The 64,460-nt window shown below is 33.7% G+C and overlaps 6 protein-coding genes across 23 annotated transcripts; 3 read left to right on the top strand and 3 right to left on the bottom strand.

Moving 5' to 3' along the window:
- The first annotated feature begins 6,305 nt into the window (after positions 1 to 6,305).
- LOC116018813 (peroxisome biogenesis protein 12) lies at positions 6,306 to 12,727 on the top strand. 2 transcript variants are annotated; one of them, XM_031258814.1, is made up of 12 exons: positions 6,307 to 6,569; positions 7,295 to 7,376; positions 7,639 to 7,846; positions 7,923 to 8,028; positions 8,121 to 8,269; positions 8,489 to 8,735; positions 8,845 to 8,954; positions 9,204 to 9,278; positions 9,728 to 9,814; positions 10,267 to 10,353; positions 12,062 to 12,199; positions 12,306 to 12,727. In XM_031258814.1, exons 3-12 carry the CDS (start codon positions 7,739 to 7,741, stop codon positions 12,375 to 12,377), a joined length of 1,179 nt encoding a protein of 392 aa, XP_031114674.1. In that variant the 5' UTR covers positions 6,307 to 6,569; positions 7,295 to 7,376; positions 7,639 to 7,738; the 3' UTR covers positions 12,378 to 12,727. The 2 variants fall into 2 exon arrangements, with proteins under 2 accessions (XP_031114675.1, XP_031114674.1); XM_031258815.1 differs by lacking the exon at positions 7,295 to 7,376 and having other exon boundaries at positions 6,306 to 6,569.
- Positions 12,728 to 19,706: 6,979 nt separating this feature from the next.
- Positions 19,707 to 23,341, top strand: LOC116018734 (mevalonate kinase-like). 11 transcript variants are annotated; one of them, XR_004098586.1, is made up of 7 exons: positions 19,707 to 19,956; positions 20,669 to 20,912; positions 21,012 to 21,265; positions 21,402 to 21,815; positions 22,343 to 22,514; positions 22,819 to 22,905; positions 23,228 to 23,341. XR_004098586.1 is itself a non-coding variant. In XM_031258710.1 (5 exons), exons 1-5 carry the CDS (start codon positions 19,824 to 19,826, stop codon positions 22,462 to 22,464), a joined length of 945 nt encoding a protein of 314 aa, XP_031114570.1. In that variant the 5' UTR covers positions 19,707 to 19,823; the 3' UTR covers positions 22,465 to 22,695. The 11 variants fall into 11 exon arrangements, 3 of the variants coding, with proteins under 3 accessions (XP_031114570.1, XP_031114568.1, XP_031114569.1); XR_004098583.1 differs by having other exon boundaries at positions 22,780 to 22,905; XR_004098584.1 differs by having other exon boundaries at positions 22,780 to 22,905; positions 23,223 to 23,341.
- A 9,297-nt stretch (positions 23,342 to 32,638) lies between these two features.
- On the bottom strand, positions 32,639 to 35,602 carry LOC116020399 (transcription factor bHLH120-like). The gene is made up of 3 exons (XM_031260874.1): positions 35,276 to 35,602; positions 34,234 to 34,605; positions 32,639 to 32,731 (listed from the first exon to the last, which is right to left on the bottom strand). Exons 1-3 carry the CDS (start codon positions 35,600 to 35,602, stop codon positions 32,639 to 32,641), a joined length of 792 nt encoding a protein of 263 aa, XP_031116734.1.
- A 9,179-nt stretch (positions 35,603 to 44,781) lies between these two features.
- Positions 44,782 to 49,380, bottom strand: LOC116019901 (DEAD-box ATP-dependent RNA helicase 7-like). The gene is made up of 14 exons (XM_031260270.1): positions 48,737 to 49,380; positions 48,444 to 48,578; positions 48,209 to 48,349; positions 48,008 to 48,119; positions 47,765 to 47,835; positions 47,005 to 47,159; positions 46,767 to 46,878; positions 46,577 to 46,678; positions 46,437 to 46,497; positions 46,184 to 46,352; positions 46,004 to 46,100; positions 45,821 to 45,915; positions 45,585 to 45,718; positions 44,782 to 45,314 (listed from the first exon to the last, which is right to left on the bottom strand). The coding sequence occupies exons 1-14, from the start codon at positions 49,241 to 49,243 to the stop codon at positions 45,088 to 45,090; spliced, it is 2,118 nt and encodes a 705-aa protein (XP_031116130.1). The 5' UTR covers positions 49,244 to 49,380; the 3' UTR covers positions 44,782 to 45,087.
- Positions 49,381 to 51,701: 2,321 nt separating this feature from the next.
- On the top strand, positions 51,702 to 55,224 carry LOC116018856 (cysteine and histidine-rich domain-containing protein RAR1). Its single transcript, XM_031258870.1, has 6 exons — positions 51,702 to 51,856; positions 53,071 to 53,073; positions 53,171 to 53,253; positions 53,951 to 54,108; positions 54,514 to 54,752; positions 54,850 to 55,224. Exons 1-6 carry the CDS (start codon positions 51,767 to 51,769, stop codon positions 54,943 to 54,945), a joined length of 669 nt encoding a protein of 222 aa, XP_031114730.1. The 5' UTR covers positions 51,702 to 51,766; the 3' UTR covers positions 54,946 to 55,224.
- Positions 55,225 to 56,326: 1,102 nt separating this feature from the next.
- On the bottom strand, positions 56,327 to 62,471 carry LOC116020745 (protein TPX2-like). 7 transcript variants are annotated; one of them, XM_031261260.1, is made up of 17 exons: positions 62,047 to 62,471; positions 61,652 to 61,708; positions 60,820 to 60,985; positions 60,508 to 60,616; positions 60,298 to 60,348; positions 60,090 to 60,193; positions 59,902 to 59,986; positions 59,744 to 59,806; positions 59,592 to 59,642; positions 59,041 to 59,099; positions 58,600 to 58,675; positions 58,425 to 58,496; positions 58,290 to 58,352; positions 57,584 to 57,655; positions 57,465 to 57,509; positions 57,304 to 57,380; positions 56,327 to 56,784 (listed from the first exon to the last, which is right to left on the bottom strand). In XM_031261260.1, exons 1-17 carry the CDS (start codon positions 62,228 to 62,230, stop codon positions 56,766 to 56,768), a joined length of 1,353 nt encoding a protein of 450 aa, XP_031117120.1. In that variant the 5' UTR covers positions 62,231 to 62,471; the 3' UTR covers positions 56,327 to 56,765. The 7 variants fall into 7 exon arrangements, with proteins under 7 accessions (XP_031117120.1, XP_031117112.1, XP_031117114.1 ...); XM_031261252.1 differs by having other exon boundaries at positions 57,304 to 57,509; XM_031261254.1 differs by having other exon boundaries at positions 57,304 to 57,509; positions 59,902 to 59,980.
- Between the last annotated feature and the right edge of the window lie 1,989 nt (positions 62,472 to 64,460).

Here is a 64,460-nt window from a genome sequence, read left to right as displayed (position 1 = left end):
GAAGAAGGTGCTGGTCTTTTAAGAAATTTAAGTGTGAAAAAGCTTCCAAGTTTTCAAGTATTTGTGACCAGTGATCTAAGATAAGAGGGACAAGAAGCTTCAAAGTATACATCTAATATTCAATGAAGTCTTGAGCTGCTTCAAGTGTGACAATCTAGATCTACTCAAGCTAAGACATCTAGTTAGAGAAAAAGAAACTATATTTCTTCAACCTTTGTAAACTCTACTCGGAGAAGTAGAAAGAGGCGGAGTAAATGTTGGAAAATTAGCACTAAAATGGCATTTTAAGTGGTCATTTTGTGGTATAAATATATGTGGGGTCCACTACCGATTTGGGTCGGGTCAAAGTGGATTCGGGTTCTTCGTAGTTAGACGAAGAGATCAATATATTATACGCTCAAAATGGATAATGGGTGAATGAGAAATTGGTTCTCAAAGTAGACCCATTTGAGATGGAATTTGAAGTGAGGAAAAGCTTATGTAGCTTTGTCCCACATTGGTTGGGAATGAGGATTTGCCCCACTATAAATACAAGAGGCTTTTTAAGGCTAATTGACTTGTATGGCATAGACGCTCTCTCTCGCGCACAAGCAAACTGAGCCTGTTAGCTCACCATGATAGTCGTAATTGTCCTCTTGCAGAACATTAGTTTTTACCTGCTGGATATTGTGTAATTAAGTACTTCTGAAGGGGAGGTTGGACTGATTGCGGCACTTCTCTACTACATCTGGCGTGCAAGAAATTATTCTGTGGTGTGGGAGGGCTTCCTTCCGCATCCAAGAATAGTGAAGGCGTCCGCAGTAGCAGCGCTTCAAGCATGGAAGTCTGTTCGCTGCTGCCCATGGATCCGTGTCTCATGTCGCGCACACCCAGCCTCAACCGCCGGTGCAGCACTGCTTTTTCGATGCCAGCTACCACGCCTCCACCATGAAGTCTTCGTTCGGTGCGGTACTGCTCTCGCCAAATCGAAGCTTCGTGGCGGCTTGTGCAGGCCCCTTGCCGGACTGTTTCTCCCCGTTGATGGCCGAAGCAATGGCTGCCAAGGAGGTCCTCGCGTGGCTGCGCGGGAGGACTTTGCCGTCCGTCATGGTCAGCACCGACTGCTCCCAACTCCACTCGTTGCTCTCCAGTCACAGGCCAGTACGCTCACATGCAGATTTTGCCATACAGGAGTGCAAAGTGTCAATTACTTCTTTCGCTCATTGTGTCATTAAGTTGATTCCTAGGACAGAAAATGTTATAGCTCATTCTCTCGCGGCTGCGGCCCATTCGCAGATTAGTACTTTGTACTGGGACTCTGTCCCGCCTAACTCTGTTACTGCTTTCTTACATTAATTGAGCTTGCTTTTTGCTTTCAAAAAAAAAGTACTTCTGAAGGTTTAGCTCTTTTGAGTACAGTAAGGAATTATGTTTTTTTTTTTGTTTTTTAAAACCCAAAAGAGTTTACTTTGTTTTAGTCTTTTCAATCAGATGGTGTGTACCATTCATCTACATATTGTGTGCACATTAGCTCAGTCCAGCATTTTGATCCATTACCGGTATGTGTGCATCCATTACCACTGGTGTGTGCATGTGTATTTCATGGTGTTAAAAACTAGGCGTGAGCAGAAAACAAAGATCGGTCGAAAAATCGATGACCGATAACCGAACCGACCGAAAATTTCGGTTTTCGGTTATAGTGTTCAAAAAATTTTGGTCATTTCGGTTGTTCGGTCAGTTACCGATTTTTGACTAAAAATAAAAAAAAAAAAAACCGACCGAAAAACCGAAGGTAAGCGCAAACATTTTAACCTATATGCCTAGCCTATAATCATTCATAAATTATATAATTCATTATTTAGCCCAATATTAAGCCAATGCGAACCTGTGAACTACAAAGTTCAAACCTGTAGCTACTCATCATTACTCAATTTTCATATTACTTGTTATTTTGTTAATTAATTGCTTACTGCTTAGGCCTTAGTGTAGTATTGTAGACATATGTAGTAGTGTAGACATGTAGTACTCCAGAATGTAGTGTATGTAGTAGTGTAATTCATTTGCTTCACTAATTCACAAATTGCTTAGCTTCTATAATGTTTATTCTAATTTTTTAAAGAAATTATAGCCTATTAGGTAATTAAGTTTGGTTAAAAATAACCGATCATAACCGACGAAAATTTCGGTTTTCGGTCGGTTCGGTTATGAGATTGACTTCGGTTATTTCGGTCGGTTATGAAAATGTTAATATTTTTTTGGTTATTTCGGTTATTAACCGAAAATCGACCGAAACCAACTGATGCTCACCCCTATTAAAAATTAAGGAGATTTTGTTGTGTGCACTGCAGTAGAACGTTATGTGTACATCTGGATGTCTAACATATGAGCCACTAACATCAAGTTTAAATCTATCAGTGTTTGAATGTGATAAATATATAGCATATGGTAAACTAGAAGTACACCTGAAATTAGAAAATTTTACACATGTATGTTATGAAGCACCTTAGATTGAATAATATAGATATAGATCTTTGTGATCAAATGAAACCACGTTGCATATTCCTTTGTAAGAATTTGGCATCTTTGTTGAATCCATCTACTGATGGACCACTTAGTCCTCTCTACTAAAACAATCAATGAAAAAGTTGTATATAGGCCGCATTTTCAAAACTTGAGGCATTTGTGCTGTGTTCAAACATTATATTGGGCATCAATTATGCCACTCAATAAAAATTTATGGTTATAGTAGAAACAAGAAAACATCAAAACATGTAACATCTTATTGATTTATTATGCACTGAAACTTAGAGCTTTAGTAAAATGAAAGGTTTAGAAGTTTGTTTTTTAAAAAACTAACAAATTGAATAACTACACAAACATGATCCATGGAAGGTTGTCAGCAGGGCCGTTCCAAACATTTTAGAGGCCCGGGACGAAATTTTAAAAAGAGGCCCTATTAAAAAAGACTATAATTTAAATTTAATAATATTAAAATATGATAATAATATCAAATAACATGAAATAATATTACAAAATTTGCAACAATTTCGAAAATACAAAAATAATCATGACAAAAGATTTCTACGTGATTTACTTGATGCAAAATCATCAATAATTGTATCAAGATTAATATTTTCTAACATATCCTTCTCAATACACAAAATGGCCAAACCATTCAATCTTTCTTGTGACATTGAAGATCTCAAATAAGTTTTCAATAACTTCAATTTTGAAAAACTTCTCTCCGCTGATGCTACAGTCACGGGTATCGTCAATAATAGTCGATAAGCAATAGAAACCATTGGGAAGCAATCAGCAACTTTGACAAACTCAAGAATCTCAATTGCTGGCATTAATGTATCTGGCAAAGACATTTGTAACACTTTTAATTCAGAGAAAAGNTCTTAGTTTATCATTATCCAATGACTTTAATATTTTTGAATTATATAAAAATCCAAAAACATTTTCAAATATCTTTAGTTGCTCAAATCTATTATTCAAAGAAGTAATTGACATATCCACAACAGTTAAAAAGTAATTGACTCTAAAATCCTCCTCAGGTGATTGAATTTCCTCTTCAATATCATTTTCATCAAATTGTTTTTTCCTAATAATGCGCCGTCTAATTGGAAATGTGGAATCTATGTTCATATCACTTGCAATGTTTTTGGCAATATTCATACTAGAAGCAAACCCTTCATTTCTATATTTCTCAAAAAAATTTATCACACCTTCTATTTGATTCATGGTAGTTTCAATGCACATAGATTTTGATTGCAACTTTTTACTTACCATATGAATAGCAAATAAAATGTCATGCCAAATAACAATTCCAAGTAAAAATTCAAAATTCTCAAGTGCACTCACCAAGCTGTCCGCTTCACTTTTTGATTTGGCATCATCACAAGAATTAGATAATTCTAACAAAGTCAACCTTATTTCAGGAGCTTGAAATCTAATTGCTTTGACACTTTTTATTCTACTCTCCCAACGAGTATTTGACAAATATTTCACAGTCAAGCTTGGAACATTATCAAGTAAAATTTTCCACCTTTTAGGAGAACTTGAAAATAAAGCATATAGACGTTGCATAACTCCAAAAAATGAAATTGCTTTAACACAAGAATGTGCCATATCACTAACAGTAAGATTAAGACTATGACAAGCACATGGCATATACAATGCTCTTGGATTTACTTCAAGTAATCGTTTTTGAACACCTTGATGCTTTCCTTTCATATTAGAACCATTATCATAACCTTGGCCTCTCACATCATCAATTTGAAGACCTAAAGCTTTAATTGCATCTAACATTTCCTTAAAAAGTCCTAAACCAGATGTACTGTCCACTTTTAAAAACTCTAAAAAGTATTCTTCTATTTTTATTTTAGTACTAGACGTATTAACACATCGTACTACTAAACTCATTTGTTCTTGATGACTAACATCTGGGGTACAATCAAGAATTATAGAAAAATATTTAGCATCTTTAATAATCTGTATGATAGAACTTTTAACACTTTGGGCCAAAATAGAAATTAACTCATTTTGAATTTTGTGACCAAGATAATGACGATGAATTTCATGGTTTTGAATACGTCTAATATGATCTTGCATTATCAAATCAAATTCTGCAATCATCTCAATCAATCCCAAAAAATTGCCATTATTATCAAAGTAAATTTTGTCATTGGATCCTCGAAAAGCCAAATTATGTTTTGCAAGACATTTTACAACAGAAATTATGCGTAGTAAAACTTGTCTCCAACGTTCTTTTTCTTTTGAAATTTCTAGGTAAATTATACAAATCATAATAAATAGAATTAAAACCAAAATAAAATTCCTAGGTAAACTATTTTGATGATTGATGAATGATGATTGATGAATTACCTCTGCTGCTGCCTGCTGAGTGCTGATGAACTGCTAATGCCTAATGAACTCAGTAACTCGCTTGAAGAGTTGAAGTGCATATTAAGTGGAGCCGTGAGTCACTGGAGAGTGGAGACCTGGAGTGCATATTATGATATTAAGTGGAAATTTGGAATGTTGAATTGCATTCTCCACCCACCAACGGAAACAAACAAAAATATGTGGAGATTTTTGTTTTTTTTTTGTCTGCCATCATTCCCATCAATGCCATGCGTAGCCACTAGCCACCAGCCACCAGCCATACTTTTCCTTTTTTCTATGCATATATAATATATCCTATATTCCTATGCCATCTTACTACTATAGTACTATGTATATAATATATCCTATGGGCCCCTTAGAGGGATGGGCCCTGGGCAGGCGCCCAGGCTGCCCCCCCCCCCCCCTTGGGCCGGCCCTGGTTGTCAGCGACCTAAGTACAGTGTGTTCAGAAGAAGAATAATGCCATTGAGTCTGGATTACATGAATCCTTAGCAGTATCACAAAATCTATTCATTCTAAATTGAAGAAACAACTTAAGCAAGCAATGGATATATAGGTTCTGCACGTACCCCTTACTCCTGCATGTGCAGCCGCTTTCTTTACATCTTCAATTCATTATATATAGGATCTGGTCGCCGCGACCAGGATCTGATCGCCTTCTCTTGCGTGGTCGCCCTCGCCGGAAATGTTCGCCTGTGGCTGGAAATTTAAAAAATAGGTTAATTGCTCTTTTTTTCCGATTTCAGTGGCTTAATTGTTTTTTTTTCCTGAGTTCTTATTTGGAGGTTATTCGAGGTCGATGGCCTAATTGGTTGTTCCTAAATAGTACGATGACTTATTTGTAGTTTATCGCTTTATAAATTAATTGCATCCACCATTCAAAATTGATACCTTAATTAGCATTTAAAAAATTAATTTATTAGGATGAATCAGCTGAAAGAAAAAGTCATTAACCATGTTGAGTATATATAATATATAGATTTAAATGTACAATCGCACATGCTTCAATTTGGTATCAAAACCAACTCCATGCAAAAGATCATGGGTTCGCTGCACACGTAAGGAGACGTGTTGAGCATATATATAATATATAAACATAAATATGCAATTCAACTATAGTTTAGATTTTTAGTTAAAATAGAGCACATGCTTCAATTAACCAAACAGGCAAACACTAATTTCATCCGTTAATCAGCAGTTAAAAATCGCCAAATGAATTAAATTTTTTATTGATTCACTAATCAATCATTTACTAAACACAAGCAAAAAGAAGAGAATGAGAGTTAATGCAATACATGTGTTACAAAACATACAAAATCAAGTGAACACGTAAGCAGTTGCGATGAGGGCAAAAATATAAAAACAAGAAAAAAGAACAAATAGCAAAAGCTACATATCACCACTTTTTACCCAAAAACCACTGAATTTTTCGAGGGGCAAACGGAGTTTGGTGCTTTATCAGTAAAAATCCTCCAAAATCCCTATCTCTCTCAGTTCCTTTATCGCCATTGCCACAATCCCCTCCCCACCCTACGCCTTCGCCACTTCGCCCTTTGTCCCCTTCACTCACTCACGCAGTAGACATCCGGCGGCCCAGTACCTGCAGCCACGTACAGACTCCAGCCAGCGCCAGCAGGGACGCCGGCGACGACTCACGCCCTCACGCCCCTCACCGTCTGGTTAGTAAGCCCCTCAATTCCCCTCTGTGAATTTGTAATTTGTTTTATTGAAAAAGTTATGAAGATTTATTAGGCTGTCATTATTGATTAGGCTGTCTGTGAATTTGTTTTGCAACTTTGTTTCGAGAACTCTGAAAGTATTTATGCAATTAGGCTGTTACTGTCTGCATTGTGTTCCCTTAAGTAACCAACAATGAACAAAATTTGACAATTAATCAAATCTTTGTTCCTAATTTCCATTTCCTCTACTTCAATTAATTTTTGATTCAGTTGATACCCTTTGGCAGTCTCATTTACCTGAGTATCTCTGTTGAATGTTCACTAATTTTTTATTTTTTATTTTCCACTTTTCTGATGCTTGCAATTCTCATTTCTTATTTCATTCAATTTAATTATGTAAGTAACATTCAGTTATGTCAGAAAGTTTGAAGCTTTGGATCCCCTGTCCTCATTGGAATTTTTGTGGGGATGGGGAATCCCACCCCCAGGTAATCCTGTGGATGTGGCCATGTGGGGATGGGAGTATATTTCCCCTAAACCCGGGGACAGGGGTTGGGTTGGCTTGGCTTGATTGCTTTCACCTGGTCTAGCGAGAGTCAATTAGCCCAAGTTGTGTTGGGTCTGGGGCAGGGACATATTCCTTTCCTGTTGCCATCCCTATTAAGCTATCACCAAGTGGCCCAGAGTCCCAAATTCTAATTCCTCTCCCCCCCTCCATTTTGCAGAATTGCTGAGGCTTCTGCATACCAAAACGGCGTCCAAGCTGAAGCTCTCATTGATACCATTTTTTCCTCAAAAATCCTGTTGGTATGCACAAATTTGCCTTTCTTCTTGTGCACTGGGTATAGAAATTTTAGCAGTTATGGAGCATAAATTCTTGCTGTTTATAATAGTGTTTTGTTCTTGCGAACGTGTAAGATTAAAACCCTAGCAAAATATCAAACCATGTTCACCTTCAAACATGATATTAGTTGGTAGTTGCCTAGTTGGTTCAAGAAAGAGTTTTAGGCCAAAGTTTGAAGGGGATAAATGTGAAATTAATCTGAAAAAGACTTACTGAAAATTGCAGAAGCAAGATAAGCATTCAGAGCTGCTTGACAACGGTAGTGCTCATTCAATCTATCCCCATCACTGAAACCCAAGAGTTTGTCAACCAAGGTTGAAGGAGGATGTTGTTTCAGGTGGGTGGGCAAGGGACTCGTCCCACCTTCTTCGAGATGGCTGCTGCTCAGCAGCTCCCTTCTAGTCTACGAGCTGCACTCAGTTACTCTCTCGGTGTACGCTTTCTCTTCTTCACCCAAATTAGGGTTTTTAGTTTCTAGTTTCCCACCATTTTAATGAGTTTACTTATAGGTTTTGGCTATGAGAAGATCCTTCCTCCACAAAATTCTCGATTTTGAGGATGAATTCTTCGCTTTGCTTATGCTTGTTCTTGAAACACACAGTTTGCGGACCTCAGGTAAATGCAAATTCACATATGCTTGTTCAATTTGTTGTTTTATGAATTTGTTTGTTTTATTTAGTTTATAATTTTCATTTGGATTCCATAAGATGCATCATTTGCGGAGTCATTGTATGGGTTGAGGAGGAGGGCCCTTAAGATAAGAGTTAAGAATGATAATAAACGTTTGGAGTCCAGTGAGGAAATTCATCATTCAGGTTTGGAGAAGCGCCAAAAGATTCTCTCCGTTGCATTTCTGGTAAAGAAACTTCCTTTATTTTTTTATTAGTTTTATTAGTACTCTATTTTTTTCATTCAAATGTTGTGTTGCATTGAAATTTTGCTGATTATTAACAATTAATGAAAAATAGGTTATGAGACCAAGTAATGCATGTTGAAGTGATAATCTGGGAAAACTGCTTAAATCATTTTCTCACAAGTTCTGCGGGTATTGATATGAACTAATGCCTTTCTGTAGGTGATATTGCCGTATCTTAGGTCAAAACTGCATGCTATATACAATAAAGAAAGAGAGGTAGCACTTCAAGCTAGTTTATGGGGTGAAGGTGATGAGAGGTTCAACACTGACTATTTTGATTCTGGCGCAAATTCCATTGTTTCCACAAGTAGCTCTGATACAGAAGGATCAGCAAGAGAACGGTTGAAAAAGAGAATTCAGAAGGTCGTGGCTGCTTGCTACCCATGGATACATGCTGGAAATGAAGGTCTAGGAAGCTCAACATTTGAACTTATAAATATTTTAAGATTCCAGTGTGCTTTCTTTTTTCATTTATTTATAGTAAAATTAAGGTCCTGACCTAACTTCTTCCCCAGGGTTATCATTTTCTTATCAGTTGTTATATCTACTGGATGCTACTGGGTTCTACTCTTTTGGACTGCACGCATTGGGTATTCATGTTTGTCGAGCTACAGGGCAGGAGTTGGTATGTTATTGCAAGCAATTTCTTATTTAGGACCTTTCACACATGCTATGTATGGAGTAATTGTCTTTAGCTTTGATCAGAGTCTACTTATACATGGTTTCCAAACTACTATTTGTAACACCAATCTCCACCTTTAGTTTATTAACATTTTTGTTTTTGTTATCCTTAGTTGCGAAAAGTTTTTACCTTTGTATCTTGTGTATATTACTGTTTCATTTTAAGATTTGTTGTGTTCTTTTGTCAAGGTAGATGGATACTTCTTCTAGAATTTCTAAGATAAGAAAGCATGAACGGGAGAGACTACGCGGCCCCCCTTGGCTAAAGGTATGTATTGAATTCTTTTATGTTATTATTATTGTTGTTGTTGTTGTTGTTGTTGTTGTTGTTATTATACCTTTATCATTTTTAAATAGCATCTCTGTTTTTATTGCTGAATTTATTATTGTTGTTATTGTTATTTGCTTTTCTATTGGAAGATATTATTTTGCCTCAACCTGCCCCATTTGGATAACCTAATTTCGTGTAGTTTTGCACACCTTCTAGTTGTTTGGAGTGTGATGGCTTGTTAATCAATTGTGCAAAATATTGACCCTATTGCTCAAGCCATGCTGTGACAATGATAGCTGGGCTACACTTTGGTTCTTTAGCTGATTCATTTATAATTGATACATTCTTGCATGAAATCTAGTTTCTTGTGCTCTTATCTCTTAAAATTTATCATTGCAATGAGAATTCTCTAAAGCAAAACAACCTGACATATGTCAACATTACAGAAAGTACAAGGTGGATTGCTTAGCTGTGCATACGCTGTTCTTGACTATGCTCAAACTGGTCTAATTGCTGCAGTATTTTTCTTTAAAGTAAGAGTTTAATTTACTTTTAGTTATAGTTTTGACTTTCAGCAATGATATAAAATGAACTCCTTGTCATTATCATGTTACTTCCCTCGATGTCTGCTGCTAGGTACTGTTTTCTTTGGACCATGTGACACAAGAAGTTTTATGCTTTTGAACTCCTTGAACATTGAAATGGCTGAAACTGTATATACCAGAAAAAATTAAAACTAAGTTACTAACCCTCTGATTTGGAAATAAAAGTTCCTCTTGTTTGCTGTAGAAAAGCCACTTTATATATAGCTTTTGGACATCATATTATATTTTTATATTTTGTGTATCAGAATTTTACTTGCTTTATTTGTTATAAGTTTCAATTGATGCTGTCTCCCATTCTTATCTAAATTACACTATGCATGTTTTCTCTTTTTTTATTTCCTACAAATTCAATTTTCTGTTTTCTGTTTGCAAATACTTAGATGATGGAATGGTGGTATCAATCAGCTGAAGAGCGTATGTCAGCCCCAACCATTTATCCTCCTCCTCTTCCACCACCAGCCCCAAAGGTGAGCAGATTTGAGTTGTTATCTGGCGTGCTGTTTATGCCAGTGAGCTAGTGAGAAGCTAGTTAAAACATTTTGAGCACATTCAATCTTTTTCTTTATCAATTAATTGTTGAGGATAAAGATGCTCTTTTATTGTTTCTTGAAAAAGTGTCAAATAAATCTTCTAAGTCAAGTGAATAGTACAATTGAGCCCCTTAAAACTCCATTGGATGCCCTTAATCGGTAAATAGTGTTATTGAGTCAAAATGCTATTTATCCAGTATTCCAGTATGTTATTGTTGATTTGGCGTTGACTAAACTTTCATGTGTACTTTTTAAAATGTGGCTATGATCTGGCTTTACACATAAGATGAATTGGCATTGACTAATCTTTCATATGGACTTTTATTGAGATAAAGTGGACTGTTTGTAGAGTATTTATTGGGGCTAGGTATGGGTTGGGAGCCATGGATTGTTTTGGTCTACAGATACCATATGAGAACAAAAATTTGTAGAGAGTTTTATAATTAATCAATCGTATCTACAAAGTACATAAGGAATGTATTTATAGCGATACAAGAGATAGTCCTAGCTAGAGTAGGATTGGTAAAAGTAGGATTACAATAATATTCAGAGTCCTAATAAATTGTGGCTGTCTAGAAAAGCATAGAAGATAGTTATGGTTGTCTTAAATAAATTTTAATATTATTTGGACAATCATGGCTGTCATGAAGATTGGATTTTGACCTCTTTTTTTTTTTTTAAAGACAACCATGGTTGTCAGTCAAGAAACAAGTTATAGATCTGGACCTTTGAGACGAAGGCATGCTTGCCTTCTTCTTGAGGGTTCAGATCTGGATCTTATTTCTTGACAGCCATGGCTGTCTTTTTATTGTATTTTATTTTATTTTAAAATAGAGGTCCATGGCCTATCACCTTTGTGATAGCCATGATTGTCTTAAAAATAAAATAATTTTATTTTTAAGATAGTCATGGCTATCACGAATGACCGCCATGGCTGTCTTCTAGGCTTTTCTAGAGTGTTAACATTGGAGACAGTCGGTGGCATCAGAAGACCACGTATTAGCTACATCAGTGGTAACATGCTGAATACATAGCATTTGGACTCGGTTGTTTGTACTTTTTAGCCGGTCATCGATGGTGCTTTTTTGGTTAGGGGCTCTATTGTACGCTATTCGCTTGAATTTGGAGGGTTATTTAACATGTTTTTTTCCTCTAGTAATGGATGTGTAAATTATATAGCTAGCTTGGTAAATTAACAGCTCTCTGCTGTTATGGCCATAGGAAATCTCAAATTTTGAAATACTTGTAGGCAAGACATAATGTCTTTGCCATGCTATAATTTCATTTTCTCATAACTATACAATGAATGGTGGTGGTAAAATCTCCACCAAATAGCTGTTGAATTAAAGATAAAGTTTGTAGGCAGTATTTGATGGAAAAGACCAAGGTTCGAAACTCGGCAATGGCAGTGTGTGGATTATGCCCAAAGTGGGCAGACCCCTTGTGCGCACTGGCATTTGGCCATATCTGCTGAGCCACTGAGTTATCGTGATTTACATCCTCCCAAATATTCTGTCGAGCTGAGGTGTGGGGGTCTCTTGGGGTTGGGATTCAACCTTCTGTGGGAAATTAAAGATAAAGTTTAGGCTGATTATATTTATTCCTTCTTAGTTTGTATATGAGTTGGTTTACCACTCTTCAACAGGTTGCAAAAGATGGAATTCCTTTGCCTCCGGACCGAACACTCTGCCCCCTGTGTTCACAAAAACGAGCCAATCCCTCGGTAGTGTCGGTTTCAGGATTTGTGTTCTGTTATTCCTGCATATTTAAATATGTATCTCAGGTAAATTTATGGTTGTTTTATTATTTTTATTTTTGAGATGGGAGATTAGTTTAAAGTGATGTTTTCAGTGTGTTTTAACTTAAATTTGTGTTTTTCTTGGCTACAGTACAAGCGTTGCCCTGTAACACTGATGCCTGCAACAGTGGATCAGATCAGAAGACTTTTTCATGATGTTTGAAAGTTGTGGAGTATGCCAATTACTATAGCCCAATTCTATACTTCAAGAAAGATAATAATAAGAAAATTCTCTTTTTAGGATTTTGTTTCTTGACAATATATTAATGATTGTCTATGTGGTAAATTTGGATTTAAAAACTGAATTAAATTGATTGTTACATAAACACATACAAAGAGGCTGAAAGGAAAATGATTGGTGTATTTTGAGAGAAGAAATAACCAAAAATGGTGCCTCAATAAAACTATTTACCCTTTGCCCTCAAATTTGAGGGCACTCTTGTCAAAACACAAATTCACCGTAGGACATTTTTTGTCTTTTAAGTTACGGGGTAATTGTAATGTTTGTCCATATTTATTGACTTTGTTCACTTTTCGTCTCTAAATTTTTACGAATATTGTAATTTTTGTTTTTGACATACACTTTATACTAGGACATGAACTAATGTTCCCAACATTTCAAAGGCAACACCATTCCAAAAATATTAATGTGGGATGTGGTTGAATAGTAAGGACTTACTCATTCTTAAGCAAAGGTAAGAGTTTGATCTTTGGTATTAGGTATGGTGCAACCTTATAAGAACAATGATAGCTGGCAAGCTCGCTCCACCCGAAGCTAGCTTACTTACACTCTCAATTGCCGAGGGCTATCTCTCAATCGTCGAGTGCTCACAGTAGTACGTCCCATCTGTCCGGTCAAGCAACAAGAGCAGCTAAACTTAGAAATCCTAATAGCATAAATGACCAATGAACCTTAGCAGAAGGCACAAATTGGCTCTAGGAACAGGTTAAGCAAAGATTCTAGGCTAGTTGTCCCGTCCTGAAGGGATTAGTCACTACGTTCAACTGTGTACATTCGACAATTATCACTTTACTTTAAAAAAAAAAAAAAAAAAAAAAACAGAATTTAGAACAAACAATTGTATTAATTTGAAAACAAAATTTTAAAACATATACTAAAATACTTACTCCATATTGTAGTCTAGTGGCATCCGGTTGCACTCCCATATGAAAGAGGTGGGTTGAGCCTCAGTGGAGGCGATATTGACTCTTTGTGCTTCAGTAGGTTGAGAAAGTAGTTATGAGCAGATACTGCATTGTAACAGATTCAGTAGTACTAAAAAAAAAAAAAAAGCTTGTAGCCATCTCCGGAGAAATGTAGTATTTGTTCATAACTATTTTCTCAACCAAATGAAGCACAAAGAGCCAATATTGCCTCCACTGAGACGAGAACCCACCCACTCCCATGTGAGGGTGCAACCGAGTGCCACTAGACCACAAGGTCTTTGGCTATTTGTAATGAACATAATATAAAGGAAAGGAAGAAGAAAACAATGTAGAGAGAAAGGGACAGAAACTTTACATTCATCATCATCATACTTGTGTACATTAGGAAAATCGCTACATAATAATGTCAACATAATGATAATATTTATAACAATAACCAATAACATAGGAGCTTCCATAACTATTTAATCATAACTTCAATTTTTATTTCTAGTGAGAAACTGTGAATTGAATTTTAGTTATTCTAAATGTGACTTATTTATTCTGCCTTCGTTAGGGATTAATTTCGATTTACTGTATGTGAAATTGGTAGCAATTCAAGTATTGTAATAAATACTAATAAGTTCAACAAAATAACAAGGGAAAATGGCACTTTTTCCCCCTATGTTATGTGCATATAGCACTTTTTCCCCCTGTGTTATTAAAGTGGCAGTTTTTACCCCTGAAATGTTAAATTGACATTGTTACCCTTAAAATAATTATTTCATTTATTATTCTTCTCCAACAAATTATTACTTATATGTATGGATGATCACGATTCGGTTCGAACCTAACCAAACACTGTAGCAATCATACCGAAATATTATGGAGGTTCTGGTTACGATTCAGAACCGAAAAAATAAAATTAAATAATTGTTGAACCGTGAATCGGAACTTAACCACAGTCATATATAGTGAAAATGATCAAACACTTATTTTGATAAATCGGTACGGTTCGGTTCCAATTTCGATTTTGAACCGCCAATCAAAACTTATTTATTTATTTATTTATTTATTTATTTTTATAATTTTATTTCTTATTTAAAAATAGTCTAAATTCAAAAATTATTTTATTTTATTTTTTCGGTTCTGAATCGTAACCATAATCGTCTATACTATTTAAGTTCAATTGCTACAGTGTTCGATTAAGTTCGTATCGAACTGTGATCTTCCATACATATTAGTAATGATTGGTTGGAGAATAAAAATAAATGTAATAGTTATTTTTAAGGGCAAAAATGTCAATTTTACATTACAGGGGAGAAAACTACGACTTTTAAAATAACTCAGGGGGAAAAACTGTCACTTTAATAACACAGGGGGGAAAAGTGCTATAAGCACATAACATAGGGGGAAAAAGTGTCATTTTCCCAAATAACAATATTCAACAAGCCCGTGTGTAATTGGTAGCAATTCAAGTACTATATATATTAATATGTTAAACGAAAAATATAACACAACAGCCCGTCTAGTTCAGTCGGTAGAGCGCAAGGCTCTTAAGGTCGTGGGTTCGAGCCCCATGGTGGGCGTTTGTTCCCCCAAACTAAGCCCATATCAGATATTGTGCAGGCCCAAAATGAGAAGTTATACAATGTACTCGGGTTCATCTTGTGTTAATTTATTGAATACTCACAATTTATATTACATTCAGTATGTAAATTTTGCATTTTATACTCGACTTCACCTTACGGGATGGATCCGGGTCGACAAAATAATTTGCCTCCCAAAACCGGTTCCCCAAACTAAGCCCATATAAGATATTGTGCAGGCCCTCACTTATCACTATTTCTGATTCATTAATGGTTGAGGGTTTTATTAAAAGTACATGGTCAATGTTATAATTATTGAAAACTTTCAAGAGTTGAGTTCATTTTATAATTATTGCAAACTTGAAAGTTTAGTAATGGTAAGATCCTATCCTATATAGTACACAATCTCATATTTCAGTGCACATTGCACATTGCACAGTGCACACAATCTACCCCTAAAATAATTTATGTGCATTTATGTGGACTCTTTTGTGCACTTATGTTGGTTCGCAAATTCTCATTTGATCACGCGCGCGCGCACACACACGCACATATATATATATATATATNCACACACACATATATATATATATATATATATATATATATATATATATATATATATATATATATATATATATATAATAGTGAAAAAATAATTAATAATAACACAACGATAATACTAAATTATAAAAATATTTTAAGAGTTAAGTAAATAACACTATACTTATGCCTTTATATGCTATACAACAAGCCCATTTAGCTTAGTTGGTAGAACAACACAAGGCTCTTAACCTTGCGGTCGTGGGATATTGTTTTAGCTCTCATGCATCACTATTTCTCACATTGTGTGGATTCATTAATGGTTAATGGTTTTAGTGAAAAACAAGATGGCAGTTTCTCGTTTGATCTTTAATGAATGTATATATATATATATAAGTAAATAACACAATATACTTATGTCCTTATACGTCATTTTACATGTAGTTGTTTTACATGTAATCAGCTAAGAGTAAACAAATAATTTACGAAACACATTTTTATAACTAGCTAATACTATCAATTTGTCAAATCAGTTAACATAATCAACTATCAATTATCAACTAAATTTATCAATTATAAGCTACTAGCTAACAGACAATTGCTAAACACCCCAGCATTTTCTAAAATTTTATAGCTCGATATATGGGAAGTATACATATTAACAAGAAATAGAAAAAATTGCGGTAGTGTTTCAACTATCAATGCATCAAAATTATGGAATGAAAAGCCAATAAGAAAGTTACTTGAGAGATATTTTCGTTACTTTCATTTTAGATTTTTTCGCGCCGGTGACATTGGTTCTTCGTTCTTCTCATAGCAGCGGTAGTAAAGGAGAAAACTCATATTTAATTATTTATTGAAAATATAGAAATTTTATGTTGATAATGTGTTATAAAACAATATAATTAGAGAAGAAAAGTAACAATAGAGAGTAAGAGAGAACAATTTCATTTCACAAGAATGTGTATAAATAGGCTTAAAAGAATACAGGGATAAAAGTAAAGCTATGGGAATTAGGTGTACAAGGGATAAATACATTCATCTTCCATATATAGATATTTGTTATAAAATATTAATTGTGGACATTATTATATGATTTGTAGCAGCTAGTGATTGATGGCATAATATATATATATATATTTGAGTATTACTACCTGAGACTCGAACCCACTCTCATCATCCATATGTGAGTGTAAACCGGGACACCGGATGCCACTAGACCACAAGGTCTTTGGCATATATATATATATATACTAGTCTTTTTCATGCGCGATGCGCAAAAACATATGCCCAATATTTATATTTTAAAAAATAACTAACAAATTCTTATTAATTTAAAGCTAAAAGAAAAAAATTATTTATTGTATAATGTTTACAAATATTATTATCATTATATTAAAGAATATAAGAAAATGATAAGGTGGATGCATGTGCATGGTAAAATTAATGGAAAAGATAACAGAAGTTATAACGGTAAGGGCATTTTTGTCCAAAAATTTGTATAGTACAACTCTAAAAACACAATGTACAAAATGGGTAGCACAAAAAACATGGACATAAATGAGGGATATAACTTTGATTGAGACTTTTATATATATATATATATATATATATATATATATATATATATATATATTGGAATAAATGCTAATGAAGTATTAGTGTTGGCTAATTTCTTCTTCTCATCATTCTTGTCTCTATATTACCTTTTACAATTTCCTGCTTTAGTATATACTGCAAACACACCGGTTAGGAGTTGATGGGCCAACAGGCATCGACATACAACAATATTTATATTATTATAATTATTCATAGCAGATATCATCTTATTACAAATTATTCTGATTGTTATAAAAATTAAATTTAGGAATAATAATAATAATAAATAATAATAGAATAATAAATGATAGTTAGTATAGAGTAGGTAAACCATACAAAACTAAGAAAAACTTCAACTATTGCCGGCATCCTAACAATGAAAAAATAGTGTGTTTTCTCCACACAAGCAACTCAGTTGATTCTAAGGTGGTAAATTATGGGTAAGGACACAAGTACATAAAGAGCTCTGTCAGTGTGAGAGTTACACCAAATGTGGTGGGCTTCTTGTGATCACTAAACACTGATCCTCTCACTTAATGGATTACTGAGTCACTTTAATTTACTCATCCACTATTCTGTCGGGTCGAGATGTAGGGCCCTAGGACGAGAAAATTTCGGATTTTGTGAGCAAAATAGTTTGTCTTTCCTCACATGTGGCTAAGATAGAAAAGAGAGAGGAGATGTGAGAGTGAAAATAGATTTTTCATCATTTCATGATTGAGGTTTATTGTTAGCTCCAATAAAGAAAAAAAAAAGAAAAAAAAAAAGGCTAAGCTAGTGCGTGTTCCGTGCACTATCAATGCATAATGAGTTCACCCCGCCCGCTAGTTGAATATATATATATATATATATATATATATATATATATATATATATATTATTTTCCTTTTATTTTCTTTAGTGTGTAGACCATATAAAAAAACTCAATTTGAGTTTACTTAATTGTTGAGGATTATCGGAGTTTTTAAAAAAATAAATAAGATAATTGATATTAATCTGAAATGTTAAGGTCCACAAAAGAAAAAAAAAATCGAAAAAAAAAGAAAGTTACACCATTATAGATGCTACCATGCATGTGAATGAGACACATTTTATGCAATTAGTATGTTGAGAAATGGCATGCTAGATTTTTTTTTTTTTTCTTTATGCTGTGTTGATTGATGTTGGCTGTAAAATAAAAAATTCAAAAAATATCTTCAAATTATTTCAACTTTGAACACCTTACAATAAATATATTTTATTATTATATAAAAATAAATGTTTTAAAATATTATATTGCATTAGAACTTCAGTAGTTGGTACTTGACAATATAGCCTTTGTAGGATTGCACTATTGCACTACTATGACTTTTCTTCATACGAAAAATGATATTCTTTTCTATTGCAAGTCATTCTAGGTTTTTAAACAGGCCTTTAATAATAAAAAAAGAATATCATTTTTTTTTGGGTAGAAATTAGAAAAGCAATAGTAGTGCAATAGTGATCAATTTTACTATGAATCATGCATCAAAATATATCACAGAAATAGTGTATTTTATGCATACAAATAATGAACATTGATTTATTGAATAGATTTTTATGTAAAGAGAGTGAGGTGTGCTGAATAAGTCCAGTTATATTATATAAAAAAATGAACTTCGTGTACAACACAACTGAGCGTTAAATATATATATGCCTAAATAATCATCCTGCAATTAGTTTGTACATGCTCAAATAATGAGCATTATATATATATATATATATATATATATATATATATATATATATATATAATGAACCCACAAGCTACTTTCATCAAGGTTGCAAAAATCGATAGGTGTTCCTTAGGTGCCCGATTTTTTTTTCTTTAAAAGATTTAAAAAAAATTATTTAAAACTTGATAATTATAAACTATTTAATATTTTAATAGTTAATACTAAAATATTAAATATTAAACTAAAACATATCTAGAATTGTAAATTGTATAAAGATTTAAAGAATCAAAACACAACACAAAGTCACAACTCACAAAGTATTAATATTGGAATACTTGATTTCAATTTTCTATTACATTTTTGGGCTTGCGATTGATTTGAACAATTTAGGGTTATTTCAATAAAAACAGCATCGATTTGAGCGAGATAACGCATTTAAAAAATCACTAGAAAATAGTTAATCGGCAGCCTAGACAACCACCTAATCGCCGCAACCTAGTCGGCACCTAGGCCGCTTAGAGGGCTAGAACGGCAAAATTCTAGGGAGCTAGCCACTGCCTAGCTAATCTGCGCCTAGACGCAATTTTTACAACATTGATTTTCATACTATTTTGTACACATTCAAATAACGAACATTATATATAAAAATAATACATCCTATAAAAAAATAATATACTTTTTGAAAATATACTTTATCCATCAAAATAATGTATCCTAGGCATGATCCACCTAATAACAATATTGCAATAATGATATCCTCAAAGCGTATATTGTCAAGTACCAACTACTGAAGTTTACTATAATATATATATTCCGTAATTCCGTATTAAAATATTTCCTTTTATATAATAAGATAGTAATATACTAATATTATATAATTGTTGTAAGGTCTTTAAAGTTGAATTGCCAGTCCATTTTGGGAATCAATTGGGGCAGACAGATAGCGATGCACACTCATCAAATTACCATAAACGGACAGCTCGGTAGTTCTACAAAGTAGGCGAGAGAGAGAGAGAGAGAGAGAGAGAGAGAGAGAGGATGGAGATACGAGTAAGAGCACCAGCAAAAATCATACTGGCCGGAGAACATGCGGTGGTGCACGGATCCACCGCCGTGGCGGCTGCCATTGATCTTTATACCTATGTCTCTCTCAGCTTCCTTTCTCCCTCCGGTAACCACTAAAACATCGTAACGCATCTCCTATGCTTTGAACTCTGTAGTGTTTACGATTGAATTCAATTCTCAGAGATTGATTTTTAATCACTGATTTTTTTAATAAATTAATTTTCTGCTTCTCCATTGTTGCTACTTCATTATTAGGTCACCCTAAATTGAAACTTAATTAGTTGTATTTGGGAATTTAACTGAATTAATTTCATTATTATTTTATTGAGCATGGCTTTGGAAAGGTTTGTATTCGAGCTTCATTTCTTGTTGATGAACAAACTTTACTTTTCAAACATCTTCATTACTTTTAAAAAGGATAAACCACTTGTTTCGGTTGTTCTTGTTTCAAAATTTGCATCATCTGACATTGCTTCATGTGATTAGTTTGTGCTAGGGTTGACCAATCTACACGTGACTAATGAATATTAAGGGTTATAAGACTTCTCACAAGTATGCAAACCAATGCAAGTTTTGGGTGCAAATAACATTTTTCTTTTAAAAGTGGAAACATAAAGCCAATTGCTCTTTGTTGTTGATTAAGATTAGAGTGAATTTCATAAATTGAAGGTTATGGAATTGCAATGCTCTTAGTATTATTATCAAATACTAATAGGATTTATGGCTACTTTTATTAAAAAAAATTCATTTTCATGATGCATAATTGAAGAATCTGAGTCTTTTCATTCTACTTATTGCATTGGATGCTTTGGGACCAGAAAATGATCAAACACTGAAACTCCAACTTAAGGATGTGCCCTTAGAATTTTCTTGGCCAGTTGCAAGAATTAGAGATGCTTTTCCAAATCTTGATAGTAGTGTTGCTTCCTCTCCTTCATCGTGCTCATTGGAGACACTTAAATCAATTGCTTCTTTGGTGGAAAAACAGAAAATTCCTGAGGCCAATATTGGACTTGCGTCTGGTGTCTCGGCTTTTCTCTGGCTGTATACCTCTATTCTTGGGTGTGTAACTTTGCTTGCCTTGTGAACCTTGTTGTTCTCATTGTTTAGCAAAATCATTTAATATATCTGAATCTTGTTCTTCCTTATTTGCAATATCAGATGCAAACCCGCAAAAGCAGTTGTTCATTCTGAACTCCCTATGGGAGCAGGTCTGGGATCATCTGCTGCTCTCTGTGTTGCACTCTCAGCTGCCATCCTCTCTTTATCAGATTCTATTAGTATAGATTTCAGCCAAAAAGGCTGGCAAACATTTAGAGACAGTGAACTGGAGTTGGTAAACAAGTGGGCGTTTGAGGGTGAAAATATAATCCATGGGAAGCCATCAGGGGTTGACAATACAGTAAGCACATATGGTAAGTGATTGCAACTATTCTGGTGAATAAATTAGTTTTCTTTTTCTCATTGATGCAATGTTTTCCCTAATGAGTACAAAATGCTTCAACTTTAGGATCATAGTACCTATGCAACTAATGGATTTCATGTGAACAGGGAACTTGATCAAATTTAAGTCTGGTGATTTGACACACCTCCAGACTAACTCGCCAATCAAAATGCTAATCACTAATACAAGAGTTGGCAGAAATACAAAGGCATTAGTTGCTGGTGTCTCAGAGAAGACATTGAGGCATCCTAGTGCTATGATTTCAGTGTTTAATGCTGTAGATTCCATAAGCAATGAATTAGCTACCATTATCCAGTCACCTGTTGCAGATGATCTTGCAATAACTGAGAAGGAAGAAAAAATGGGAGAGTTGATGGAGATGAACCAAGGATTGCTACAGTGCATGGGTGTAAGTCATTCTTCAATAGAAACTGTGCTTCGAACAACAGCAAAGTACAAATTATACTCCAAATTAATTGGAGCTGGTGGTGGAGGTTGCGTTTTGACCCTGCTACCAACTTGTATCCTTTCTATTATCTGCTCATACATGTCATGTATGCCTTTCCTTTTCACTCTAAACACATTATTGGTTTCTTTGCAATTCCAACTTGTTTCTTGCCCTTAATGACATTCTTTGGATCTGACTTTGTTTGTATTGCATAGCATTTTTGCTTGTGTATATATCTTTATCATGTAGATTGACCAGGGGCCTAGTACTATATCTTTAACAAAATGTTAGTTTAACTCCTATTAAATATTTGCTTCCATCTCAAAAGCTTTCACTGTTTTAATAGTTATGTTCTTTTAAATCTGTTTTTTTTTTTTTTTTTAAATCTTTGTTTTCTTTTAGGACTCAAAGGGTAGAAAACAGTGACAAACAAAGTTCTGTTAAATTTGAATATAAAACTTCACCCTAGATGTCCATGGATCATTGTAATAATATTTGAATGAAATCCCACAAATGCATCTTTCCATGTTATTTGATCCTATATAGTAAATAGAGGAAGTCCATCAGATTATAGTAGATTGTTTCCTTGACAAGATTCAGTGCTATCTGGGACAGTTATAAATAAGGTGATAGCCGAGTTAGAGGCATGTGGGTTCCAGTGTCTAATTGCTGGAATTGGGGGAAGTGGCGTGGAGGTTTCTTTCACTGGAGCTTCCTGGTGATCATACATATGCAGATCAACGCTTCAATATATCTTGCGTCTCAAGATTTGGTACGCTACTGCATCTAGTCTAGAATCTAGAATAATTTATGTGGTGTTACTATAGTTTCTCCATGCTATCTTGACTGTAGCTCCAGTCTGTATTTTTTCCCCAAATATTCAATTCTTCAATTTGAAACCACCAAATCAATTTATCTAATAATGTTCAATAAAGAAATTTGTTTGCTTATTATCCATTCTTTCACGCTGGTTTGGTCTTAAGATTGCATTAATATTATTTTCTTCTTATTTTGGGTTGTAATTGGTTGAATCTCAGGTTGTTACGAAACGCATACTGATTTTGCTATTTTACTAGATTTAGAATTTCACTCAGTGGATTAGTGAGTTGGAGAAGAATTGAAATAGTAGATGGCGGAGAAAATGACTAAAAGCAGAGGCGAAGGTAAGATATATTAAAGGGGGGTGGGGTTTGGGTGATATGTTTAGCGTTGAATGGCTAGCCTGCTTGCAAGAGAGTTCATTAGTTCAAACTCACATATTTTTTTAATTTGGAACAACGACTCATTCCTCCATTTTTCTAACTTCATCAGTTTCATTACTTATATATGGCCCTTCCGTTCATACTTTTGTAGAATAACAGTTGTGTCTAGTAGCTTTTATCTAGATTTTGTGCTACATTACTTATAAAGACATTTTTCTTAAACTTTACGGCGCAATAAGAGGGTCTTTTTATTTTTATTTTTATTTTTATTTTCTAAGTACAGCTGCTTCCATTGAGGATTTGAGGTAGTTGATTGGTCATACAGAAGACATTCTCATCTTTCTTGTATTTGTATGGAATTCAAGTAGTTGATTCTTCTGAAAGGTTCTATCTACTAGTCATCAAACATTCTGTTTTGATCACTTTTAATCTCTTATGATGTTTTAGCTTTTTTGCTGATAAAACCCTTCTGCATTGTTCTGCTTTCTATTAAAACATTTATTCTATTGCTTTGACCACTTTTTATAATGGTAGACCTCTTCCGTTTGTGAACATCTTCTATTAGATACTCCGTAGTTTCTTTTTACAAGAAACCTCTTATGTTAGACTATTTCTTGCGGAAGTAAACCTCTTTTGTTTGCTAACATCTTCCAAACATATTTTGAGAGTAAACCTTTTTTTTTTGTTTGCTAACATCTTCCAAAAGTGAATTTATTCAGAGAGTAAACCTCTTTTATTTTCATAAGTCTTCTACTGTATGAGACTATTGTTTTATATCAAAAAATGAGATTATTGTTTAATTGAGGTCTTTTATTGACATCACTCTTGCCAAGAGAAGTCTTATTTCTTTCTTTGCTAAATCTTCTATTTGAACTAAGTTTGTCATTTTAACATTTTTTCTGTTTGATCAACTCCTCCGGTCAATCTATTCTTCTAAATAGTAAACTTTTTTGGAATTTGACAAAGTCTCCTTTGTAATTAGCCTTTTGGAGCTCAAATGTGAAGTCTTTTGCTCCTCTACTTAGCACATTTGCGTTGATTTTTATTTTCTTTAGATTCTTGGCATGCACAATTTTTTTAAAAAAGAAAATTATATATAATTAATTTAGGGAATCAAATTTCTTAATATATTAACTTAACATCATCAAAACTATTAATTAGGGTTAGCTCTTGGTAATGATGTACAAGGTGAAGAGCCTTGGAGTGTTGTGATAAATTTTCCTTTACAACATGTGTGGCACATTATAGGAAATATCATATCAATCATCAATGTGAAGGCTCATCATCCTCCTGTATCACTGTATGAACATGTGGACCTATCACCACCTTCAATCACTTAGAACCTATCCTTGTAGACTTAAACACATGTTCCCCATTGAATTAAAGGGTTTTGGAAAACAAAGTATAAACACATGTATGTATGTGTGTATTTGGGGGGAGGGGAGCTGGGGGTGGGGGGGTTGCACTTGGTGAGAAACAGGGCTCCAAATTCCTATACAAACATGCATACCTATCACCACCAATGCAAAATCTACCATTGCAGATTTAAAGCTCCTTTTATGCGCTTTTAGAGTTTCTATTGTGCTCTTTTAGAGATTTTGAAGTGCACTTTTAGTGTTCATATTATGCACTTTAAAATTTTTAAAAGTTTTTGTAATGCACTTTTACAATTTCAATTTTGCTCTTTTATAGTTTCTTGAGTTAATTACCAAAATGGTCCCTCAACTATTGCGAAATTACCAATTTGGTCCTCAACAATTTTTGGTGACCAATTAAGTCCCTCGACTTTGAAGAATTTAACCAATTTGGTTCTCCGTTTATTTTTCCGTTAAACATCCGTTAAATTGGGATCAAATTGGTAATTTTGCTATAGTCAAGGGACCAAATTGGTAATTAATTTTCACTGAAATGGTCTCTTGACTATAGAAAAATTACCAATTTGATTCCTATTTAACGGATATTTAACGGCAAAATAAACGGAGGATCAAATTGGTTAAATTTTTCAAAGTCGAGGGACTTAATTAGGCACTAAAAATTGTCGAGGACCAAATTGGTAATTTCACAATAGTCGATGGACCATTTCAGTAATAAACTCTAGTTTCTTTTATACACTTTAGAATTTCTGTTATGCACATTTAGGGTGTGTTTGGTTGACAGGTTTAGTTATCAGGAATGAGTATCAAAGTCATTGTTATTGTTTGGTTGACAAGTTTTTAGAACACTACTATGAGTTTTGATTACCCCATTAATTGCAAAAACCATTCCCCAATAAAATAAGGGTTTCATTAAGGATAGTCAATAAAAATAAAGGGTTCTCCGATTAATTTTATTTTCATGTCTTATTTCACGTTTGGTTGTGAGCATTAGCGTGTATCTTAATATATAGAAAAATACTTTTTTTTCATCATCAATCTATCATTCTATCTTAACAAAAGAGATTACAGGCCTTGTATAAGAGAAATGACAATTTATATCGTGCACCACGGTGCATAATGCATTGTGCACCCCGTACCAAAATGTTAGGATATTAGTTCTGTGTATTTTAGGTAATCGTTTTGTGTATTCCAGACAATCATTTTGTGTATTCTAGGCAACCGTTCTATGTATTCATGTTAGTAACACATGTTGTGATGTGGTTGTGCATTCGAATGTTTAGGAGGATGGGTTCTGTGTATTTTGTGTCAATATTCTGTGTATTCATGTTATTAACACAGGTTGTGATGTGTTTGTGCATTCGAATATTAGGAGGATGAATTCTGTGTATTTTGTGTCAATATTCTGTGTATTCTAGGCAAACGTTCTGTGTATTCTAGATAACGATTATGCGTATTATAGATAATGAATTCCCTGGAGTCATTCGTGTCCGCATCCACTAACATCAAAACGAAGTCGTTTTGAATCAGGGTCCACAGTGCACTGTGGACCGTGGTCCACGATATATCGATGGAAAATAAATTCTAAAATAATTTTTTTCACTTTTGGTCTTATAACTTTAGAGTTTCCGTCAATTTGAGTTCACAACTTTTATTCTTGACATAAGTAGTGTTGAACTTTGATTTTTTTTTATTTATTTTTTCAAAATTTTGTCCTTCTGACCACATGCCCAATGAAAACTCACCGAAATTTTTATATTTCACAAACCGAGAAGTGAAGCTACCCCCATCTCCACTCGAATTAACCTTTTCCACTCCTGGGTAAACTCAACTCCTTTTTTTCACAAACCGAGTAGTGGAGCTACCCTTGTCTCCACTTCTCGGACTACACTTGTTCCGTTTCTCGATTTAACCAAGAAGTTACCACTTTGTCCATCTTACGGTTTGACCAAGAAGTGGAGCTACCTTTTCTTATGAGTTTTCATTGGGCATGCGGTCAGGTCGGAAGGACCAAATCTAAAGAAAAAAAAAAAGAAAAAAAATCAAAGTCAAACACTACTTATGTTGGGAATGAAAGTTCTGAACCCAAATTGACAGAGACTCTAAAATCATAAGACAAAAAAAAAAACTAAAAACTAAAAACAAAAAAAACAAAAAACTAAAAACAAAAAACAAAACAAAACAAAACAAAACAAAAAAACTCATTCTAAAACTCAAAATAAGTCATAAAAAGATATATGAAAAAAAAATTGCATCTTTTGTCCTTGAGTTATACCCAAGTTCTGACTCAGTTTCTCAGTTATGACGGTATCAATTTTTAAATGAGTTAATTCCATTTTTGGTCCTAAATTTATAGGTGGCATTCCACTTTTAGTCCTCTTTTATCAAAACATCCACATTTTGTCCTAGTATTATTGTCGCATGACCATTTTTGGTTCTCCGTCAACAAAATTGTTGAAATGTCGTTAAATACAATGGTTTTTCAATCATTTTTATACAAAGTAAGTTGACCCCGTTATATTTTTATGTTTATTTTTTTGAAAAATTTTGTAATTAAAGACCGAAATGTCTTTGTATTTAACGACATTTCAACAATTTTGTTGACGGAGGACCAAAAATGGTCATGCCACAATAATACTAGGACCAAATGTGGATGTTTTGATAAAAGAGTACTAAAAGTGGAATGCCACCTATAAATCTAGGACCAAAAATGAAATTAACTCAAAAATCATTAGATTTGAGTAAAGTGGCTAGTTTGGTCCCCGATGTTAGGTATTTGTCTGAACGTGGCGGAAAACTCAAAAACCATCTATTGTTGAAGGGATAAAGTAGGAATTTCATATTTATTCTCCTTATATTGAAATCAATTTTCGAGCATTATTTTTTTCTCCTTATATTGAAATCAATTTCCCAGCATTATTCCTCATATGAGTTGTTAGGAACTTGGGTTTCGTATAAGAAAATATGAGGTTCAATACAAACAAGGAACACTTGATCACCATTTTTATACATGTGAAACACACAACTTGTGAAATTCCTACTGTACCCTCTAATAATAGATGGATTTTGAGTTTTTCGTGAAGTTGGGATACTGATATGCCATTTTTCCAAAGATTTATATTTGGCTCAAAGTTCTAATAATATCTATGTATATTTTAAACTATTTTAAACTTAGGGATTTTACTGAAGTACAAAGAGTCAGCAGTCGCCTCTACTGAGACTCGAACCCACTTCTCTACATGTGGGAGTGTAAATCGGGTGTCACTAGACCACAAGGTCTTTGGCCATACATTATATTTACTAGTTTTTTCACGCATGTTGCGCGAATGAGATAATGCCCAATGATTATTTTTTAAATAAGTATTTCAAAGTATATCAATGTAAGATTATATAGGAGATGTTCATGCATATGCAATTGAGTGTTGAATTTGTTTATTTAAATCGGTAATTCAAAATATATGAATGCAAGATAATATAGGAGTGATTAATTATAATTGTCACTAAAATAAATATTTGGAACTTTGTAATAACGCTGGTCTAAATACTTGGTCTAAATGATAGTCTAAATAAAAATACTACTTTTTGTTTGAATTTCTCTAAGTCATTGATTCTCTTTTAGGTAGCATTGTCATTGTCTTCCTCTTCAGTACTTGTCCTCTTCTTTCTATTGGTAGTGTGTCATGTGCAATTGGGTTACAGGTGATAGCATAGAGGACAACGTCATGCAATGAGATTATGGTGTAGGAAGTTGTTGATTTGCCTTGTTGTGTATATAACTGGAATCTTAGTTGTACTATGAACTCTTGATTTTGTAACCGTCTGTTGATATTTGACAGTGATAGTTTTTTTCCTTACATGTTTTATGTGTTGTGAGATGTGTGTTGTAGATTATCATGTGAAAGTATTGAATAAAATATTAATATTTATTATACTTGTAGAAAATAATTGGTATATATATATAACATATTTTAATTTGTATTATAACTTTGATAATTAATTACATGATAGTGTAAAATGAAGACAATTGACAATATAGTGTATATAATTAATTATTGAATTTAAATGTAAGAAATCTTTGAATTATAGAAAATAAAGATAATATAACTAATGAAAATTATATTTCTTTTTTAATTTTTTTTATAATGACTAATTTTTTTGAATAAAGTCATTATTGAAATCTAATTCTAAATTTTTGAGTACACATCTAATTCTAAATTAATTAAATGCATATTTATTATTATTTTTTGTAGCTACTAATTTATTTAATTTAATAAGAGCAATAAAGTGGGACACTTACTTTTCATCCACAATAATGAAGTCATTGATATTTTTTTTTCATTCATTGTTGAAACAATTTATTTTGGGAGTTTGTCATTGACAATTGTTACTATTAGGAATATATTGTAATTGTTTTGATGAACCAAAAATGTAACTTTAGACCCCCAATTTTATTTTTGAGTCTAGTATAGGATTACGCTAAGTACAAGCCTAGTCGATTAAGTGGAAATTACAAGAGTATAAATTTTAATGTATACTTGTAAGTCGTTCGCTTCCACTTTACAAATTGAGAAGAATTTGGAGATTGATAAAGACTCGTAGACATCTCGGAACGTGACAACATGGTTCGAATTGCAAGAATTAATTCTTTGGAAGAATTAATTTAATTCAAGATGAGGATGTTGCAATTAAAGGTCAAAATTGATGTCAATCTTGAATGGGTTCTCTCACAAATATTTTTAGAGGCTAACTCATACAAATGAATTGTTTTTGGAGATGAAGATGACCTCTTGGAGCAAAATGGCGTGGCCAACCCTCAAAAAGTTGACCGTGTAGAAATTTAAAAGAGATGATGACTTGCTCTAAAATATTAAATGGGTAAGGATGACTTACTAAATAAATAAGGGGAAGGATGACCTTGGTCCCTACAATTAAGAGATGAGGATGACTAGCAACTTTAAAGGGAATTTGATGTTGAGAATGACTTGGCTTTTGAAGAGGATGACCGTGTATGCTTTGAAGGGTGAGGATGACTTACCTTTTGGAAGGTAAAAATGAGAATGAGGATGACTTGCTCTCAAGGCAAAATAAAGGATCCATGCAAAAAGGTCAACCTATTATTAATTTGAGGGCGAGGGCAATTATATTTTGAGAAGAGGTTGACTTACGTATCATCCAAATTAAAGGGGGAAGGAACACATTTATTTTTGAGGCTAAGCATGGAGTGATCAACAAAATAAATAGGATGACCTATTTATTTCCAAAGGAATCCAACTACCTACAACACTTAAAAAGGAAATATTATTTTCCTAAATATGGCATGAGGATGACTCCTAAAGGTGAATTCAAATATTTTTGCTACGTACTGGAGCTGAGAACAAATTAAGAAAAGTCAATGTACTTTTCGGTGACATTAATTATGTTCAAGCAAGAGTCACCAAACAGATATATTTCAGAGCAACGTGACTTATGGATTGTGAACAAAGTCAAGTGTTCACACTATCAGAAGACTTACAAAGTCAAGGAAGGATGACTACAAGTTAATTACAAGGAAAATTATGTCAGTGATTAAAGAAGAACGTTGGAGTATTATCAGAAGCAAATATTCAAATTCATCTGACAGAGCCATCAAAGTTGACAAAGACCATATGAAGGCATTTAATGCTCTGAAGAATCATAACGGGCAAATAACTAATTCAGCTATATAACCCATGAAGACTCGAAGACTAGAGCACGGCGAACACGACACTTGAAGCACTTAAGCAAGTGCTAAGTTCTGAGCTAAACACGAGAGAAATCAAGTCTTGAAAAGAAATACTTTTATTTCTTAAAAGAAATTGTAGGAGTGTAGCTTTGTGCAAAACACTCGAGAGAAACTAAGTGTAGTCGGGTGCAAAACACTTGGTTGATCATGAACAGCTTTGTGCGAGATACTCGGAGGAGTGCAGCTTTGTGCAAAACACTCGTGAAGACTAAGTGTAGCTGGGTGCAAAACACTTAGTTGAGGAGCGTAGCTGGGTGCAAGACGTTCGGGTTTGAGTGTAGCTGTGTGCAAAGACACTCGGAGTAGTAGAGTGCTAGAAGGGCACTGATTCACTATTGTATCTTGGTGATTGAAGATAGTGGAATCTCTTCTTGGAGTGAAAGGAGAAAGTGGAGTAGGAGGATTACATCACCTTCGAACCACTATAAATCCATGTGTCCATTTACTTTATCTGTCTACTTATCTGCATGCATATTTATCTATCTGATCATCACATGCATTATATTTAGTCACATTAATTATCCTAGAGCATCCTAGATACACGTGACATCTCATTTGCATGCAAGACATATTTTCAAGCTCAACCTCATCTCGATCAAACATATTTTTTATTATACTACGAATCCAACTATTCACTGCCTAGACTATTTCATCTAGGTTTGATAGTTCCCACGACCGCATGCGAGCCAAACTTTACGTACTTGTTATTTGAGCTATTCCTGACATTTCTAACGTATTGCATGTTGTGAAACTCTTCATTTTTACGTAACTTTGCTTATAGCACTTTACCGTACTATTATTTCCGCTGTGCAATTCAAGTTGAATTTATTCACTTGGATTTTCTTTTATAAAGTGTTATAATATTTTTGAATTGTTAGAAAAGTCTATTCACCCCCTCCCCCCTCTAGACTTTTCCCACCCTATCGGGACCAACAGTTACAATTGTTGTCAATAGAGGATGATAATAAATAACTCGAAATATATGATTACAATAGATATTGTTATAATAATATAGTAAAAATTAACTTACAAATTTCTTTAGAAGTTTTCATGCATTAATAAAATTCTGAGAAAGATATGTAAACTTGTTCAATTGGAGCCAGTGAGTTATTAACATTGTCAATTCTTTGGAAAATGGTCCTACCATTTTAGAGTCCAGGTGTAGTTGTATTTATGATTAACAACTTTGTAATTAGGTCATGCATGTCTGACAATGATGTAAAAACAATTTTGTCCGATAAAAAAATTGTACAATATTTGTAATTAAAGTAATGTACAATTGTACCATTATAGAAATACATACAAAAAATATTAATACCATAATGACATAAATCATGCATTCAAATAACGCAAAAACATAATTAAAATATTGAGTCTTGTTTTAAACAATCAAAAGAAGATTAATTAAATGAAAATAAAAAGGAAAAAAAAACTTAACCTAATTTTTTTTAAATGCAAGAAAATGATTTTCAAGGTTCCTGATTTATAATCTTTGATGTTCAACTGTTGCGCTTATTATTTGACAAAAGTTTATTTTAAATTTTATATTATATTTTTAATACATTTAACATATTCGTAGTATATGTTTAACAATTATGCCAACTCTGATTAAGATGGGGTTTGAACCTAAGACCTTTGTTATAGAAATTAATGAGTAAGTTAAGAATAATAAATAGTTAACGGAATATTCCGTTACTAAAGTTTATACTAACAAAATGTAGGGTTATTTAAGGAAAGAAAATAATATAATAGAGGGTAAATAAATAAAATCATTAAAAAATACTCAAATATAATCAAAATAATATGAACCATTCATTTCAGCAAATAATTCCCGTGTTAAGGGCCTAACTTTATTGGCTCTTATTAAATTTGTAGATTGTAGATAGATAGATTATAGATGTAGATGTAGATGTAGAATATATATATATATATATATATATATATATATATATATATATATATAATAATTTGTTTGAAGAAGTAGAAATTGCCAATTGCTTTGAAGAAATAGAAATTGCCAATTTGTTTCAATTTGGTGAGGTTTCGACAATTACCATTGAATTGAAGAATTAACGAATCTGTTATATTTAATGGAAAAAGTTTGGTAAAGTTATAAAAGATTAGGATAAATTAAGAATTTAATTGGAGGATACACAATAATGAACACAAAGTACAAAATCTTATAACAGACTATTACACTAACATTTTTCTTAGTTCCAATTAGGGGTTTAACATTATTGGCTCTTATTAAAAGTGTAGATATGCTAATGTTAAATATATCTCTTTTCAGTAAGCACTAAAACGTCAACTTTGAGCAAGTGATAATACCTAGCGCGTAGCATGTATACTAGAACGAGAATACGATGACGAGAAAACAAAGTTACTACTTCTAAGAATAAAGATTTGAATTCATGTTTACTTGAAGAGATGTAACTTAATTACCAATAAGTGACACCTTAAACTCCATTTGGAAACATCATTGACAAAACTTTAGCTTGAACACTGAATAGATGGATTGTGCAAACAAACAAATTGAAAATTTTAGTGCCTAAACTAAAATTCATGGGATCAAATTATTGGTGATATTAATTGTAATTCTACGAGTCACCTTTTGCCGCAGCATTTGAAGATCAACACTTGTCTCTCGACTACCCTGCAAGAACATAATATAAATTGTAAAAGCTTGAAGAAGCACAACAAGAATCTAACTTGAATTTTGATTAAAAAAGCATATACTAAGGCATGCGCATTATATTATGACTATGTTTAGTACGCCTGCTAACTAAAAAGCTAGCTAATTAAAAGTTGAAAGGTGAAAAGTTAGTAGCTAATAACTTAATTAACTGTGATTAAAATTGCCAAGGACCTTGTGGTCCAGTGGCATCAAACCCTTCCCTTTATACGGGAGGTGGTGGGTTCGAGCCTTAGTGGAGTCAATACTGACTCTTGTGTTTCAATAGGTTGAGAAAGTAATTATGAATAAATACTGCATTCTAATAGAGTTAGTAGTATTCAAAAAAAAAATTAAAAGTCAATAGCTTATTATTTTAAACTCCCCTTTTTCAAATTTTGTTAAAGACAATCATTTTTGTCATTTAATATCCTATACTATTATATTTTGGACACTTATGGTCCTTCCAATGACATTTCCGATAAAACCCTATTTTAGACAAGACATTTTTGCCTCTACAATTATTATTATTTTTTTTATTTTTTTTATTTTCGTCTTCGACATGGATTGCACCTCTTCCACCCTACTCTTGTCTCCATCTCCTTCACCCAACAAGAAGTCACAGAATCAAATAGAAACAGTAGTCATTGATTGCATACTTCTTACAGCAAAAGTGCTACCTAATAAAAGAACTAACAAATCAATTGGGTAGTCAATAATGTATGTACACCTCAAATTTCACTTACCCCTTTGCATAAATTGCAAATACAAATCAATAAGTAAAATTTCACCAAAGCGACAAACAAAAATATGAATGTTTTTGAACCAGACCATACACGGATACCTTAATATGGCACTTCCTAGTAGTGATCAATCTCTATTTACAGAAATTTGTCTATAAAATTTTAACAAAAAAAATTGCCACAAAAAAGGTTAATTTTACTTTCGGTGCCAAAGGAGTTTGTTATGCAATTGTTACCCCTCCCCCTCTGATTGAATCAATTTCGTAGTGAAATTCGACACAGAACTTAATCAGTCTGACCAGTGAGAGACCAAGTATTGAAGAATTGAAAAATGAAGCATATATACAAACATATATACTTTGGCAACATAGTCGAGCTAAGCGAACTTGAATGCAATGCCGAGGCAACGGAAGAGAGGGGAGCGAGAGAACGCGCTAAAGCCGAGTGAAGGAGATGAAGACAAGAGTGGGTGGAGGAGTACAGTTGCAATCCACGGCTTACGATGAAAACTCAAAAAAAAAAAAAATGAAGAGACAAAAATGTTATTGTCTAAAATAGGGTTTCACCAGAAAAGTCATTGTAAGGACAATAAGTATCTAAAATATGATAGTCTGAAATGTTAAATGACAAAAAAATAGTTTAGACTAAATTTAAAATTGTCACTAAAGATAATGAACCTCGCTTGAATTAACTTTTTAAAATAAATTAGAAGTTCTAAAATAAGTTTTATCAAACACGTACCTCAGCTTGGATGGAATACAGAAGGTTTCCCTCAACTCTACAGCAGAAACAGCTAATTGCATCAAGCCCTTCTTCATGAAGCAGTTCAAGAACACTTGATACTCCAAACCCTAGTTTTGATGGCCCACAATTGATCAAAATCTCAACAACACCCTCTCTGCTTGACTGGATTTTGACCATTATTGAAGGTGAAGTGTCTTCACTCCTTGTGCTAATTCTTACTTTATTGGGATCTGAAATTACATCATCACTTGCCGCCACATTATCCCTCTTTAGCTTGTCTCTCTTGGCTTCTAATTCTCTAATGCTCTTCTGCTTCTGCTCTATATACCTCACTGCCTCCCTAACATGATCAGATATTGAACGTTTCCCCTACCAATAAATTAAGAAAAGGGAAATTGATACGAATCCAGACACTAACAACATAGTAGCGTACTCACTAATGTAGTGATAACCTAAACCTAAGGGTCATCATGTTGCCCTATGTTAAGGTTTAAGAGCATCACCAATAATTGTAATTTTTGAACAGTTTCTGTTGGTGTGATTAGGAAAGAAAAGATAGAATGAGAGAGAGGAAAAAAAATTTAAATCTGAATAAAAAAAAAGATCAGATTTAGGCATCCCCTACACGTCTGCACGCACCGAACTGGGTGCAAGAGTTACGCCTCACGTGAGGCAGACTGTCTTGTCTTCTTTTTTGGTAGGACCCACAAAGCTTACAAAAATATTGGTCCTTCGGCAAAAACCAAGGTTCTTCTCTGATCTCTCCTCTCCCTTTCTCCTCCATCTCAACTTGGCCTCCTCAAAGACCTACCCAAAATGTGGGGATGCCCTAAGTATTTGTTTTTTTTTTCCTTCTTTTTTTCATTAATTAGGATCTCATCATTCCTGCATTGAGAATTTGAACCTAAGTATTTATTAAATTAAGACATTACTCCCCCACTCAACTTTTTAACCATTGAGTTATACTCCTGAAATAAAAACACACACACACACAAACACACATATATTATTGTAATAGAAAAATGAAGGAAAGCCAAACCCTAAGGTATTCAAGAGGGAGTTCATTGCGAAGGGAAGCATAAAGGGTAGCCATTTCTTGTCTTCTTCGCCTTTCAATCTCCCTATGAGCTAATTTTCTTTGCTTGTCACTGTCGTCTCCTCCAACGCCACCGTTGCCGGCCGCCGGGGACTCCGGCAGCTGCTCCTTTCCCGCCTCCGCCTCCGCCGCTAACGGCGGATGATCAAACAGCACATCTGGATTGAGTAGCGGCGGAAGAGAGTGTTGTTGGAAGACAAAAGAAGGGTCAAAGGGCTCAAAATCATTAAGTTGTAAAGTAAATGATGATGAAGGAAAAATATTGTCCATTTTTGGCATATAATACTCATTAATTCCTAAAGTGCATATAAATAGACTAATTAAATTAGGTAAACACAAATTGAATCTTGAGAGCTGGTGAAGGTGGATGATAATGGGCCTCTCCTGTCGATATTTGCTACGTGGAAAATTGTGGTGCGCAAATTGCACGCTACCACTTGGTATTAACCTAATTAAACATATATGATATCCATACAATAGCAATTAAAACATACACAATATCTCATTAAATTATAATAAAACATTGCAAGTTTCTGTGGGTGAAGCCCTACACTTGGCCTAAAAAAATTTACTTTTTATTTTGCATTGTGTGACATAATTTCTTAACTCTTCATATCATATTAAATCATAACAAAATGTCAACGGACCAGTCTGGTCATGTGCAACCGGTGCATGTGATGATGACACATATTGGAGGCCTTACATATATATATATGTGTGTATGAATCATTATTTGTAATTATCTTTATAGAGTCCATGAATTGGTTTTAGTTACAATTGAAAATAAAACTTTTGGAACAAATTGATATTGAAAATTTGGTAAAAGATTATATTTTGACAAAATGTATTTATATATGTGTGGGTGAGGGGGGGGGGTGTGAGGGGGGATGGGGGAAGTGTTCATGTGAGAACATCTCTTCACATATATGACAATAATGATACGGCGTTTTTTAATTGTTTTTCATTCCGAACTATTGATTTTGAATTGGCAAGATCAAAGGTTGTGATTAATTCGCACGTTTCTTATTGGGAAAAGTTTCGCATGGCATTTGATCTTGTTATATATATATATATATATATATATATATATATATATATAGTCATTATCAATTTAAATTTTTAATTAAGATAAAATCCACTAATAATAAAACTACAAAAGTATTGATTTTGTAGAGTTTACTACACAACAAATTTAATATTGAATTTATGATATTTGAAGTGTAGAAACAACGACTTTGTATTATTGTATATAACTGTGTGAATGAAATTTAGTTTGAATATAATACAAATTTAAAGGTGTAATTTATAATTAAGATTTACTCAAAAAAAATTAGTTTGAATATAGTACAAATTTAAAGGTGTAATTTATAATTAAGATTTACTCAAAATAGTTCGTTGTCTAAAAATAATATAGGTGTGTGAATGATATAAATCTCTCTATTCTGTGGATGGAAAGCCAACCGATTTGGTGTGAAATGGCGTGCCATTTTGAGGTAGTTTTCACTTTTCATTGAAATGATAATTCATAATAGTACTGTTCCCATAACGGCGTTTGTTTTCTTTGTTTTGGTGGGTATGTATTCTTAAAATATTAAAGCTTTTAATTCAAAATTGAACATGTGTGTAAATTGGATTCAAGTTGATTTCACTACTACAGTAATAATAGTATAATATTACGGAGTACTTACCAAGAAATAAAATAATGAACGAGATAATGTAGGGAAAATAAATATTAAATTATACATGCACATATATACGTATCATTATATATTTATATATTTTTGAAAAAAATTGAATGTCGTCATTGGCTCTCGCATGGGCAAGTTTAAGGGGAAACAATGACTCATATAAAAAATGTGCATTAATTTATACATCGATCTATCTGAGTTGATTAATGTCTGAAAAATTAGGAAAAAAATACAGGTTGAATGTTTATAATATCTACGAAATTAGTTCATTTTCTTCTATTTTTTTTCTTATTTTTTGATTGTTGATCAACTCAGATGGATAGATGAATTAATTCACATTTTTACACGGATCATTGTTTTCATGTGTTCTTTCCTATGTATATATAATCAATTGTTTACATTAGAATAATATTGTTTAATATATGATAACATGTGATCGAAATCTTCACAAGTCATATATTATGAAACACTAGTCCCTGTATTCCTCTTTTTTTTGTTTTTTAAAGAATATCCCTGTATTCCTCCTTAGGGTTTGGATCACGAACTTCTAACGCAATGCTTTCAATATGCGTAAGTGGGGTGGATTCGAGTCTCAGTAGAAGTGATATTGACTCTTTATGCTTTAATAGGTTGAAAAAGTAGTTACGAACAGACTACGTTGTCACAGAGCCAATAGTACTCAAAAAATTTATATTTATATTATATACAAAACAAATTAAAAAGAAAAGGGTCACACTTGTGTGAGACCGTCTTACGGATCCTTATTCGTGAGACGGGTCGAGTCAGGTCAAATCACCATGCAAATGTCATACTTATATGTGCAAATCTCACACTTATATGCTCAAATATAACACTAATCAAAAATACAAGTTTTGTTACTTATAAGAGAAAAAGTAATACATTTTTCATAATAAGTAATGTTGACAAGTGCCTCTCACTTATAAGGGCAAATATAATACTTTTGAGGAAAAATGTAATACTTTTAAATTGAAATGTAAAAGTATTGTATTTTCCCTTAAAAGTATTACATTTACCCTAATAAGTAACAAAAATTTTATTCCTGATTAGTATTACATTTCAGCATATAAGTATGACATTTGTGCATATAAGTGTTACATTTGCATCTTTACCCGACCCGACCCGACCCGACTCATGGTGAGACGGTCTCACACAAGTTTTTGCCAAAAGAAAAATATATGTCCCGTGCACAGTTTGATGTTGGCACGAACAATACGAGAAAGGCTATACGAAATTCATTGTTTATGATCGAGAATGTTTTGTTTATATATAGGGTTAGACTTTTCAATAGTTATTGTGTGCGACGTGGTCCATACCGCTGTGTGGACCACAGTCAAAAAACGACGTCATTTCGTGTAAAAAAAAATGCATGCGACCTACTATAATATACATTTTTATAACTCATAATGTACGTTATTCTAACACATAATGTATATTATTTTACACCAAAGTTTAATTATTCTAACACATAATGTACATTATTAATCTAGCACATAATGTGCATTATCTTACCCCCAAAATTTTAATTATTCTAACACATTATGTGCATAATATACATTATTCTAATTAACTGCTAAAATTCACGATGTTGTTTTGGATCGTGGTCCACACAGCTGTATGGACCACGGTCCACACAATAATTTTCCTAGACTTTTATGGTGGGTGAAAATTAAACCCTAATTCAACTTTTGGTTAGGTTAGGATATTAGGTACAATATCATTGAGAACCCTAGCTACTTCTTCTAATCGTTTAATTGAAGAGTTGGACTGATCATATTGTGGTGCTTCTCAGACGTAGGAATGGTTATTCTGAACAGGGTTACCAAACTTGATGTGTTATTGTGCATTTTGTTTCTTTCCTCGTATTCTTTAATATGTGCATTTTGTTGTGCATCAATGCACTAGACTTCGAATTAGTTCACTAATAAGTACATTAACAGAAGTCCATACTTAGCAATTATTATCTAGCTATAAATTGAGTTTTTTTTTTGAATACTATTAACTCTATTAGAATGCAGTATCTATTCATAACTATTCTTTTCTCAACCTACTGAAGCACAAGAGTCAGTATTGACTCCACTATGACTCGAACCCACCACCTCCCGTATAAAGGGAAGGGTTTGATGCCACTGGACCACAAGGTCTTTGGCCTTTTTGGTGGGGTGAGAGAGGCAACCGTAAACTTCAACAACTTCCTTAAATAGGAAAACGGAAGTTTGAAGAAGGCAAAGGGAAGTTTGAAATTTCATTGTTTAGATGACTCATTTTGTGTAAATTATTACTAGCAAAAATTTAAGATCTGATCTGGAATAGTTAACAATCATTTTTTATTTTTATTTTTTTAAAAAAAAGTACATGATTAAAAATGAATTGTATATAGATAAAAAAAAATACCAAATATTATTTAGTGTTGTGTGATTGACGATATATATCTAGTTTCATAGAGACTCGAGAGCATTTGGTTAAAATATAATGGCAATTAAGATTAAATACTTCTTGTCCCAAATACTACCTACTAAATCACTGAGTTAAGATCAAATATTTTCGTAAATATGACGAAAATTTCGTAAAAAAATGACGCGGTGGCATTTTCGTAAATATCTCGAACTTTGGTGCAAGTAAATGTGTTATAAGTGCAAGTAGTTGGTTCACATTTGCAAGTAAAAAGTGCAAGTAAAATAACTTACAAGAGCACATATTTCACTTACAAGTGCAAGTAATTTAGTTTGTTAACATTCGTGCACCTAGGTGCAACTAATTATACCATTAGGTGCAACTAGTTATAACGTTAGGCGCACTTAGTATTGATGTTCAATGTACATTTTACTTGCACATGTAATACATTTTACATGCACTTGTGCACCTATTTTCACTTACAAATGCAAGTAATTTACATTGTTAACATTCACGTACTTAAGTGCACCTAGTTATAACCTTAGGTGCAACTATATCTGGACACGTGGCGCGCTGCGATTGGTTCTCAGTTCTCTCCTGGGCGGTGCGTTCTCATTTGAACGCAGTCCTATATATATATATATATATATATATATATATATATATATATATATATATATATATATATATACACGGATGGAGACCTTGATGGCGTACTCCATGTAAATCCTCTAGCTGAGTAGTCAAGGTCTCCATCTGAACGTGTACATTTTACATTCTAAGGATGAAGTCTTAGAAAAATTTAAAATATTTAAAGTGGATGTTGTATTCCAAACTGGTCAGTTAGTAAATATTTTACATACTGACAGAGGTAGTGAATAATATGACCCATTATTTTTTCAATCGGTGGGTGTCATTCACGGGACCATAGTTCCTTATACACCACAACGAAATGGTATGGCAGAAAGGAAAAATAATAGAGTATTCAAGAAAATGGTAAACTGTATGTTATTAGTTTCCGGTCTGAATGAAGGCTTATATGGGGAGAAGCAATGCTGACAGCATGCTACGTTCTCAACAAAGTTCCAAACAAAAGAAATAGGGTAATTCCTTATGAACATTGGCATACAAGAAAACACAACCTAAATTATTTAAAGGTCTGGAGATGCAAGGTCGTGGTACGGTTGTCGGAACCTAAACGAAAGGCTCTTGGAGAAAAAAGGCATAGACTGTATATTTATAGGATATGCAGAACATAGCTAGCATAGCATACCGATTTTAATTATGTTATAGAATCAAATGATTTTATTTCAGTTCATACTATAATAGAATCTCGAGATGATATTTTTATGAAACTCGTTTTCATCAATAAATAGATCTAAGGACTTAATTCCGATTCTTGTTTTAGTGGGTCCAAAGTTGATGATCAAATCTTTGATCATGTAGTTTCAAAGGAACTTGTGCTAAGAAAAAGTAAAAGAGTAAGAAAAGAGAAAACATTTTGTCTGAATTTTCAAATGTATCTATTAAAAGGATCAAGAGAGTCTATAGAGACTAAGATTTATATTATTTTGAAATAGAAGATGATTTTAAGACTTTTGAGGAAGCTAGCTATGAAATCTTAGAATAATATTGCTTTCTGGAAAGAAGCAATTAATGATGAGATGGATTCTATAATGGGAAATAATACGTGGATTTTGACAAATCTACCGAATGGTTGTAAACCAATAGGTTGTAAATGAATTTCAAAAAGAAAATGAAAGTTGATGGTACAATCGACAAATTTAAAGCCAGGTTTGTAGCACAAGGCTTTAAGTAGAAAGAAGGAATTGACTTCTTTGACACCTATGCTCTTGTAGCAAGAATTGCTACTATTAGATTGTTAATTGTCATTACTGCAACACACAATCTGGTAATTCACCAAATGGGTGTTAAGACAACATTCTTAATTGGTGAATTGTATGAGGAGGTTTACATGAATCAATCAGAAGGTTTCGTGGTTGTAAAATAGGAAAATAAAATTTACAAGTCAATTAAGTCACTTTATGACTTAAAACAGGCCCCTAAAAAATGACATGATCGGTTTGATCAAGTCGTGTTAGCTAATGGGTACAGGATAAATTAGTCTAATAAATGCATCTATAGCAAATTTAATAATCGAGGATAAGGGGTTATTATGTGCTTATATGTGGATGACATTTTGATTTTTGATACTGACTTGGACAAAGTCAAGGAAATTAAGGATTTTCTTAGTTCCAATTTCTCCATGAAAGATTTAGGAGAAGCAAAAGTTATTCATGGAATAAGAATAATGAAAGTACATGATGGTATAAGTCTAACACAATCTCATTACATTGAGAAAATTTTAAAAAGATTTAATTACTTTAACTGTAGTCCAGTCTCTACTCCTATGGATCCTTCATTAAAATTAGTACCAAATGAAGGTGATCCGGTCTTACAAGTGGAGTATTCTAAAGTAATTAGATGCTTGATGTACGCGATGACAAGCACTTGTTACGAAATATTACTACGAAAATAATATTTCTGAGAAAATAACAAGCACAAAGAAACGAAAGGGTTTTCTGGTAGGTGGTGAATACGAGTTGAGCGAATCACTCTTTCCTTAAAAACATTATTTGCTACCTCTCAAAAGTGCTAGAAGCGTTGTAGCCTAGGTTTTCCATGATAAAATGTATTACGGTTCTATGTTTGAGCACACAAACAAAAGAAACGAGTTGAGCGAATCACTCTTTCCTTAAAACCTTATTTGCTACCTCTCAAAAGTGCTAGAAGCGTTGTAGCCTAGGTTTCCCAGGATAAAATGTAAAAGTGCTACAAAAGAACGGTTCTATGTTTGAGCACACAAACAAAAGAACGCAGCGAACTAGAGAGAGTCACAAGTGGCTAGAAAGGAGTAGAAGCAGAGTGGCACCTGCAACCCCTTCTCCCTGCGCGCAAGAGGGAACTTCTATGTTATACAATTCAATAAGCCTTAGAAAGACTCTTGTACAAATAGTGGTGCAAACCCACTTCTCAAACCAATGTGGGACAAAAAGATACTTTAAAGCTTTTCCCTCAATTTTTCCAACTCAAATGGGTCTACTTTGAGAACCAATTTCTCATTCACTCATTATCCATTTTGAGCGTACAATATATCAATTTCTTCGTCTAACTACGAAGAACTCAAATTCACTTTGACCCGACCCAAATTGGAAATGAACCCTGTATATATTTGTACAACAAAATAGCTACTTAAAATGTCATTTTATGCTATTTTTTTCAACAGCACTTGCCCTAACATTGCATATGCAGTAGGGAAAATGAGTAGATACACTAGTAATCCTAGTGCAGTGCATTGGATGGTACTAAAAAGAATTTTGAAATACTTGAATAAAATCATAATTAATGATTTAGTATATTCAAATGAAATTTTCATCCTATAAGGATATTCTGATGCTAGATGGATATCAAATCAGGAAGATTATTTTTCAACTAGTGAATGGGTATTTCTACTTGGAGGAGGTGTTAATTCCTGAGCTTCTAAAAAGCAAAGTTGCATATCAAATTCAACTATGACATCTGAATTTATTGCATTAGCTTCGGCATGCAAAGAAGCTGAATGGCTAAGGAATTTAATTTTTAAGATTCCGATTTAGCTAAAATCGATGTCACCAATTTTGGTACATTGTGACGACGCTATTATACTGGCCAAGGCATATCGCAATGTTTATAATGGCAAGTCAAGACACATAGGTGTGAGACACAGTTATGTGCGGGAGCTCCTAAGTAAAATGGTGTTGTAGCATTGGACTTTGTACGGTTCCAGTTTAGTTTAGCAAATCCGTTTACAAAAGCATTGGCAAGAGACATGGTTCAAAAGACATCGAAAGTGATAGGATTGAAACCTTTTAATAGCCAATGATAAAGGAAAATTCAACTCACTTCTAATTTATTATGATAGAACTTGAGTTTAATGAAGATGAGTACTTCATTTATTGGCGGCAAGTACTATTTAAAAATTGATCCCTAAGTTTTGTACTTGGTCTGCTTTGAGAGTAAGGTTGAGTTCTACTCTAAACTGATCTTTTGAAAAAATGCATGATGTAGGGCATGAGATAATCAATTAGCCTATATGAGCATGAAGTGTGCCCACTCCAACAAATTTTGGGTTTGACTTGGACATGCTCATGAATAGATGTAAACACGCCTTTATCGTGTCAAGTTTACATTATGTTTTAATGACGATAAAACTTGTGTGTGTTATATCTACATTTCTTTAAAGTGACTACGTGATTCAAGGTTAGTCTATCACTACAATCCGATTTAATGTATTGTAATTTTCCCTAGTAAAAATTAATATTGTACCAAAATAAATCTAAAATTTATGCGTAAATGAAAGTGTACCATGAAAGCTTAAATAATATTTGGAGTTGTTGAGTTATAAATATTATTTTAAGTTTGATAGAAAGTTATGTACGTGGAAAATATGAATTCTGTGAAAAGTTTCGAAACATGGAAAGTTCAATTGCAAAATTGGAATAAAAAATTACTCAATTCCAGAACGAAGAGGCTAATTTCTGAGAAGTTAATTTCCGAACAGTTGACTCTGAAAAGTCAAATTAAGTTTTCGGATGGGAAACTAACTCTTCGAATGGTTAAACTGTTCGGATGAGAAATCAACTCTTCTGATGGTGCTACTACTAATTCTTTGGATAAGGAAATTTAAGTGTTGCATACATAATGTTTTGGTAAATTATGTGTGATGCATGCAAGAAGATAAAAATGTGTGTGTGAGACATTGTTGTGACTATCCATGAGTCTGTGTGGATAAATCTGGGTCATTGAATGGTTAAGATCAATAGTAATTTATTACCAAAATGTTAGGAGATGAGTTCTGTGTATTTTAGGTAATCGTTCTGTGTATTCTATAGGAGGATAAATTCTGTGTATTTTGTGTCAATATTCTGTGTATTATGTGCACCGTTTTGTGTATTCATATTAGTAACACAGGTTATGATGTGTTTGTGCATTCAAATGCTAGGATGGTGAGTTCTGTGTATTTTGTGTTAATATTCTGTGTATTTTGCAAAAAAAAACCTGGTCATTATTAATTTTTTTTTTAAAATGATTTGGCACCTTCTCATTCACCGCGTGTATATCATCTATACACCAAATATTAATCCAAATTTTTAATGGTGATAAGTCACTCAATTCGACTATTGAATATTTTATATTAGTACAAGAAGCAATGAACTCTTATACCAAACATACTAATATCAGTATTTAACAGAACTTTAAACGACCAATGGCACCTCTTTTTGTTTGAAAATCACCAATGGCACCTCTAAATGAAGGCAATGCAATTAATTTCATTAATTATAATAAAATCCACTGATTGTTGAGCATGCCAATACTACAAGCAAATTTAGAGGAAAAAAAATACAAAAGAATAGAACTTGGAAAAAACTTTAAAAATAAAACATAATAAAACACCTATATCTTAGAAAGTTGGTAATTTAAAAAAACAATAACATATATATCTTAGAAAGTCTTAATTAGTTTCCACAATGTGTGCAGCAGACACTACACTTTTCTTCATTATCCCAAAATTTATGTTCCATATAGAGATGGAACAATTTCTACAAATGGTATTCTTCACCATTTGTGGCCTCTTCCACCACTACCACCTCCCCTTCTTCGATCAGAAAATCCCCCTCTTCCACCGGAGAAGCGGCCACCTCTCCCACCGGAGAAGCCACGACCACCACCTCCAAATCTACCACCGCCTCCAAATCGACCACCACCTCGACTCTGTTCCCTTTCTTGCAATGGAGGCAATGTTTTCACAACTTCCAGACTTATATCATATGCTTTTTTAGCACCTGCACAAAACAATATGCCATGCTTAATCACGCTGAATATGAATGTTGTAAGGTATCCCAAAGAGCTCATCCTATAAATGTAACAATGGATGTTCTAATGAATTGCCAAGTAAAGTATAGATCAGATACTACCTTGTAAAAAAACCATGAGTGTTTCAAAAAAAAAAAAGATATTCTAATGAATTATAACATATTTTTGGGAAACTGTATTGTATACGCTTCTCATCCATCTACTACCAAAAGATCAAATAAAAGAAGAGAAAAACATACCTTCTATGAAGGTATCTACATCCTCAGTAGACACATCAAAAACTGCCCCCGTCCCATCAGCTGTTAAAGTCAAGCCTTTGATTGATTCAGCTGTCTCTTCAGATAAGAACCTCCTCAAGACATTATATACAAACCTGGCGAAGATCATAAACACAGGTTATGCAAGAGAATTAGCAATAAACGCAATAACACAAGATTCAATTATGAGAAGTTGAATTGAGCTATATAATCCTTACGAGGGTGAATAGACAGGCTTCCCACTCTCAAGTTGTAGAGTAACATAGTTCTCCATGGAAGTGAGAAGTGACCGGCTCTTGATCTCAGTATATCCCTGAACAGTAAGGCAGAAGGCTTAGTTATGGACATATTTGTGTTGCATTCCACAACAAAAACATAATGAAAGTAAAGCAAGAACTTACTGCAGCCTTGGCCAGTGCCTTTGCAAGCAAATCTGCTGGTGACAGATCAGAGGTATTTAGCAGATTCTCAGCAGCAGCCTTGAATGCCGGTATTACACTTCACAAATTTAAAATAATTTATAAGTAAATGAGCACTAGTTACAGAACCTTTAATACTTATTAAAACAAAAATAAAATTACCTATCAGAAATTCCAGCAATTTGTACTGCAGCTTCTTCACCAATAGCTTTAGCAATATCAGCTGGCTGTGGAGCAGCAATATGCTCAAACTTAACACCAGATTCCCTTTCTATCCTAGAAATGTTGGACTTCTTAGGATCATAAAGCATTACAGCAACACCGGTATTTCCTGGAGAATATAGCAACTCATGGTAAATAAAAATTCCAAAAAAAAAAAAAGATTATCCATGAAACAATAAGATAAGCAATTCACCTGCCCTTCCTGTTCTTCCAGATCGATGAATATAAGCTTCTACATCACGTGGGGGTTCACACTAAAATAGTAATATCAACTTCAGTACACCGGAAATCTTAGTTAATCAAGCATCACTCTTATATCTTGTAAAGACAAACCTGGATAATTAACTGGACATTGTCAATGTCCAACCCACGTGCTGCCACATTAGTGGCTACTAATGTCAAGAACTTGCCTGATCTGAAACCAGCAAGTGTAACCTGGAAACAATCCAATGATCAGTATACTGTAACTCTCTTGCAAAGTTGCACCAGGGAAAGCGAGTAATAGTGTTGAACAAAATTTTACCTCACGTTGGGACTGTTGTATGTCTCCATGCAAAGCCCGGGCCCCAGGCAACAACCCAGCAAGCTCAGATGCATAACCCTTTGTTTCAGTAAAAATAATAGTGCGACCTCCACTAGAATAATGAATTTCATTTAGAGACAGAGAAAGAGAGAGGAAAATGTGAAATCCGTGAACTACAAAAGTTATCACTTTCCGGAATATTTAATGGATGGAAGTAACAAAATTGAAAGCAACCAACCTGCTATAGCATCGAATAATATCAGGAATAAGTTGAGATCTGGCTGAGATAGAGCATGGAATAATAATATGTCTGACACTAGTGCTAGCCTTCATTTTCTCATTGCCAACGATGTCTACCGTCTTCTTATCAGGCTTGAGGAACTTAGAGGCAATCTAGCCAAACAAAGAGAAGTATATAAGAGTCAAAGTATTAATACAAAGAACATGCGGAAGTTAAATTCAGTACGTTAGACATCCCAAAAATTTCCAAGGTCTTTCCACTAATTGGTCAATCTACATCAATTGAACATTTAACTTAGGGGTGTAAAACTAGCCTAACTAGAACTATTAAGGATTTGTTAAAGCCCTCTTATTTGGTTTTCAGCTAGGCTCATTTACAAATCAGGCTTTGAAGTTTGAACATTGCATGCAAGTGGCTCAATTTGTTTAACATTCAGTGTTCTTTCACTTCTTTGTATTCAACTAAAAGCATTAACTAAAGGTTGTCACACTTGATTTTCTCAATATAAAACCAATGCTTTAGGTTTATAGAAACTAGAAATAGAAATAAAAATTCTTTCATTTTTAATTTTAAGATTAGGTATAATATTAAAACTATAATTATTATAAAGAGAAATTCCACAATGCCAAAAAGGCACCTTGCCAACTATAATGACCAAACCAGTTTGCTTACAGTGTAATCTAAAGCAGAGCCCATACTCCCAGTGTTTTTGTTAATAGTTTAAAAATAAAAAGTGAGAGATATTGGTAAGACTAACATGCTTCACCCAATCCTGCAATGTTGCACTGAAAAGGAGTGTTTGAACTTGTTTCAAATCTTCCACCTTGCCTTTAAATTTAAAAGGAAAAAGAAAAAGAATAGGGATCAGGATAATTTATAATCATTATTATACACAAAATATTAGAAAAGAAATATAATGGACTCAAAGATCTATGATTGTATGAAGATCTATGTACAATACACAAAACTGTTCACAACAATGATGAATAGTTTAGTATACCTAGAATAAATTCAACATCCTCAACAAAACCAATCCTCAGCATTTCATCAACTTCATCAAGGACACGAAACTTCAAAGAGGTCAAGTCCATATTTCCCCTCATTATATGATCCTGAACCACAAGTATTGAAGCATTACTACGCAATGTTCTAATACATAAAAATAAGCAAAATCCAATGTTGAATTCATGAAAAAGGGTACCTTGACCCGTCCAGGAGTTCCAACTACAATGTCAACTCCTCTTCTCAATTTATTTTCTTGTTGTGCATAAGGTGTATTACCATACAAGCAACAAGAAGTTAGCCCCAATGCCCCACCATACATCTCAAAGTCAGTAAAAACCTGTTTTGATCATGAAGTAAGATGGACTTTAATATTAAAAAAAACTTCAAATAAAAAGATTTTGCCAGGTCAAACTAGGTTTCTTGGATCAAACCTGAAGAGCGAGCTCCCTGGTAGGTAAAAGCACCAGAACACTGGGAGGTCTACCATACCCAGTCTTCCTGGTAGCTTTAGCTGGACCATTAGTTAAGGACTCCAGAATTGGCAAAACAAAGGCCAGTGTTTTACCCTGTAATTTCCAAAAATAGATAACAGAATTTACTCCAATTATGTTAAGCCATTGAATTAAACAGCTAAAGAATCTATTGGAAACATTGTCAAGAAACTCCAAAGACTATAATTTGTAAGCAAAAACAAATGAATAACGGGAAATTGAACAGTTCATACCTGACCAGTACGAGCCCTACCGACCAAATCAGTACCATCCAAAATGGTATCAAAGGTCATAGCTTGAATCTTAAATAACGCCTCAATTCCCTTAGCTTTCAAAGCCTCTCTGAGAGGCTTGGAAATCCGGAAATTGGTAATCGCGTTCGGATCCTCCTCCTTCTCCTCCTCCTCCTCATAACTACCAACCGCCTCCATCAACTTGGCCTTCTTTTTCTTTTCCGCCTTGAAGTTCACCGGCTCCACCAACTCGGAGCTGGTCTCGCTCCTCTGCTCATCGCCGCTATCAATCTCGGCCGCCTTCCGCTTCTTCTCCTTCTTCTTACTCCGCTTCTTCTCCGCGGAGCTCCCCTCGGAATCAGACTCCGAATCAACCTTACTACGCCTTGACTTCTTCTTCTCAGAGTCTAGGGTTTCAGCGGCGGGTTTGGGAGTCTTCTTCCCCTTCTTCTTCAGGTCTTTTGAGGCTTCGGAGGCCATGGCGTCAGCAACAATGACGGAAGGCATTGTAGGTATAGGTATATAGTGGAAGTTGGTGTAGTGAGAGAGAGAGAGAGAGAGAGAGAGGCAATGGTGGCTCTCCTGCTGTGGGAAGAATGTGGCAACGAGAAGCAATAGCAGGAGAGGAAAGAGGAAAGAGGAGGAAAAAGAGGTTTAGGGTTTGTGATTTATACACCTTTCGCCGTTAGACGCGAATCTGATTTTGGAAACCCGGAATGGGCTGTCCAAACATAATTGGGCTTTTTATCTATGTCTGCAAAACCCGATAGGTTGAGTAGACCCAAACACCAATAGGTAGGCAATTTGCGTGTGGATCATAACCCAGTTGTGTGAATCATACTATACTATTAATGTATATTTAATATTAAAAAAAATGTACATTATATTTAAGGGATGTACATTATTTGTATACTGAATGTATATTATATTCTATAATGTAGATTCAATACAGAAATAATGTACATTTAGTATATTAAAAATGTATTTTTTGTTATAGTCCACATACCACTAGGTCCACACAATAATTTGCCGGCAGTTTATATCGTGGACCCTGGTTCATAATGCATTGAAGACTCTGGTGTTTATAAAATACAGAATTCATATTCATAAAAGTGATAAAACACATAACATAAATACGGTATAATGAACATGAATTGAACATTTTACATAATACACAAAATTCATGTTCATAATGCACATAATTCATATTCATTATACTGTGTTTATATGTGTGTATTATGAACATGAATTTTATGCATTATGAACATGAATTTTGTACAATATGAAGTCAAATTCTGTGTATTGAATTAGGGTCTACACTCTAAAGTGCACCATGGGCCCTGGTCTACGATATAATGGTTGCTAATAGTTATACCTTGAACACATTACAATGTATGAATATTCATAATTCAAATTGTGAACATTCAATATGTAAAGTATAGCATTTAGTTGTGAACATTCTGTATATAAATTGTGAACGTTCAGTATGTAATTTGTGTATTTTGGACATGAATTCACATTGCAAGGTGGATCTGAATCCACATAATAATTTGTCCCCAAAAATTATATTTCAATTGCTATACCATGGATTGAGATATTTATTGCATTGTGAATTTGGTCAAAAAATTATGAGTCTACAATTAACATTATTTTGTATTTTGTATTTGTTAATAATTTATTTGCATGTAATAGAGTGAGTAGTATTCAAAAAAAAATTGGAGACACATCACATTATAATGACATAAATTATATTAACTACAAGTCTACAAGTAAATAAATAAATAAATTGCACACATATAAGATGATACTTAACCTGTTAAACACCGTTATTTTCCCTTTAAATTTATAATCAAGTGTTAAATTAGGCGTGACTGCGTGAGTAACTGTACCTAGGGGTGGAAATAGGCTAGGCCGAGCCGGGTTTTAGAAAATTAGGCTTGGGCCTGCTATGAAAATCTAAAGCCTGGGCCTGGGCCTTAGCCTGTATGTAGGCTTTTTTTTAGGCTCAAGCCTGAGCCTACAGTTGGCTTGGCCTGGCCTGAAGCCTTTTAAAAGCCTATTTAACATATAGGCCTTTAAAAAGACTTCAAAATAGATCCTAAATAGGCTTTGAGCCTATTTAAATAGGCCTTGAACCTATTTAAGTCCTACATTTTAAAGCCTTTTAAAGTTTACTTATAAAAAATTAACAAAAAATACCTAAGTTCATATTTCTTAATGAATGACAAAATCATAAGTTCATATTTCATAATACAATATCCAACATAAGTTTAATAAGTAAAAGTTCGTAATACAAAATTCAACAATGCATTGTTTACTAATTACTAGTATTACTACAAATCTATAAATCCTGCAATCAATTACTAGTAGGCTTATATTACATTATTATTACTACTTTACTCATTGCTAGTAAACAGTAAACACTAAACGACTAGCAAAATTATTGCTAGTAATTAGTAATACTAATTATTAGCAATTTAGCATAATAGCAATAGTAACTAGTAATATCTAACACTGTTTACTAATTAGTAAGTCGTATTTAGGATTTGGGTATTGGAATTAAGGTTGTAGGTTATATATATATATATATTGGGGTTAAATTATATATATAAAAATATATTAGATATAAAATGTAATATATAATAATTAAATATTAAATATAAATATTATAATATATATATATATAAATAGACTAGGCCTGCGGGCTTGTAGGCTAGACTTTTAAATATAGGCCTAGACCTATTTAACTAAATAGGTTTCTAATTAGGCTTAGACCTGACTTTTTTATTAAATAGGCTAGGCCCTAAGTAGGCCAGGCCGTAGACCCTATGAAGGGGCCTGGCCTATTCCCACCCCTACCCTATGAAGGGGCCTGGCCTATTCCCACCCCCAAGTGTATCTGTAGACTTATTAAAGGAATACACAAAGGAAGAAAGAGCAGGAAGGCTTTTAACCGCCTGCACTCTCAAGATTCACTGCAGTTCTTGGCGAATCTGATTAAGAGAAAGAGAGAGAGAGAGAGACTCGCCGATGGAGAAGCTTCGATGCCAGAGGATCGGCTGCAACGCCTTTTTCACGGAGGATGATAATCCAGAAGGTTCCTGCACTTATCACGATTCGGTTTGTACCTCTCTCTCGCTTCCGTATTTTAACTTCGCCCGCCTCTGAGATGTCTACAATTAGAATTCCTTTTTTGCTTTGCTCTTGTCTACAAGATTTGATCTCAGACACAAAATCGAGTAAATTGAAAAGCTGTTTCTTTAAATCGGAAACTTCATTGCGATTTCGAGTTCAATTCAGTGAAAAGACTTGGAAGAGTGTTGGTTAGGCTTTTAGTGCTTCTAAGTGTTGAGATGCGATTAAGTGATTCGTTATTTTTGCTAAGGATATGTTAAATTCATTTTCTTTCATCAAGATACTCAAGTACAACATTGTAGCCTAATTAAATTTCCCTATAGAAGTTAATTAGTTGGGTACCAAAGTTTGAAAAGTTATACCAGAGAGGAAAACTCTTTTGTTCCCAGTGCATTTGGGTTTCCGGTGGTCATTTTAATCTTGTGATTCAAAGACCCTTCGTGTGTTCTTGTAGTCTTTTTTTATGGTAAAAAGCAATATTGGTTGGGAAAATAACGGGTGGAGACTGGAGAGTGCCTTTTTGGAATAGGAAGATCCCAGACAAATGTAATTGGGTTATGTTGAACTGAAGTGTGTATTCAGGAGTAAGTAGGTCTTTTCGATCTAAATTCTAAATGCTATCAAACTTGAGTTTTCTTATTCAAGTTCTTTTTATGTAGACCCCTGGTAAGGATGAGTAAAACATAGCACACTTGCTATATTCATCCTTCAGCCGTGGGTTCCATGCTTCAAAGGCAGGCAACATGTTGTAGCAAGTATTTAGAGAATTCTTGACTAACCGTACAACTTGAGAAAAAGCATCAAGCTGAAGTTACCTTCTAATACCCTTTTCTGTGCGCGTGTTTGTATTTTTGGTGTAGCATCATTATATGTAGTTTTGATAATTAAAATATGTCATCTGGGTTGCTATCATTGTATCATTTTATTTGTGGGGTGATAATTCACTAATAAGGGGTTGCTTGGAATTCCATTTAGTAGTAGTCTAGTAGATGAATATATGCTTTAATCTATTTGTTTCTTTCTATTCAACCTCCTCCCCCTCTTCCAGATCAAGGAATTTAGCTTCCAAGTGGCAAAATTAGGGCACTTGGTATTATGCAAGAATCTTTTGGATATTCTTCAGACATATACTTACTTGAGCTCTTTTATGCATGTGTATGGTTTGGTTGCTGTCTTGCTGGGCATATACATTTCATCAGGGTGTAAGTTAAATAAACTCAGCTCTTTTATTTTATCTTTCTTTGAGGATGGCATGCTTCTAGGTTCATTCTTATCTAATGTAGAATTTGTATTTCACAGCCCCTATTCCATGACGGGATGAAAGAGTGGAGTTGTTGCAAGAAAAGAAGTCACGATTTCAGTTTGTTTCTAGAAATTCCGGGGTATGGATTTTGCAACCTTATTCCATGTGTGGTTTTACCTATAGTAGGATTTGCATCAGCTTGCCTGATCCCCTATAGTAGTGGAATGTTGAAGGAGTTTTTGATGCCTTTAACCACAAAGTTTTAACACTTTGAAGGATTATTTTTACCACATGAAATCTCAAGATTAAGCTCTCTAGCAGCAAGGCAAGGGTGCCCTTGCTGGCACAGGGACATTCTGGGCTTCCTTCTAATTCTAACCTTCACGGGACTAAGAACAATGCTCCATTAAGGGGTTGTGATCCTGTATATTACAAACACTAGTTGGCAAAATTTTAGTAATTAACCAATTTAAGAGCGATGTTCTCCTTCCTGTTGTGCAGAACAACATAGCTGAAGAAATATAATCTACTTGCATGCACTTACACAAAAGGAGTACAAATAGTGCTTTTGCCTACTCCCATTGTTGCTGAATAGTTAATTGGTAAATTATAGTCTTTGCTTTACATGTCTGAAATAAGAGTATGTTGTATATTTCTCTTATTGATTCACTACACACTGATTACATATATATACATCTAAGGATGGAGACAAATGGGGACACTTTTCCTGAAAAAAATACACTAACTACACCCCTGGAAACACTCCAGGAAACACTCCAGATTTTGCTCCATAATATTTCACAACATGTAACATTTTATTGGCTTTTGTTATGAAGGTGTAAGACAGGGAAACACACAACAGAAAAACCAGTTTTAACAAAGCCAGCTTCTGCTGCTCCAAATAGACCAGTTCCTGCTCCAACTACCACGCCCAGTGCATCATCCAAAGAAAATTGTGCTAGGTGCCGCCAGGGTTTCTTTTGTTCGGATCACGGTATGATTTACATATTTCTAGATTGTATTTTTGGATGACGAGGGAAACCCGACAACCCTTTCGGGTGTAGGTAAACCCTGCCTTATGACCCTAGTTGGCAAAGGACCACAAGGAAGTAAACCAGCCTAGGTTATCCATAGCTGACCGGCTCAAACCAAGGGGCAAGGATTCAAACTTGTGACCTTGTGGTTACAAGTGTGGATGTCTTGCCATCTTGACTAGGATTACCCATTCTAGATTGTATTTTTTTGTATGAATGTTTATGCCACAAACAATTTTTCATGGTTTCTAATGTATCTACTCAAGTGGTTCCAAATTAAAAATGACTGGAGATGCAGTCTGTCAATCCCCTGTGGGGGTAACTATTTCAAAACCTGAATTCTAATGTTACTGACATTCTTAAAGGTTCTCAACCCAAAGAGGTTAATCCAAAATCATCAAATACGGTAGCTTCTACGTCTAATGAAAGCAATCAAGATTTACATGAGAGCCATCCACCTCCTCCAAAGAAGGTAGTTGATATAAACCAGCCTCAAACTTGTAAAAATAAGGGATGTGGCAAGACCTTTACAGAGAAGGAAAATCATGACACTGCTTGCAGTTACCACCCTGGCCCTGCTATATTCCATGATCGGATGAGAGGGGTGAGTCAGTATGTTAAACCTTTCTTCTTTTCCATGTTATCGTTCATGTCATTTGCGTTGTTTATGGTTTGTAATTTTGTGTTTTATAACTTTGCAGTGGAAATGCTGTGATATTCATGTGAAGGAATTTGATGAGTTCATGGCAATACCGCCTTGCACCAAGGGATGGCACAATGCTGATCCAGTGTCGTAATTGGGACGTGCTGGCAAGACGCATCATTTGTGTTGTTCTATCAATTTTGATGTTGCTGTAACGGATTTCTTTTGGTCAAACTTTTTTATGCTTCTACAAGTCTTGAAACTAATTTGGCTGAGTTGGTGTGGCTTCATTTCTTATCAGAACTGCAAACCCAGTCCATATTGTGATTTTGTTGACATTACATTTTAGTTTTTATGTAAGGGGAACTTTGGATGATGGCAATTGGCAAATTGTATGACCCTCAGTCAGGTTTACATTGAGATGACTTCTACATCTTTTGAGTCTTTTTGGTACAGTTTTGTTATCTCAGCAGGGAAGCAGTAAGAGAATAAGCATGATGAAAAGGAGAGATTTCACTGACATTGTGGTGACTTTTTTTACAGAGCTAAATGTAGAAAATAAAGGACTGTATGAGAGGAGGCTAGATAGATAGTCTATAACCTCTACTGATTGAGTAGCACAACTGCGAAAGAGCTGTGTATACTTAGGGAGTGATCACTTCACTTGCCCTAAGGGCATACAAATCTTGAAGACCCAGCTTAGAAGTAAACTTATGGAATTGAGGTGATATAAAAGATTTTTTGGCCTTCTTTGGTAATATAATTTATCAGCCAAGCTAATTGCCAAACACCCTTAGTAAATCCATAAACAAATTGATAAGTTCGTATTGAACATTTTCGTGACAATCAATATTTATGCTTCATTGTCTCATGGAATACATAGTTTTCAGCAATAGCTGGTTTATTATTGCTGAAGGGAGTTGTTGGTTTGGAGGTAATGGCTCTCAAGTTAGCTAACAGGATTTGTAGTTTTGTACTCAGCCTCCAAGGAAGACCTTGAAACTGTTTGTTGCTTCTTGGACTTCTCAAGAAAAATGGACATATTATTTTGTAGACTCGGGTTCAAAATAAACAATTTACATACTGAATGTTTACATGTTCACAATTTACATATTGAATATATATATATATATATGTGCGCGTGCGCCTTTCTACTCCCCCCTTTCTACTCCCCCATCTCTATTCTTGCTTTATGGGTTAAGATATTATTTGGGTTCATGAGTTGAGCTTTACCTCAAGTCGAACATTCAATCACCATGACATATTTTGTTCACAAGAAAATATTTTTTCAGAATATTTTTTCTTCAAATTTGAAGAAAATAGATTTCACCTCCAATTTGAAGACAATGAACTCCTTGCTCACATTTTTTTTTTCATACAAAAAACTGAAAAAGTTATAATATGAATTTCTATATTATCCTCACATAAATCTTTATTATGTAGATGCATTTAAGTATTTATATTAATTATTTACAACAACTTATTTTTCACAAACCAAACAATGAAATTAATATTCAAGTAATTTTTTAGTAGAATTTAAATTCAACTCATTCTCAATTATTTCCCACGAACCAATCAGTTCGTAATAGAAAACTTCCTGTATGTGCAGTGTGATAAATCTATACATTCTTGTACCAGTGTATCTACTTTTCCAGATGGATGTATACAATGGCCATTTTTGCAGAATAAGGCGAAACAAAAATAAAAATAAAAAATTGCAATACTAAAAATTGCTATATACACGCCTTTTGGATGTAATGAACCATGTATCTGAAATGAGAGACTTTCAAGTTTCAAATTTCCCCTCCCCTTTCTTTTCTCCCTCTCAACAGATGCTTGAAACTGTGAGACCGGTTAAATGGTTAGGTGCAACACTTCAATGTCTCATGAACAGACACAATGCCTGGCAACAAGCTAAGGATCTCCATCATTTAATGTCTCGCATAGAGGGAAAAAAGGTACATTTCTTGCTCCTCAGCGAATTCCCAACTTTCTGTCCAACAGAATGTTTCATGTTAAAATGCACTAGTATGCTTTCATTTGATGTTTGAAAAAATACACTGTTTAGAAATTTGAAAAATGATTTTTTAAAAACTAACCTATTTTTTAAAAAATATTTTAATTTTTTAATGTTTGGGTGAAGATATAAAATTGATTTTTTCTGTTTGGTTTAAAGTTAAGAAATTTTATTTATTTTTTTGTTTATTTTTCCTGAAAATGAATATATTATTTTTTATAATAATAATAATAAATAAGTGGTGTGATACATATTAATAATTGGAAACTAGCTTTAAAAGATATGTGAAAATAAAGAATTCAGAAAATGTCTTCCGAAAATCGACAATTTCACTTGGCTTCTTCTTCTTCTTCTTCTTTCTTTTTTTTGTTAACGAGAATGGATATTTTCCTTTTGATTTTATTTTCTTTGAATACCCAACAACGAAAAATCTGAAAAATGACTTCCAAAAGTCATTTTTCAGGGTAATGTATCAGAAAAATGTTTTAGTGCGACCTGTTGACGCTGGGATGGCATACAATCTTGGAAGTAGTCCTCCCTATTCCACTATGGTTTGGTTTCCCACCATATTTCTGCATTTGAGAATAACAGTAAAGAAAATAATTTGATTTTTTAAGTAAGAAAGAATCTTGAAATTGCTGGTATTGCTTGCTTACTGAAGATCCATTTCGGGAGGGATCTGGAGCGTTCTCTTTCATGCCCTAGTTTAAGAAAGCACGCATTAGACATGTTTCAATACACAGAAATCCTCAAATTTCAGTTCTATAAATTCCACCTTTCCAGAAAGACGCAATTTTGGCTGAGATATTGCTGCAGCAGCAGTGTCTGTGTCAGGTACAAGGGACATCTGGGAAATAAAATGAATCATTTTGCTATTGAACTGATTAATAAGTTGCTAAATGAGCAAATACCAATTTTCATCCACAACCACAACTATTGTTTTAGTGCTAAAATTCATCACGCTGATCACCCCTTCATTTTGACATGCTGAAATATGAAATTATTAAAAGTATTTTCGTCCTTTTCAAATTAAGATCCCAATTTGAGCATAAATAAAGAGATTTAAGCTCTAAGATTGATTCCAATTCACAGTTTTTCTCCTAAAATTAAGGTAGGATGAAAAGGAGAATTGCGAATTGGGATCAATCTTAGAGCTTAAATCTCTTTATTCATGCTCAAATTGGGATCTTAAGTTGAAAAAGACGAAAATAACCTTAAAAATTTTAGATTTTGGCATGTTTAAAAAGGAGTGACCGGATGAATTTTGACACTAAAACAACAGTTGTGGATGAAAATTGGTAGGAATTAAACATGTGGATCAAAACTGTCATTTTGCTAATGCTCGTGGGACTAAAATTGGTATTTGCTCGTTGCTAAATCCATCCAAAAGTACAGTTGTTGGCTAGATAGCTGGTAACTCTGGTAAATACATATAAAAGTAATTCCAAGACGATAGAAAAGAATTTGAATTAACTTGATACCTTGTTAAATAATTCTGTTGGAGGATGCTGCAATAGTCTCAAATTATTTGAAGATTGGGATTGCTGCAGGAGAGTGAAACTGTTTAAGGCTATAGATAATAGAACAAGGAGAAAACAAATGAAATAATGCTTTACTCTATGGAGTGTAGTCCCTTCTCTGGTATTTTGACATACAGCATGAGCATGGTGTTCCCCATATGAAAGTTTCTGCAACAGAAAATACATTTTAACACTAGCACTAAAAACAACCACAAGATAGAGAGTGAGAGAGAGATGAATGGTTAAAAAAATGAGTAAATATCAACATTACCCTATTAGATAGGCCAGAGTTGGTCTGGGGTGACCTTTCACTTTTCTCAGGCTTCATTGGACTTGGAGCTTTTGGTCTGAAAGGAAATTGTTGAGTATGTAAGAATAATAAGAAAAGTGAGGTATGGGGGAGACATTTCAGATACTTTGGGGTGCCATTATTATTATTATTTTTGGATGACGAGGAAACCCATAGCCAGACCCGAGTGGTGCCATTATTGTGTAGATGAGAAATGTGGTGCAGTTCTGATAACAATGGAGCATTCTCAAGTGCAGCACACAAGAATGGACATAATTTTCAGATACATTTTGTAGATTGTAGCATAAAGAGTTCTTCTAAACCAGAAGGGGCATTTGTGAAAGTGATGTCAAGCATAACAATGAATTTGAACTTTGGTTCTTTTCATTCAATCATGGAGAGATCAGAGTCAAGTAATCCAACCTTCTGGGGTAAGTGGCTGTGCTTTGTACAACAGAATTAGCAGTATGATGACTTGATAACTGAAAAAGCCAGAAAGAGAAAACAAAAATTGCAGGATCAGAGTAAAATGTATTGACTTCAACAAAATGTGAGTGATGTAAATAAATGAATCTGGTTAAACCTCAAAATATTAAATGTTTAAATATAAAAGCCATCAAAAGGATATAACTTTTTCATTTTAAAGGTATACTTCAACACCAGGGATTCTTATACCAGGAAAGAAGCCCCATACAATAATGCTCACAACAAGAATCATGCAAAATCACATATTCCTGTTGGAATCTCTACATTTTCCATAATGGTGTAAATTGTATTTATCGAAAATCAAACCAAAGCCCTTGAAAATGCATAATATTTGTTAAACAGAAACTTTAGCATTGAAAAGGTGAAAGGGTTTAGAAACAGAACCATGACATTAGTGAACTGGAACTTTCTTCAGAAACATTAATAACTTGGCATAACTAGTAATCATTTAAAAATATTACTTGCATCAAGTTATTATAGTAACCCACATTATCAGGGGAATGTATCGTTGCCCTCTCCATTGTCTTCAAGTGAAACTCCTGAAAAGCACAAGAAGAAAGGACTTGGTATCCCTACTGGAAGCCTGATATTCTATTAATCAAGCATAAGGACAATAAAATTAGAAAGAGTTGCATAATACTCGAAAATTTGGCAATTTCTGTTTGCTCTTCTTAGGTTGGGGCTTCAGACAAGCCTCAGGAATCTATAAAGAGCACAAGAGGGTCTAAAGTAATAATTTTTGCTAATTAGTACATAAAACTGAAATTTTCTTCTGATAATGTTCAAAGAAGTACCAACTTTTTTGTTCAATGGCACTGCTTTAAGGGTATTAGTTTTCTGTTTTTCATGCTCACTTGACTGCAAATCACTCTTGGACCTGAAACTTTTAGGTTAGACAAATGCATGTGGAGTTAATCAGTCCACTAACAATATCCTTTTGCTGGATGGAGGATAAGGACATCAATAATCAGAAAGACCTTATTTACCTCCGGATTTGCGCTCTATGCAGTGTTTTCAGTTCAGGCTGTTTGGGAACAGTGACCTTTAACTTATAGTTAACTAAGTTATTGGAAACAGGAAATCCACCCTGCTACATCAAATTTAAATGCATACATTATTATTATTATTATTGAAAAATTGTCAAAGAGTACTAGGATCATCTTGAAAACACAAAAGACAGCATTTCCGGTATACCTTTTTGGATAATTTGTGTAACATCTGAGCTTGATGCTTCAGATGAGAAACCTGGTCAGCAAGAGGAAAATGATGATTTGGAATACTCATCAAGGGTAGATAACCAAAAGCAAGGTGTATAACACAGACAACAAAAGATGAAGCATAGGACAGTAAAAGATACACAACAAGTTTCCGTATGACTGCAACATATTAACTGATCCAACAGACCTTACACAAGTAACCAGTCTCTAGTTTTTGTCGTTTGGTAGCTAGATTATCGAATCCAGAAGAACTTTGCAGACTTTGCTCATCAGACTTATTGGCTGCCTTCAGTGATCTAGTGAATTCAATAACAACAATGAATGCAAACTATTAATGGTAAATGAAGAGCATAGAGGATTATTTTGAGACTACTTTACAAGTAAAGTTAAAAGAGCTGAGGTAAAAATTACCAGAACAATGAGTACAAACATAAGATGATACTAGTTCTTGGAAACAATTAAAATTGTAAAAAACATATGATAAGGGATGAAAGTGAACCTTTCACCAATGTGAGTAGAATATACTTTCTGAGCATGGTTTAGCTTGGCCAGGTGACTAGCAGTGGGTTTCATTAATGTTGAAATCCTGTGTTTGGATAATTTGGGTGCTGATTTTGATTTTGATTCTGGAGTTTCTTGAGACATGCTACTATCACTTGATGTTCCTGAAGTAGTAAAAAGAAAATAACATGTTAATATGCCTAGATCACTATGTTACCAAAAATAAAACTTCAACTACTACAATAGTTCCAAAAGTAATTTAAAACATTTAAATATTAATTAAGTTGATTTAATCTCTATACTATTAACAAATATGAAAATTAGTTAAAATTGTACATTAAACATACTTATGTAGCTAGTTAAAAAGCCTTTATGTTTAATTTTTAGAGGGAGAGATTTAAAAAAAAAAACCTCTAGTTGTACCTGTCCTCCCCAAACAAGCCCTAACTTTTTGCCATTTTCCTGCTTCATTTCTTTTCTTCAATTTATCCTCCACTTTTCTTAATCCAGAAAATTTGAAAAACAAGAAAATTATAATGGGGTCTAGACCCGTTGGAGTTTGAGAGCGCAACCCGAATGCAGTTTTATACGTTATTTTAAACTTTCTCCCTATAAAATAGGGGAAAAAATCAAGTAAAAATGATAACTGAAATTACTTGAATTTTAAAGTTTTTTTTTTTTTTGAGAATTGAATTTTAAAGTATTAAAAACTACTAATAGATTCAGTATAGTTTAATGGTTCACATTAGTTCCTATTTTTAATTTTTAGTTTTTATCAAAGTTTATTTAATCTAAAAAGTAAATTAAACAAACATGCAAAAAAGTCTTACCTGCTGTCTTCTGTTCTGAAGAAGTGCCACTCCCCCAATTTGTCTTGATAATTAAAGCTGAAGATTCAAAGGTGAGAAAACACACAATCACCTACTATCATTATGAACCATCAAATCAAAATGAACAAAATCATCAAAAGAGGAACTCTGCTGAATCAAAAATCGAAAATTACGCATGCTAAAATAGTAAAATCTCCTCCATTGCAGAAACCAGAGAGCAGAATTTCCTGCTTTCTTCATTCATTCATCATGAGTTCATGGCTCAAAGCAAATGCAAATGATATAGAAAATAAACAAATAATGAAAACAAATTAAAAAATATATATAAGCACGCATATTCAGAGAGAGAGAGAGAGAGAGAGAGAGAGAGAGAAAGATTTAGACGAAATTCTTACGAGAAGGCGGATAATTGCCGGAGGCATGGAACCAAAGCTCGGCTTCTATGATCTCGAAGATCGTCTCGGAGTGGGAGAAATCGAAGAAACGAGCGGCATCAAACTCGTAATCCAAATCAATCTCCGATGGCTTGTGGCATTCATCCTGCTCAACCTCAACGAAATAATCCATATCGTCGTCCATTTTCCTCTCCAAAAAGGTCTCCAAATCCTCAATACTAAACTTACATAAAACCGATAAACGAATAAATCAGAGGTAATGATTAACGTCGCAATGGTTGACCTGAGCTCCCTCACCCCCGCCGGCCGACCCCTGTTGACGTCTCAGGGGCCGCAAGGGTTTAGAATGCGAAACCCCTTAGAAGAGGAGGAAACGAGAGAAGGGGATTTTCCGTGTCGCGATGGCCGGCGAAATTCCCGTATGTTTTAGCGCAACGCGAAACTGCAGAACAGAGCCGTACGACTGATCATCTCTCCTTTATATATATCCATTGAGAAGAAAGAGGGAACAGCGCGGAAATTTGAATATGTGGTGGTCCGCTCTGGCGCTGTAATTACCAAAACACCCCCGTATTTTTGTGTTTTTTCGTTTGTCTTTTCTCAGTTTAACATGCTTTGGTTTGTTTCCATTTGGTATTTTTAAAAACATTTTGCCAACTTAGATTTATGCAACGTATGACACATTTTGTTCAACTGTTATTTCTAAAATCTTAATACACGTGACTGTGAATTTTCTTTACCACTAAAAAAAATAGTGGTTAAGTTGGTTAATATATGGGTGTCGGTTGAATTGGTCGAATTCAACCCCTACTCGATTCGAGACGTGACAATGTGACTTACCATAGAGGGATGTAGTTAAATGGTTAATGTCCATCTACTTATTACTAATTGGTTATGACAACTAGATAACTAAAGAATTCTGTGGACTTGACTTACAGCAGTTACATGATAGGTAATCCATTGAGAAGTAAGCATAGTGCAGATTCAAAATAGAATTATACAAAACATCAAAACAGAATTAATTCTTACTATATTAATTGAATATTTTCATTTCTGTCATTCACATGAATAGTAATTAATCACGAGATAAGTTATAAATATCTAATTATGATTAGTATACTCTGTAATAAAAGTTGATACCATTACCTGTCTTGGTGAATGGATTAGGAATTTAGGATTCTTTAGGAGTGAATAGCACAACAAAAGAATATAATATTACCTTACATAATTATAAATATTTTTTTCTTAATAAAGCTATAAGGCTCATTCATTAAGGATATATTATTTATAACATTTAATTTTAATAATTCTTTAAAAATTAATTTAAGAAAACGTTTACCAAATAAGCAAATCTATACAAATGTTACGTTAATGCAGTAACCCTTTGTGAAATCGAATATATAGTAATATAGATGCAGAAAAAGGAAATCCATAAACAAAATTGGAAGCACAATGGCAATAATGTTGGTTAAATTGATGCTATATATAGACCAACATTTGTTTGTTGCTTCAATTATATATATATATATATATATATATATATATATGAGTTCTCATACGGACAACGCTTCCCGTGCGGTCACTCACCATTAGGTACATCAAAATTCACTACAAAATGTTCGAAAATGCACCATTATGTGTGGTAAGGTGTAGTGCGTTTTTTGGTATGTGGCGCTCTTTGTAGTGCATTTAATTATGGTGCATTTATGAGCACTATATGGTGCATTTATACATATTTTATGGTAAATTCACACCGACTACACCCGAAAAATCACTGTCCGCATTTAAACCTATATATATATATATTCGTACTTCATATAATGTAAAAGCCTATGTTTCAAAAAAAATAAAATGTTAAAGCCTAAAAAACTGAAGCCTCAACAAAATAAGGATGTTGACAACCAGATAGAACCTTCTCCCATGATCCCATCATTGTCTGTCAGGCTTTTGAATTTTAAATTTAGCAAAATTTTCATCTCTATTTAATTATCCAATACAAAAAGTTTCTATATAAAAAATTATCAATTACGGAGTAATATTTACTACTCCGTGTATAACATGTAATTATTGTATTAAATTTTTAATATTTAATTATCATGTGAATTTTCTATGAATATTCAACAAAAATAATGAATTAAAAATAATATTACAATACTAATTTTTGTAAGGATAATAATATTTTTTCTTCTGAAGCCACTCTTTAATACTCAGTATTTATTATTGACATAACATTATATCTAAGCCTTTAATTTTTTTTTTTTAAATCGGTTATTTATATATTGATCAACCTCACTATGAGACAATAATGAATAAAAGTGGTCTTACAAGGGTAGTTAAGTGAGTGAAACATGATTTTTAGACATGAAAGTAATGGGTTCAATTATCGCTAACACTCATTTTATGTGGTTCATTTG

Source organism: Ipomoea triloba, chromosome 5 (assembly GCF_003576645.1).
Source record: "Ipomoea triloba cultivar NCNSP0323 chromosome 5, ASM357664v1".
Lineage (NCBI taxonomy): Eukaryota > Viridiplantae > Streptophyta > Magnoliopsida > Solanales > Convolvulaceae > Ipomoea > Ipomoea triloba.
Note: the sequence above shows the minus strand (reverse complement) of the source record. Positions and strands in the feature narration are given on the sequence as shown.

Excerpts from the sequence above, each read along its gene's own strand:
- LOC116020745 (XM_031261252.1), bottom strand. The coding sequence starts at position 62,230 with ATGGACGACGATATGGATTATTTCGTTGAGGTTGAGCAGGATGAATGC. Across the intron at positions 60,986-61,651 it reads TTCAGAACAGAAGACAGCAG|GAACATCAAGTGATAGTAGC; the intron begins GTAAGACTTTTT and ends TTACTACTTCAG. Across the intron at positions 58,676-59,040 it reads ACAGCCACTTACCCCAGAAG|ACCAAAAGCTCCAAGTCCAA; the intron begins GTTGGATTACTT and ends ATTTCCTTTCAG.
- LOC116018856 (XM_031258870.1), top strand. The coding sequence starts at position 51,767 with ATGGAGAAGCTTCGATGCCAGAGGATCGGCTGCAACGCCTTTTTCACG. Across the intron at positions 53,254-53,950 it reads TTGTTTCTAGAAATTCCGGG|GTGTAAGACAGGGAAACACA; the intron begins GTATGGATTTTG and ends TTTGTTATGAAG. Across the intron at positions 54,109-54,513 it reads TTTCTTTTGTTCGGATCACG|GTTCTCAACCCAAAGAGGTT; the intron begins GTATGATTTACA and ends ACATTCTTAAAG.
- LOC116018734 (XM_031258708.1), top strand. The coding sequence starts at position 19,824 with ATGGAGATACGAGTAAGAGCACCAGCAAAAATCATACTGGCCGGAGAA. Across the intron at positions 21,266-21,401 it reads CAATACAGTAAGCACATATG|GGAACTTGATCAAATTTAAG; the intron begins GTAAGTGATTGC and ends TCATGTGAACAG. Across the intron at positions 21,816-22,342 it reads TTTGACCCTGCTACCAACTT|TGCTATCTGGGACAGTTATA; the intron begins GTATCCTTTCTA and ends GACAAGATTCAG.
- LOC116020399 (XM_031260874.1), bottom strand. The coding sequence starts at position 35,602 with ATGGACAATATTTTTCCTTCATCATCATTTACTTTACAACTTAATGAT. Across the intron at positions 34,606-35,275 it reads TCCCTCTTGAATACCTTAGG|GGGAAACGTTCAATATCTGA; the intron begins GTTTGGCTTTCC and ends ATTTATTGGTAG. Across the intron at positions 32,732-34,233 it reads TGTATTCCATCCAAGCTGAG|GGTAGTCGAGAGACAAGTGT; the intron begins GTACGTGTTTGA and ends ATGTTCTTGCAG.
- LOC116019901 (XM_031260270.1), bottom strand. The coding sequence starts at position 49,243 with ATGCCTTCCGTCATTGTTGCTGACGCCATGGCCTCCGAAGCCTCAAAA. Across the intron at positions 48,350-48,443 it reads CCAGGGAGCTCGCTCTTCAG|GTTTTTACTGACTTTGAGAT; the intron begins GTTTGATCCAAG and ends TGATCAAAACAG. Across the intron at positions 48,120-48,208 it reads GAACTCCTGGACGGGTCAAG|GATCATATAATGAGGGGAAA; the intron begins GTACCCTTTTTC and ends CTTGTGGTTCAG.
- LOC116018813 (XM_031258815.1), top strand. The coding sequence starts at position 7,739 with ATGTTGTTTCAGGTGGGTGGGCAAGGGACTCGTCCCACCTTCTTCGAG. Across the intron at positions 8,029-8,120 it reads ACACAGTTTGCGGACCTCAG|ATGCATCATTTGCGGAGTCA; the intron begins GTAAATGCAAAT and ends GGATTCCATAAG. Across the intron at positions 8,736-8,844 it reads GATACATGCTGGAAATGAAG|GGTTATCATTTTCTTATCAG; the intron begins GTCTAGGAAGCT and ends CTTCTTCCCCAG.